This window comes from Cygnus atratus, chromosome 1, assembly GCF_013377495.2.
Source record: "Cygnus atratus isolate AKBS03 ecotype Queensland, Australia chromosome 1, CAtr_DNAZoo_HiC_assembly, whole genome shotgun sequence".
NCBI classification, from domain to species: domain Eukaryota; kingdom Metazoa; phylum Chordata; class Aves; order Anseriformes; family Anatidae; genus Cygnus; species Cygnus atratus.
In genome coordinates, this window is record NC_066362.1 from 48,145,144 (window position 1) to 48,217,000 (window position 71,857).

Below are 71,857 nucleotides of genomic sequence, written 5' to 3' on the forward strand. Positions count from 1 at the left end.
GTAATAAAAGGACAATTTTAACTATAGCCTCTCCTGGAAGATATCTCTTGTTCAGAGGGAGTGCAAAGAAGCAAAATCTAAAGCCAGGATTCTGGAGTAGCCAGTTTCAATGGCTTTTCCAGCACCCATATGGATGCTCAGGGACCTCTGTAGCAGTCTTAGTTGGAGTGGAATAACTTAGGGGTATGACCTAAATCTCTGTACATATGACAATAAAGAAATAATGTTTTTGTTCCCTGCCATTTCTGGAGCAAGCGGACTACAAAAACATCTTCCTAAAAGCCAGAAAGAGAGGCATCATGAAAACTGCAGCTTCCCCAGGATGTGGCAGGCCACTTGCTGAGCAATGAAAACTATTCAAACGTAATAGCTTGCCAGACCAACTTGCTGCAGCCACAGACTCAAGTGAGATTCCTGGTCTGCAACACTTGTAAGAGAACACCACATACAACATTCATCAGCATTTAAGTCAACTATGCTCCACTGTTGCTGCATCTAGCAGACATGGGGCAAGGTTTACAAAGCAGAAGTTCCGGCACTTTCAAGGAGCTGTGTGGCTTTTTACTCACACTGATCCTAAAAGCATCTTTTGGCCTATATTTGTCCTCCATTTATGCCAGTCCTTTAATGATCAGTATTCCAGAAGAAGGTTATAAGGTGGAGGGGGGGTGGGGGGTGGTGAAAGAGAGAAGACAGAAACAAGGAAAAATGTGTAATTCTGCAAGCAGTGTAAAAAGAGAAATCAGTTCTAATTACTTCAAATTTATGACGCACTGAAGATTCTTTGATGTATAATAAGTATTGTAGTCATTGAGAGTTTCTCCCACCGGGACTACCAAAAGCTTTTCTATCTTTTGCCTGTCCATTTTTGCAAAATTCACAAGGAATTGCTGCCTTTAATTTCTCCAGCTATATCCTGATATCTGTTTGATGCTGACAAGTACATGCTTGGGTTTCTGGGTTACTGGCATAGGAAAGAAGGGTGAAATGGGACCATTTGGTCCCTTAGCTGTCCATTGTATTATGTGAAATTTACACAACATGGAGAGAACAATTTTTAAAATAACCTAAACATATGCATTCCTTCTGCATATGTCAGCATACCTGCTAATTCAAAATGAAGACTCCTCGTTATTACTGGGTGTCATAGCAACATGATTACAAATATGTGCTGTTATTCATGAAGCTGCAAGATTATATGAATGTTAATGTCCTCTTTTAACTAACCTTCTGTCCTCAGTTTTCTCTCCTGCCTCCCTAAGCAAAGTTTGCTGTAATCCCTTCCCTCAAAAGCAATTAGATTCTTTAACCCATTCTCATACTGCTCAGTGGTGAGCAGTTATTTATATAGATCAGCACTACATTGTGGTCATCACTAGATTATGTTAATTCATTTGCACCAATGCCACTGCTTTCCCAAGGGGCAGACATTTTGAGAAGGCATTACTGCGTTTATGGCTTTTATAATTTACTGCGAAGTAATCCTTCATTTGTGAAGATATGAGTTCTACATATGGCTCTTAAATGTAGCCTCAAAATTCTTCAAAATAAACAAGGTTTCCTCAAGAGCAATTTTCGTACCACACAAGATCTAAACCACCCCTGTGAGCCCGGGTCTGAGGTTTACTTTTGCCCATGCAAAGAACATCTCGAATACTTTTTGTTTAGACTATTTGCTCCTGCAGAGGGGTAGGAAACTGTGCTACAGTCATTTGGAAGGGATTTCACATCTCAGTGTGAAAAAACTCAACCAACTAGTAACTCGCCAAGACTGCTGCCACCAGAATCAAACACTAAAGCACTAAAGCATCCTTAGAAGGAGAGCCCTAGCAGCCTAGATTATAATTGTTTACTGTAAGGCACCAGGTATGCTATAGATACTGTAATATATGAAGCTAGGAAAAAAAAAAAAAAGCAAACATCCAGCTGAAGAAACACATTATCTTAGGCTTTTTTCCACCTTATTTTTTTTTGTTTTCTTTGCTAGAGCTCATCATTTCACCTTTTCTAGATGAGATGGCAAGTACTACAAAGGCACTGAGTACACAAAAGTATACACTCAGTCTAGTTTAGTAGTAGCATCAAGTTGTAATAAAGTAAAAAGGAAAATCCACAATTAAAGAATTAAAAGTAGGTATAACTAGCAAGACCGGACTTTGCTGAAGGACCACATCTAAACACAGCCATTTCACAAGCTCAGTAATGAATGCAAATGAACTCACCCTTCTCCACTGCAGGATGAGGGTGTGTTATTGATGAATCCTTTAAGCTCCAATTCTGCAAATGTGCTTCCATGCACTTTTCTTGCTGTATGTCACGTTATTGTTGATTTTATTGACTTCATAGAAAGTTACATCTATTAATTTAGCAGAGCAACTAAGTGTTTAAAGGGACAAACGTACATAAGAGTGCACAGCAATTATGTTTTTTTTTTTTTCTTCATGAATTTATTCATGAATTTATTGGAATTACTGCTCTATTCAACAGCTAAGGAGATCAAATAGTGTAGAACAATGTAGTTGTTAGTTGCCTTCTGTAGCGCGAAGGATAAAGAAGGAAAACTAGGTAAGTTTTGGGGAAGTATTGTGGGGAGGGTGAAGTTTTCAGCTTAGAGGAGACTGACGGGAGGCCTCATGGCAGCCTGCATGAGGGAGCGGAGGGGCAGGCGCTGAGCTCTGTTCTCTGGGGACAGCGACAGGACCCGAGGGAACGGCATGGAGCTGGGACAAGGGAGGGTCAGGCTGGGTGTTAGGGAAAGGTTCTGCACCCAGGGGGTGGTCGGGCACTGGGACAGGCTCCCCAGGGCAGCGGTCACAGCACCGAGCTTGCATTTGGAGAAGTGTTTGGACAATGCTCTCAGACATGTGATTGATTTTGGGGTTGTCCTGTGTGGAACCAGGAGTTGGACTCGATGCTCCTTGTGGGTCCTTCCCGCTCAGGATGTTCTGTAATTAATCCTAAGGAGGGAGACACACCACATCTGACACATGCTTCATGTTATTGTAGCCACACAATATGCGTTGATATAAATGCTTAAATTTTAGGACATAGAACACGTTGGTAGTACCTGTGATAGGAATGTGTCAGCAGTTATGCAGTCCGGATTTGCCAGTGTCAGAGACCTTTCCTTTCTACCATGGCATAGGCCATCTAGAAGTCCTGTTTATGACCTGGGAGAAAACACTTGACAGGCAATTGTGCATGCAGCATCCTGTTCCTGGCCGTGCTGCTAGCCTGCTCGGTAACCTCTGGCAGTGGTTTCACCTTTCTGTGCTTTTATTTCCCACCGGTACAGCAGCGATAACGCTGGGTGTTACTGTTGGAATGCAGCTGTATAGCTGGATGTCATAGGATGCTCGAGAAATAATGGTGTTTGTGTCAGTGACCTCTAACTTCTACGGCATTTGTCTGTCAAGAAGGATGAAAATTCACTTGGAGGGGCTTCAGTAACGCAAAGGTAGCATGTTTGGAGGTGCTTTTGTGACAGTTTAGCGGCTGAAATCAGGAATAACACGCGTTATCCCGCCGACAGGCCGAGGAAACCCCAGTCCTGCCAGCGCCGGGCGGCCACCCGGGCTCTGCGGGGCGCGGCTGGGTGCGGCCCTGCGGGCAGAGCCCGCTCCCCGCGCGCGGCCGGCCGGGGCCTACATTGCCCGTCGTGCCGCGCCGAGGGCGGCGCCAGCGGAAGCGCGGCGCGGGCGGCTTCCGGCTGTGCGCGATCCCCGGGCGGAGGCGAGCCCGCGAGCCTGCTCCCGACGAGACAAGATGGCCGGGCTGCCCCGCAGGATCATCAAGGTACCGCGGCCGCACCGCCGCCCGCCTCTCCCCTCCCCTCCCCTCCCCTCCCCTCCCGGCCCCCTCCGCCCGCCCCGCTGCTGCTCCGCCGCGCTCCCGGGGAGCTGCGCCCGGGGGGCACCGGGATGCGCCCCCCCCCCCCCCCCTTCCCTCCCTTCCCTCCCTTCCCTTCCCTTCCCCCCTGCGGCGGGGCTCGGCGCGGGGACGCCCCGGGGCCCGGCCCCCATCCCCGCGGTGCTCGGCCCTGCCCGGGCGGGCGCAGGCCGTGGCGGGCGGCGGGAGCCTGCCCGGGCCTGCGAGCCGGAGGCCTGCTGCTGGCGGCTGGGCGCCGGGCTCCGCTGCGGCTCCGGGGCGCTTCCCGCCGCCCTCGGGGGCGATTCCGGCGTGGTTTGAGCGAGGAGGAGTCGCCCAGCGCGGGGACAGGGACTGCTGCGTGCCCCCAGCCGCCCTTCCCGTGGCCTGGTCCTGCAGCCCCTGTCGGTGGTTGCTGGGCTGAATCCCCCCAGCCCCGCTCTATCTGCAGCGATGGGGTTTGGAGTCCTCAAATCGTGGCTGCTAACTGCTTTTACAGAGGTTACCAACTTATTGCATTAAGGTTCGTTAGTAGTCAGGGGAAATCGTAGCGCCCCGTTTCTTTTCCAAATGAATGAATGTCACAAATAACTCGCGGTGCTGGGAAGCTCTCCTGGTTGGGCATGCAAAGTGGCCAGCCACCATCAAACACCATAATGTGGCAAATCAATGATGCAAAAATAAAACTGGATTGTTGTTAAAAAGATCAATTTATCCGATAGATGATAGAGGAGTTGAGGTAAAAATAAGACGGGCTTAGGATTCATTGTGTATCAAAGCGGTTAAACTATGACTGCGGCTCAGAAATGTAAGCATTTGTAAGACACATCTTACAAGAGCGATTTCGGTCATCCAGCTGCCTTGGTGCACAGCATACAATGCTGAACGTATTTCAGGTGTGAGAAAACACTTTCATAATACAGCAGAACCAGGATTCATCGCAGAGATGTGGTGAGAGCTCACTCATGGAGCTGATGCCCATGTTAGATTTCTCTGTAGCTTTTGACAGTTTTCCTGTGCGCAGCCAAGAAGCGCACCCACTTGTAAGCTGGTACATAAGTTTCCATCTTGGCACTTTTGTTTTTTCAGCTTCTTTTAGGGAAAAAAAAAAAAAGTAGAGCAATGCGCACAGCTCTTTTCCGAGATAGGTGATGGCACAGGAATGTTTTATCCCATCCATGGAGATGGATGGGTGGACACACGCTCCTACCAGCAGAGTCCTAGAAACTCCAGATTTCCTCCAGAGGGGTCTTCCTTAGACTCTACCAGGAGTAACGTCTGTTACAGGGTGGTGTGTATTGTGGGTTGTGCCCCGTGTATGCATTGTGGGTTGTCTGCACGCAGTCTACAGCTTTTGAGTCTTGATTTGGTTGTGTTGGATGACCAATTCTGTATCTCCCATGCTGTGCATGCATTAGGACGTCAGATGTAGGTATGGTCTAGGATTTCAATCGGGCTAGTCATCCCAGTCCTGAATGCAGAAAGTAGTATTTTGAACTATCAGAGCTGCAGAGGTGCAGGCCTAGCAGTAAGTCCGCTTGAGTCTTCAGGAGTCTCAAATGAGGGTGGATTTGATGTTTGCTGTCCTGCTGATCCTAATGTAGGAGTTACATATCCCAATGTCGGTTGCCTTACATGAAGGGCAGTAAATGAACTTTACTGCTAGGGCGAATTTGAAAGATGAGGGAAGGAACAGGAAGAGAGAAAGATGGGTCAGAGGATAGAAGAGGGCCACTGAAGGCTAAAAGAGCTGCAGTACAAGGTGCTCCACCAGAAGCCATTTCTCTCTCCAATTCGCTAAGGATCCTGTTAGCAGAAGCCCTTTTCGCCTTGATCCACGTGCAGCCTTCGCGCCCTCACCTGGGGGAGGCGCAGCAGTGGCCAGCTGGGCGTAGGAGCACATACCCACGCCAGACCAGGACGCAGAGCCCAGGCAGCTGCCCGAGGTGCGCCTGGTGGTGCTGGGCTGCTGGCACACGGCCTGGCTCTCGGGGTGACTGGCGGCCCCGCGCTCTCCTCGGCTTGGCAGAGAGCTCTATTTATATTGTCAGTACTACCCCGCGCTCGTTTGAAAGGTGACGGTGTAGATGTGGCGAGGTATTTCTCGCAGAAGATAAGGGATTACTCCTGGCTCGCTATATGCCAATTACTTAGAAACACAGGCTTTAAACAAGTGGGGTGGATGATCTGTAAGCTCAGGAGATGATTTGCTGTGGAGGTGTGGCTTACAGCGTTAACACATCGCAAATGTTGAGCAGAAAATGATCTTTGAGTCCTTGAATGTATAATTGGAATTGGAGAAACTTTTGTCTTGTGAATAGAGAGGAGGTATTTTTATTTTCTTCAGTAGCCTAACAAACACCAAGGGTCCTCTGGAGAGTCAGTTTGTGCAGAAAATCTGTTCCTCAAAGAAAATGTGGTGTGGTATGCTCACATAGATCTGTGTCTTTGTGGTGGACTGCATTCTGTTTTCCTACTGCGCAGTATTAAAAGTGACTCTTTGCAATGTACACCATAAATGAACCCAGAAATTTTTACTTTCAAGCGTTTATTACACCAATTATCTCCTGTGTTGCAAAGTCACGTAGCTCCAGTGGAGTAAGGAGTTGAATTGCATCTGATTTTTTTTTTTTTTTTTTGGCTGACATTCAAACCACCTCATTTCTGTGTCAAGTGCAGTCAGTGTATCTGAATGGGACGGGCAATGTTGCCTTGTGTCATCTTTTTGAAATGTTTTTTTCTGCTGTTTTCGCTGCTGCAGTGATCTCATCGTTCATGGTTTGGTGTCCAGGTCTGCGTTAACTGTGTAACCAGCTGCTAAAAACACTTTTTGTTAAATCGCTGCAGCTGCTCGTGTCGTGAAACAAAACAGCTGAAGCAGTACGTGGTGTTTCTTCAAACTTCTTTTTTGCTAAGGAGTTTATCAGTGTGAAGCTATTGGGCTCTGATTTCCTCCCCTGCACGGTAGTGTTATTTTCTGAGATATTCCTTCTTTGCTGTTTAGCATAAGAAGCCATTTCCTCATTACTGCCAGTGAGCTCCTTCTAGCAGTGGTTTTTTTTGAGAACCTGGGTAATGCTTGGATTGTGGAGTTACAAAACGTTACCTTGGAAAGTAAACTTTCTGGGAGGTTTTACGGAGATTCTTGTGGTGTATGTGGAGACAGGCACATGCAGAATTCTGCTCTAGAGGTAAGTATAATCTGCTTTAACTGTGTGTTTGGTTTTTTTAAATATAAATCACGTATTCAGTCTGCAACTTCTGAAACTATCTAGGGGTTCTTAAATTCACTCACAGCCTTCTTGCCTGGCTAGAAGTTTCTCACTCGATCTTGGAAGCTGTGGACTGCTGTGGCATAATTTTCCTGTGAAGAGAGGCTGTTTAAGGTTGCCACTACTTCTTGATTTCTCCGACACTTTGGGGCCTTTCTTTGTTTCTTGCATAAGCAATATGAATTCATGTCCAGTCTTTTCTATTTAGTATCTTTCAGTAGTATTTTGAGTTTGAGCGGTGATTTGGCGTAGAAAACAGATCCCTTCTGGTCAGTGCAGTTCCTTGGCATTCACCAGAGAAGCTGGATCTTTGGTCTTTGAAATGTGTTTTGCCCCGTGTATGCTGTTTGAATCTTGTGGAGAACCTCAAATTTGACGGAAGGATGGAAACTTCGAATTTTTCAGAATTTTTTTTTGAGTCTCCAGCAGCTGTAGGAAGGCGATACACTCTGTGCTTCGTGACCCCTCAGAGTCTTCGTGCCAGCCCTCGAGCACGGCCCGGGCTGGCCGTGGCAGCGCAGGGTGCCGAGGCAGGCGTGGCAGCCTGGAGGCTGGCGGCACGGATGGGTTCGTGGGGATGGGGGAGGCTGAGAGGGAGACCCAGCCCCAGAGGGTAAGAATATGGTCAAGTTTCACCAAGGAGCCGGCCTCAAATGGGAAGCGTGGAGCCTTAATAAAAGGTCTCAAAGAGAAGAACACCAATAGCTTTGCATAGTCCTTTCCTTAGAGAAGCTTGTGGTAGAAACCAGAGGGCAAACTCAGAGGAAAGAACGGCAAATAATCCAGCTAGAGGCAAAATTTTTGTTTGGAGTACCTTCTTGTATAATAATTGAGCGTCTTTGAGATGCAAATATGCAGTAAAATAAACTTTTAGTATTGATGGCAATGTTTTTTATCACTTTGTGCACAGTCGTTGCCTGACCCATTGAAAGCCAGCAGAAATATATCCTCAGTATTCGTTCTGTGTAATAGCACAAAGCAAAAACGTGGCTTTTGTTGTGCGTGACCGGTGGGTTAGTACTGATAGCGAGCAAGCAAGTGGCAAATTTTGCCGTAAATGGCATTTGGACAAAAGCTCGGTATGACTTCTGTGCCTTAATCCCACTTCGATAGTTGGCCCCATATGTTGATGCAAGGCCTTAGTGTGAACTGGAAATGTGACGGCAGGAACGGTTTGCGCTATCAGCTTCCCGAATTCAGTTGTGCCTTGCTTTACCGTAGCTGCAGGTGCACCGTAAAAAGCTTGATCTGTGCTAGTACCCAGCTAATCCTCGAGGAATTTGCATAGGATCTCAGCTTCGCAGTTCCAAAATCCCGTAATCTGCTGCGGAAAATCTGGGGACGGTGTCGGGGGAGAGCGGTGCTGACCTCCGCGGTGCCCTCCCCGTGCGAGTGTTGGGGGGCAGCAGCCCCAGCAGGCAGGTGGGGTGCCCGCACCCCGGGCAAGGAACAGAGGCATCCGTGTGCAGGCCAGCGACTGGAAACCACAAGCACAGCCTTCTCTTTACGATGTCTGACCTCCGCGTTAAAGTTTAATGGGCTTCATCGGTAATTCTTCTTTTCCTAAAAGACGGAGAGCATCTTCAGCTGTTTTACAGCGTTACGATTTTCATCTAAGCATTTTGAGATCTGGCAGGCAGCGTGGCATTCGCCTGGGTAACAAATTTGTTTTCGTAATTGTAGCTAATGAAACGATAGAGTCTGGAAGAATCTGTGCCAAAATGCGATGTGCTGTTAGAAAAAGTTACCGGGTTAAGTAAGTCTTCGTGGTTTTCCGATGCAGCTTTATCCATGTATGTAGAAGACAATTTTGACTGACAACTTTCTTCGTGTCTCCTGCTGCCTTCCCCTCGAGAATCAAAGCGAAAACGTGCGTGCAGTTCACCTTCTTCTGCGCACCCCATCAGTTCGTGGTGAAGTGTGATCTTCCTCTCTATCCCACGCTGAACGAACGTGAAAGAATTGCCATGCAGCAAGTAATTATAACTTGTCCGCGTGCCAGTGTGCTGCTTTCAGTTTAGCCCTGTGCAGCTAAAACCGTTAGCTTCTAGTTCGTGTCAGAAAATGAATCCAACCAGCTACTAGCTGTAGTTGGAACATAAAGGTAGTGGTAGCTGGCAAGGGTTTTCTGTGATCAGAATAAAGATAGGAAATAAACGTGTACGGTACGTGCTCCGAAGTGAAGTGCTGAAGCTGGTGTTACGCTTCTGTGGTTCGTGCAGGCTGCCAGCACAAGGTGGAAAAGCTGCCACTGTGTTAAGTTAGATGAAGCAGAAGTTCTCAAGGTGGTTAGCCTGTGGTTCTCGTTGGCCCGCCGTACTGTGTAAACAGCTTTAACCTGGGCTGTGCTGGCACAAAAAAGCGTGTGCTGCTGCAGCAGGCTTGGACCGAGGGACTGCTTTGGCTCCGAACTCTGCAGTAAAGGTTATTTCTTAAGCCAAATCAATTCTGTGATCTCATTTGTTTGACTTTGCTACTGCTCGGGCTGATGAAAGGGCTGCGTGTGACCGTACGAATGAGCCCTGCTGCCGAGGGGGTACGGCTTCCCGCTCTGATGGACTCTCGTGTGTTGTGAGGAAGGGTGGACGCCCAATTATAGATGTGAGCTGAGTTGATTAAGAAGGACCGGTGGGCTGAAATAGCAGGGAGAACAGTTTGACTTCATTGCAAAGTCAACGTCTGGAGCAACAGAGAAAGAGATAATGGGTTAGCACTGGTTTGTGGTCATTCAGAGCAGAGCTTTGGTGTAACATATATCAAAAATCTATGATTTGTGATATTTACTTTTCTTTTGCCTTAGAAATCTTCCTGGAGAACTTGACAGGAAATGTTGGCTCTTCCCTAGGGAGCAAATATTGACAAGTGACTGATGAGCAATTAGTTAAACTGAAGGGTATCTTTCGGTTTTGTCTTTTCCCACATAAATAGGTACGTGTGGTGCCCTCCAAGCGGTGTTATCTCTGCTACAGCAGAAAGTGGAGCTGCTGGCTTTCATTTTCTGTCTTCTTTTTGTCGTTGTTCAACTCTAACTTGCAGCGTCATCTGTGGAACTTGAACTCTCCACCACATCCTCTCTAGAAGTGCTTCTGGATGTGACAGTTCGAGTCTGCTCCGCGGGCTGCCGTATGGGTGTCTGCCCCGTGAGCCACACGGGGATAACTGCCCCGGTGCCTGGAGCGCCTCCTCCCGCGCCTTGGCCTTGGCCTTCTGGCGGCAGGAGCTTTTACCTGCAGCCGGTGCCAGCTGTTCGTCCCTCGTTCTGCTGGGAGTCGCTGTCCTCTGCTAGGTGGCAGCAGAGTTTGTGCTGCCAGCCAGCATTTTTTGGGTTAAAATCGTAGGTAAGAGAGCCCAGCTAACTTCTACAGAATTGAATAAGGTGTGCTGGCGGGATGTGCTTTCTCAGTAGGGCTGAGGGATGGCGATGTCCGGCGAGGGGGTAGCAGTAAGCGCTGGGAGATGTAGCTTCTGTTGCGGGTGATCTTTTAAAAAGAGGGCTATTGATCCATCATCTGTGCTCCCTGAGCGGCCCTGGATAAAGCTGTTCAGGGTTGGTTGGACTTGCAGGTAGGGGTGGGTAGTAGCTAAAATGTTTCACTGCCTGAAGAGGATTGAAGAGGGCTTGTGCCTTGCCTTGGCCTGAGAAAGTCTCGGGGCTGTAACCTCCATCTTGCTGGGTGGCAGCAAAGGTAAGCGACCTGGCGGCTGTGTAGGGAGTTGTGCTGATGAAAATAAGAGTAATTCCCCCGAGACCTTGTGTGAAGGTGCGGCGTTGCAGCATTCGAAAAGGCGAAATATTTAACAGCTGCGATAGCCACGGCGTTTTCTTCTTGGATAAGAGGCCTTACTGATGTTTTCTGTTCTGAACTTCCAGAGCAGTTTTATCACGGCTGTGTTGAACTCTGAGAGGCTCGGTGATGTTACATCTTTACAGTACTGGCACAGAGCTGCTGGGCATAAGGATTCTTTCCCTGTGCCGCCGGCGCTGTCAGAAGTCGCTAGATAACTTGATAGCGAGTAAGAAGATACACAGAAGATACTTTGGTGCTTAGGACCTCATAGGTGGGTGAACGCTTTAATTTAGCCGTTTGCCATCTGGTGCTGAAATTAGCACTTCTGGTAGTTAATCCTCTTCCTCTGGGACGAGGAGGAGCCTCTGCGTTTCCTTCCAGGCTGTCACCTGCCGGCTCGCACCTGCCTGTCCTGCCGCCACGGCCGGAGCCGTCTCCTCTCCCACCCTTCTGACACCGTGCGTTTGCCTCCTCCTCGTGGTCGGCACAGCTCTTTGTTTGCATGGGCATGTGGTGGGACAGCCCACAGACTTTTCTCTCTTGTAATTTTTATTTTATTTTATTTTTTTCCCCCTGGCCTTGTGCACGCGCTGCGTTTCATTCACCATGAGGTCAAAAGACCGCTATGCGGACAAATGTTGGTGCCCAACAGGCCGAAGTGGGAAGGCCCCGCAGCTTTCTTTGTTCCTTCCCCCTGGTGGCCACTCAGTTACAGCTGAAAGTGTTCAGGCTCTGTACGGTGTTCGGATTTCTCTAGGTTCCTCTTGTTGTAATGGACTTCATGAATTTCACTGGGTGATCTAACAGTTGGTACTAAAAGACTGAGTAGAGCAAAGGACTGCAATAAGTTGTGTCCAAAGTGTATTCCGCCAACTGTAACATCTCTCTAAAGACTTCCGTGTTTAACTGTGTTTATGGATTCTATGTTTAACTATGTTTCTGGATTAATATGCAGGGTTTTTTTAATCAGTGTTTACAGCAGTAATACAGAACGTGAAATAAGAAAACGGGGGTGATGAGAAGCTGAGCATCAGACATAAATTGCAAAGCAGAGCAACTTTGGCTGAAGACATTGAGTTTGGATTTCTTCATTGAGGTAGTTTGTGCTGACTTCGCAAGCAGACTTCTTTCTGAAATTCTGGAAGTCTTCAGACAGTTGTCTTTTTTTTTTTAATTTTTATTGTATTTTGTAGATGTTAGATGCTGATTTTTCCTTTATTACCTATTTTAGCCACTATTCCTTGGTAGGCAACATGAAATTGGTGGCGGTTAACTATAGCCAAAGTACAGGGAAAGGAATAGCAGTCGTTTTTCCAAGCAAAGAATACAGTACTCCGTTCTAAAAAGCAGTGAAGAAACTTTAAAAATTGTCTAATCCCATGCAACAGTTTCTTCCTTCTCTACTGGAATGGTCTTTACCAGGCAAGTGAAGCTTTAAAGATTTCAGTTCAACTGCGGTGGCTCTGTTATGTAAGAAATACGTATATTTTTTTTCAGATGATTGCATACATGAGCCTTCTGATTGTACTTGCCAGTGTGCCATTGGTTGGTGCTGCCGGGGGGCTGATAGCAAGTAAGGCTTCTGAAGTACGTTACAGAAGCTTTTTGTTTTCCAGAGTTGTAGCATGTAGTGAGATTCTTTGTTGTTGTTTTGGCTGAGGTCTTGGCAACTTGAGGCTTTTATAAAGACTGTTGCAAGACTAGAATGGATGAAAATAATGGTATATTTTTGATAGATTCCTTCTTTGTACTGTGCTTTAAAAATTGATTTTCGTGCGTGTCTGTGTGGCAGCATCTTCTCTTGTTCAGTTGGCCTCCTTAAAGAGGGGCTCTGTCGTGCTCTGGGCGTGGATGCAGGAGTATCGTGGTGCTTGTCTGCTTTTCAGTATTTTTTTCTTCTTCCACTGAAAGCAGGCTGATGAAGGCTAATGCCCAAAGAACGAAACACTGAAATCAGTATCTCGTTTGTGTGGTTGCTCTGTCTGGGCAACCTGAAAAGTCCCCACTCCCACCTCCTGCTCTTCTGCTCTCTGCTAGCCATCACGGATCTCTTCCTGGGCAGCCTCGTCCTCACAGGTTGCTGCATAAACAGGTTGAGGGTTTTTTCCCCCCTCGGGTACAATTAGCCTTCAGTTTAATGTCTTCATAGAAGAATAGCTGTAGAGAATGTCAGCTCCACCATCTGTCCCACCCGTATCATCTGTCACTCTACTTCAGGCCACCTGCGCTAATAAGCAAAGCTTTACTTTTGCTTGTCAAAACACCTTCAACACTTCTGTGTTTCTTTTAAGCACTTAATTAAAAATAAGAAAGAAAATCGGGGTGGGGGGGGGTGTAACCAGTTGTGAATGATAGTGTTTTTTTCTGGAAACCCTGACTGGCGTGTATCTTCATTTTCCACTTACTTATTCATTTTCTTTAATCAATGAAAACTGTGAGATTAACTTGAAATTGGAAAAAGTGGAGTAAAAGTAAGAGCAAGAAGAGATCTCGTTCTAACAATGCTGTGGAGTATGGCAAATAGAAGTAACTACTTATGGATGCAAGGGATACTTTGTTAAATGCTTTAGAGCTCAAAACCTGTCTTAATACTTTCTGTGAAACTTACTTCAGTATGCTACAGGAGAGCTGATAAGAAACACTGTAAAATGCTGTTCTGAAACACTTATTTAGATGGAAATTTGTATTTCTGTGAAGACAAAATGAATCGCTATATTGCGAACACGCTTGTTGTCTTAGCAGCAGAACTGTAAAGCCTGGTTTTCTGTGAATTTATCCTTTTATGCTGCTTTACATGATAAGATGTGGGTATCCTAGCTCCATTTTTATCCCTACTGGCACTTTGGTGGGCAAGAAACAGTGCGTGCTTTGAAATAAAGTGGCCAAACCACAAGCCGTATCGGGGTTTTTCCTGATGTTCTCCTCAGTAGCGCAGAGCGTGATTTCTGTCTTAGCCATTGACTTCTTACAGAGCTTAAAGAAACTGGCTGCAATTGGACAAAGGGTTCAAAAACTATTTTGGGGAGAAAGGGGGAAGTAGCAGATTGCACAAGAGTCGCTTGCTCAGCTAAGAAGGTATTAGAAAGCTGATCGCCCAAAGAGATACGGGAAAGTGAAATATTGAGTACGCTTGAGCTTCCTGGTTAAGTTCAGAAACGTAGCAAGTTTAAAAGTTTAACTGGAAGTGATTATTTTCTTTTGGTGTTTGAGAGACTGGTTTTCATTGGGGAACCATCCCCAGGGGAAAGTAACGTAAAATTACAAAATCAGATTACCATGTTAAAGGAAATTAAACGCTTCCTTTTTGTAGATCGAGCCCACTTTTGTTGACTCTTCTATGGGTGATTTATGGGTTTGTTTTTGGCTTTATGTGCACAGGCTTTAAAACATAACTTTTTGATTCGTTTTCCCCTTTCTACTACTCTTCTATGGTTCCGCCCAATATGTATTGAAGATATTATAACTTTCCTCATAACTGAAGTTCAAAAGTCTTGTTTTCTGTCACAATTTAGCAGGTGTCTATGTATTTAAGTAAAACCACCTCATGTTCTCTCAGTGAATGGCATCATCTCTGTTATTTTTCCATGGTCTAACAAGCTTGTCTGTGTGTAGAGTTTTAAAAAGGCCTCTCGTGATGCAGAGATACCTCTCAACTTCTGCGTAAAAGAGAAGTGGCGTGTGCTCACAGGAGCCACGGCTGTCGTTCTGTCTGCCGTGGAGAAGTGCTCGGCAGGTGGCTGCGTCAGAGCCCGGCCGCCAGGAAAGACGAGCGTCAGCCACTTCCCGCGCAGGCTCCTTGCAAGTATTCCTCCTCACCTCTGTTTGGAAGCAGTTCAAGTTGTGCTGGTAGTGCTGGAGCTCCGTGTGCAGCGCAGGAAGCAAGACGTGCTTGTTCAAAGCACTTTTCCACTCATGTTCATGTTCCACACGGGTCCTGCACGGGCTCTGAATAGCCTTAGCACCAGCGTAGCTCTGCGTAACGTACGTGGTTTTTTCCATGCTCACCTCTTCTGTGCTGTCTTATAGCAAGGTAACCGTGTCCGCGTCCTGTAGAGGCATGAAGGGCTGTCTGAACGGGAAGACATGCTAGCGGTGGTGTAGCTCCTTCGCTACGATGCCATGCCTTATCAAAGGAACCATTTTTCTCATGTACGGGCGCGCTCGTTGTTTACTGACGCATGGTTTTTAGTGGCGGTTTGTGCAGCTCGCAGCCAGACGTCGCTCCCTCAGTTCTGCTGGCAGGTGGAAGTGCTGATGCTGCTGCCAGAGAACTGCTGATTCTGGGTTATTTTAAGCCAGGATTGGCTCGGGGGGACGGTTGCCGTCAGCATGCTGCCGTAGCTGGGGAGGCAGTGGGGAGATCAGAGGGACTGAGTGGGGGCTAGGGACTGCTGAGGTCAGCCCAGCTATTGAAAAGCCTTCGTATGTTTAAGGCTTTAATCACCATTATATATGTATGTTTGACAGCCTTGGCTCCGTCTAAAATTTAGGCACACCCGTAGGAAAGATGTGATTTGCCTATTAGCAAGTCTGGTGGCAAAGTGCAGGTGGTAGCAGCTGTGAAGAAGCTGAAAAATTGGACCTTTTCATAAAGTTTTGTTAATTTCAAGCTGGCTCGTTGTAATAGTTTGTTTGGCATAAGACGCTATTTCCTCTTCCAAAAGTGTCAAACTGCAATAAGTATACGATCCTTCGTAGGTGGAAATCTGAATTAGCGCATCTACCTGCGGCAGCACTTTTACTGAAAACGTGCTCAAAGAAGTGGAGAATGTTTTATACCTTTACAGGGATAACCCATGGTTTCTTGCAGGCTCTCATACGCTGAACTAAAGCTTTAAGTACTAGTTAGAACTGCTCTTCTACAAAACTACTGGACAGGGAAATGACCAACAGATCTCAAATTCTGAATATGTTGTAGATTCACCTGTATCCTTTAAAATATATTTGCATGAGTGAATGTAGAAAGCTTTGAGCAGTGTGGATACCCTTCAAGGAATGTGTATAAGTGGCATTGGCAGCTAATCCCTGTGCTGATAAGTAGACAGTGTGTAGCCACAACAAGGAATCGGACCAGATAAATCTATTTTTTGTGTGTTTGTACATAGTAATAACCTCAATATTATGAGTTGTGGGAACATGTTGAATTTGAGACGAGTAGTTGGATTTTGGTGTTAATTATTGTGGCTTCGCTGCTTTGTACATCGATTATCTTTTGCTAAAATGAGGTGTTATTTAACGGCATCAAGACAGCTGCACAAGTACTATGTGAGTTTATTTTAACAAAATGCAAGTATTGTAACGGTCCAGTTACATTTGAAGAACTTAAGTAGAGGTATTTTGTGCTGGTTTTAGTGCTATTGTAGACACGGAGTAACTATGCTATAAAACCAGAGTAATAAATTAATATTACACCTACAAGTTACCATTTTTCCTCAGCAGAAACAGGAGAATTTTTTTTTTTGTGAAAGTCAACATGGAAAAAGGTGGTGATAAAATTAACTGCACACAGTGAAAACAAGCTGGAGGAAAAGCAGGAAATGGGGCTAAAATTACCTGAGGAAATGAGGTTTCTGCAGAACTTCTTGTCCCTGCCTAATGTCCTTTTGCCAGTTCCAGCTTTTTTTTTTTTTTTTTTTATAACAGTGGAAAGGTGCCTGCAAGACTTGTGAAGACTGGCAGCGGAGGAGAGGGAAAGACGTACAGAGCTTAGTCTGTTCAGTGCATTAGCAGGATGGTCAGAACATGGGCAGCTCTCGACTATGGCCACATCTTGGTGTCTGGGGTAGGATTAGTGCTGTAGGCAGAAGAGTTGAGCAACAAAGAAAACAAATCTGTGTAGGAAACCAGCCTTTCCTAAGTCTGCTGCTTACAGAACAGCTTGTCTGTCTCCGGCTGGTTGTTAGAGTAAATTTAAATGCGCTTATTTGTAGACTGAATGTGCTTGAACAAAAGCTATTTACAGGTATATGTATAAATATATTAAACATCCTTAAAAACATCTTTAATATTGCAGCAGAGCAGTAGTTTCAGTTCTCCAAAGTTGGCTCTGATTCCAGTACAAACATTCATCTCAATAACCCTGTCCACTCATATTTGAGTAAAGCTTGAATACTTTCCTAGCCAAGGTAGAATGGGAAATGCTTTTGGTATTGTCACTGTGGTATTCTTTAAATTGCTTTTATGTATACTGGAAAAAAAAATGAGCTCGGCAGCAGTTTAATCAGAAGTTAAGAGGTTTGCTTAGGACAACTTGTTATCCGTTACCTGGTGCTGCTGAGGCGTACACTGTTTCAGCAGCTGAGGGATCTGAAAGGAGATGTGTGCCCGTTCACCACATCCTGCTCTTTGACTTTAAGGTACTCATTTAATGTGGTAGTTTCAGTGGGTGTAGTCAAATAACTCATGATAAATACTTGTTTTAAAATAAATACAGCCTGACAATCTACATTAAGCAGGTTGTCTTTGTTACATTGCCTCTTTTTTTTTTTTTTCCTTCTTTTAGGAAACCCAGCGCTTGCTGGCAGAGCCAGTCCCTGGGATAAAAGCAGAACCAGATGAAAGCAACGCACGTTATTTTCACGTGGTCATTGCAGGTCCACAGGATTCCCCCTTTGAGGGTGGGACATTTAAACTTGAACTATTCCTTCCAGAAGAATATCCAATGGCAGCTCCTAAAGTACGTTTCATGACCAAAATTTATCACCCTAATGTAGACAAGCTGGGAAGAATATGTTTAGATATTTTGAAAGGTAAGTGCAACCTTATTTTTTTCCTTTTTGTGTTAATAAGTGCAGAACTTGTAGATCAACCCTAAAAAGAGATTTAATGTGTTTGCAAGAATACCTAACCTATCCTTTAATTTGGGGGAGGAAAACTTGTTTGTTTTTTTTGTTTTTTTTTTTTCTGTAGACTGTGAATGTGGTGTTTCATACTGCTATAAATGTCTCTTTAGATAAATGGTCCCCAGCTTTGCAGATTCGTACAGTTCTGCTATCAATCCAGGCTTTGTTAAGCGCTCCCAATCCAGATGATCCACTAGCAAACGATGTAGCTGAGCAATGGAAGACCAATGAAGCCCAAGCCATAGAAACAGGTGACGTATCTGACACTATTTTTCTAACTTTAGGAAATACATTGAGCTGATGACTAATTGGTTGGGGTTTTAAATCCTGACCTCCTGTTTTATGCCCGCAATGTGCAGAAGCAATCATTGCATGCGGTTGTAGTCCAAGTTTCCTCAGAATGCCTGCAGCACTCTATTCAAAAGTGTAAATGTAGCCTTCTAGAAGAACACAGATCTGTTTTATCTTGAGCTTTTATGTGCCTAAATTGTAAGGGTGTCTAATTTGCACTCATAGTAAAATAAAAGTGCACATCTGTGTTTTTAGTGTAAAGTTTAAGAAACAGATTATTTAGTATCAGAAAGTACATCTCTTCCGAACCTGCTTCTGTTGCAGGCTGTAACGGATTGAAAGAATTATTACGTTAACCCCTTTTCACTGTTGGCTTCACTGCAGTGAGACCACTTCAGCAGCTGTCAATTTTTGTGTATTATATATTGGATATTCCAGGAGGTCAAAATTGCACGTGGAGTCTCAGAACTGGTATTTTGTGTACTTGCAGGAGCAGTGTAAAAGTGGTGTTAAATAAAATAATGACTTTAATAAAACTTGAAAAATACTTTTTTTCCTTAAACGTATATTTTTTTCTTTACAGCCAGAGCATGGACTAGGCTATATGCCATGAATAATATTTAAATGCGCTTTGAACATCAAGTGTGCATCACTTCTCCTGTTCTGCCAAGACCTCTTCCTTTTTTTGTTTGCATTTAATGGACACAGTCTTAGAAACATTACAGAATAAAAGCCCAGACATCTTCAGTCCTTTGGTGATTAAATGCACATTAGCAAATCTGTGTCTTGTCCTAATTCACTATTGTAACGCATGAGCAGAGGCTAGAAGTATCATCTGGATTGTTGTGAAATTGTTTAAAAGCAGCAGCACATCTCTGCTTTTAATCCCATCATGGTTTAAGTATAAGCACTGTGAATGAAGGTAGGCAGGGTTAGCTGCGGGGCTTTTTGTTTTAATTTTGTGGGCTCCTCCTCCCTTTTTATGGTGATGCTAATTGCATTGGTAAAAGCAGCTAACCAGTTATACTTTAGAATATACCCTCTAGCCCAGTCTAACTTAGACGCTGTAGATGGACAAGCTTCGTTGTTTGAACAAAAAACGGGAACATTAAACAAACATCCATCACCTTCACTAATAATATTGTGATTCTGCTGTCAAGTGTAGAAAAAAATCCCTCCAAGAAAAAGCTTGTGACCATTTTGTATGGCTTGTCTGGAAAATCTCCTGTAAATCTTATGTTTTAGTAAAATATTTTTTGTTATTCTACTTTGCCTTTGTACAGTTTATTTTGCTGTGTTTTCATTTCTCTAATGTGACAATCGTATTTAAAAAAAAAAAATAATTGAATCCAGAATTGACAATTTGTCTTCATCAGTCTGACAGATTAAAGAGTAAAGAGGTGGAATTCACAATATTCTTTGCTTCTGTTTGCTGACTTCTTATTAATTTGTGTTATGTGGGTGACCTTACCTGCCCGATTTAATACAAAATTACATTTGGAGTGACTTTTTGGGGAAGAAAGTCTCTGTAACCACTGTAATCATAATTTCAGTAATGCACTGATACACGTTTTCATGGAAATTGAGCATAATCAAATAGGAGGCTGAGAGGAAATGACAGCACTAATTGTGAGTATCTGCATAACTTGTCTTTGCTGATTATCATCAAATGTTAGGCTGCACACTTTTCTAACGTCTTTAATTCCTGTCCTCTATAAACATGAAATACCAGTGCGTGTAGAAACCACTGTTACAGCCAGCTTGTATATCGACTGATGTTTGCTTAACCACTTCTAGCTAGCGCCTCTTGCCACTGGTTTTACTCTACAAGCCTTATTAAGCTACTTGCTTGAAGAGCCAGCCTGCTTAAATAGCAACAAAGCTTCTTTATTGGAGGGAAGGAAAGTTTTGATGGAAAAACTTCCTTCTCGTCCTTGTTCTCGAGTGTATGCATCTCGTCTGGGAGTCCAGCATCTTTTCTGGGAACCCATCTTATTACTTCCCTTAAAATTCCTGTATCCCTATTCTCTTCCTGCATTACCCTCCACTCCCCAAATAAAATCTTAAAAGCTTTTGGCAAAGCCAACCTGGAATGTGTAAATGACAGCTTGCTGTGGTTGTAGTGGGGAGTGTTACGCCATGCAATACAGGGTCGTGGTTATATAGTCTGTTGGTATTCTTCTCCCTCTTACTCTAGCATCATCTGAAATTTCTATAGAATGTGGTGTATTTATTGTGCTCTTATGTAAGATGAATATTAAAATGACATTTTTCCAACAGACAGTGCTTTCAGTGGTTAGTAACTGGTATTGTCCCTTGCAGTTCTTGAAACGCGGTTCAAGCTTGGTTCAGAATTCAGCTTCGGGATATTGAGCTGTAAAACCTGTTCTAAAAGTAGTTACTGTGTTGAATGTAAGCCAAAGTTGCATTTGGGGCTTGGTGAGGGGTTGTTCTTCAGAATGGGTGTGTGCCATTAACCCTGCCTTCTTCTTACAGATGAGCACGTGCTTGGGTTTAGATGGCATACATCCCCTGTGCGCTATTGATGCGGGCAACTTTGGGGCGGGCAGCTGAGAGTGCATGAACTGTGCAGCAGGCCCTGGGTTCACCTCGCCTGCCTCCTAAAGCTTTAAATGGATGCTCCCTGGTGCATAGGGCATGCCTCGGCTCTCCAGTCCGAGGATGTGGCTTTGGATGTGGCTTTCCCTTCCTTCCGCAGAGAAGCGGGATCTGAATTGGTGCTGAAGAGAATTTAGCTTAAAACTAGGTGGGATGAATCCAGACCCAAAGCCATTTTGCAGATGGCTAGGTGTTCGTATGTTCAGGGCTTAAAACTTGGCTAGAGTTGGTAGCTAATATGGGGATGTAATTAAAGCTATGAGTAAGTTCTTGATGGAATATTATTAATATATAAATAGAAAAAAATCCTCTGCCCCCATTCGGTAGTGACTGAATAAAGTGGATTATAGAACCGTTTGAGTACATGGTAGCCAGTACATGTCTGCGTTATTTCACTTTATTTTAATTAAGTATCTCAACAAATTGGGGACTTAAAGAAGTCAACACTGAGTTTGAATGTATGAGTCCATAGTAAGGATATGTCTGAAATTAGTGGTATAAAAGGACAGGTAAAATACTGTATTTCAAAACTACTTTGAACATTTTCAAGTGATAGTTGTAATGAAAGCAAACTTTAAATGGGGTTCCTAAATAAACAAAATCCTGCTTGTTGTAGGATGTATTCAGGCATATTTAATCCTTTTAAATTTGGCATTGTGTGTGTGTATATGTGTATATATATATATTCAAAAAAATAAACCGGATTTAAGAGTTCTGTATAAAGTAAAGCTGGGGATTTTACTCTATCTTGTGTTGGGGAATGTGTGAAACTTAGACTAAATAGACTAAATTCTCTGAAGCCAGACAGATACAGCTTTTTTTTTTTTTTTTAAACTCAGCTAAGCAGATGGATATTCACAGGCATTATCTGAAACTCAAGGTTACTTCTGTTCCTTCTACCTTTACAGCTGGTTAGCAAATGCAGTTATCTCTTGGAGTATTAGTTTTATCTCCACTTTGTAACGGGTGACCATTGGATAAACTTACACTAAGTTTACAATAAATGGGTTTCCTCTGGCATTACTGGTGCTGTGTGTCAAATGTCCTGAAATCCTCAACAAGAGTGTTGCTATTGCTTTGTTAGGTTCTGGATAGTAACTGCAGCTCTTAAGCCTGGATTATCAAATAGACGCTAAAACCACACATGCAAAATACATCTGCAGTAATTTCCTTTAGATCAAGGCGGCTTGGGAGGGTTTTGTTTTTGCATAAACGCTCAGTGGTTGTCTCTTAACACTTAACCGTATGCTTTCATGGGTATGCAGTGTATTATCACTGGGAACTGATGGAGCAGTTCCTTTGTGTGGTAGCTGACTTAGTCTAAAACAAGTGAAATGTTGCTTCTATAGCTTTCAAGAAAGTGTACTTCTGACACATGGAGATTGTTGTGAAACATCTTAATGGACTAGAAACATCAAAAATTGTGACATCTCAACTTGTGCACATTCCGTGGGGTATCTTTTTTTTTTTTTTGAGGGTTTCTTTTGAAGTAAAAATGTCTGGTAGGTTTTGTCAATAACATGTCTTGACTGTAATGTAATATGACACTGAAATAAAAGGAAGAGTGATTATTCATTGTATAGATGCTGAGCTTCATTTAACTGTAGTGGGCTGCCATTGCTCTGCAATACAATTTCTTAACAGATCTTAACACCTGTTAAAATAAGGAAGATAAATGTTAACTTTGCTTATAACTCACTCACAGTTGCTGTTTTTTTTTTTTTCTCCTATTTTTCTCCTCTCTTATGTATGGGGAGAAAAGTGGGGCAACACTTTGGTCCTAAAGCCATCAGAGAGGACTGCTCTGGTGTACAAGCTCAGAGGGATTGATTTATTTTTTCTCCTGTGTTTGTTGGCCTGTTTTAGCACAAGACTTGTGCACTTAAATTGTCAGTTTGGATGCTTTTGAGTGCAATCAAACTGATGGATGTAAGGTGGCTTAGCAATGCTTGATACATTATCAGCGTAGCTCACAGCTGCTAATTGTGTCTGCTATACTGGATTTCAATACCTTGTATCACAACACTTCAGGAAGAAGTGTGCAGGGAGATCTGAGAGCAAGTATGTAACTGTTACCTTGCACTGAGGTACAGCAGGAGTAGCAGTGAGCAGCTTAACTGCTTTATCCTTGTTATTTGTCTTGATAATCTTCCCTCAACACTTACAGGTGAAAGCCAGAAGTGGTGAGGTGTGAGCAAGTGGTTTTTCCTATCTGTTTGCAGGACAGAACACTAAGAATAAAAACTGCTGTGGTTTGAAGGGGTGGTGGTGGTGGTGGAAGCTGTTAGCTGAAGTGTCCAGGGGATGACCTGGGTGGGGACAGGGAACACACCTTGACTTGACTACTGGGGCTACTTCAGTTTGATGCTATGGTGTTGTCACCTGTGCTTGGCCTGTCACTGGGGCACTGAGTGCTGAAGGATTCTTCTCAAATGAGAGTTAGGAGTACCTATAACAGTACAGTAAGCCTCACGAGCCTTCCCAGAGACTGTTAAATTCACATGCCAAACATGCATCAGGAACACTTAAATATATGCATACATATACATGCAATATAGCCATGTGTTTATATTGCATGCACAAAGGAAACTCATTTGACTGAAGGACTTGTTGCAGAGCTGTGTCTGACACTCCCATGCAGGCAGAGCGCCTCTTCAGCACTGTGATGGGCTCTTTTTGCCTTAGGCCTAATCTGTACCTCCCTGTACGAAGTTCAGGTAGCCATGATTTTTGTAGGGTCAGGTTTGCAAGGTCAATTGTAAAGCCAGGTTTCACATGTGCTGCTCAGTTGTTGCTCGCTATGGCAGATACACTAACCTGTGGTGATTGCCTGCTGGCCTTTAGAAGGTCTGCTGTGCGTTTCTGTCAGCTACTTGTGCTACAGGGTAACACTAAGCATGGGATAGGTACTGATAGATTTATGGAGGGGTTGTCTGTGGCCTTGTGTTCCAGGCATTAAAAGCTGGCTAATCTCATAGGAATATGACACAGTGAAGTGAGTCTAATACCATGTTTTCCTTTGCTTGCTGTGGAAGTTTGCCTGGCTTGTTGAAAGGCGGGTTCTGCTCGTATTACATGCAGGAAGTAGGCAAGAAGGCAGGGTTTAGCATTGAGTTGAAGGGCAGCAGAAAGGCCCGTAGGACCTTGTTATGAAGCCTGGGTAGCTGCAGGGGATGCTAGGCCACAGGTAGGTGCCAGGAAAGGGTGTAAGATGATGGCATCTTTGGCCAGCTGCCTGCTCCTCTCTCTGTGCATGCTTCTTAATATTGTCCCTCAGAATTGGTGGTAACAGATCACCTAGAACCAAGGCTGGTGCTGTGAGCTGGGGAAGTCCACCATGGTCCATCAGGCAGAGAGCAGCTGATCATATACCGCATATGTAGCATCCCATGGTGTTTAAAGAGGTACAGTGTTAAAAAAACCCTACAATAATAATAAAACAAAACTCCAGGAAAGTCTTAAGTCTTGGAAAAAATCATTTTGTCTTTCCCCAGTGTATGTTGTGCTTTGACACACACACACTTCACCCCTACTTGTGTGCTTCAGCTTTACATGATGCATTAAGAGAAAACTTTGATAGGAGCCAGATTCAGAAAGGTTAAATTGAGATGAAATGATTACATCCTCCACAGGGCTAATTTAGATTTTATTTTGGTATTTCTCAAATATAAAAAGTCAAAATTCTTACATCAATCTTTAAAGAAAATCCATGCAAGCAGGTCAAAATGTTTACAGCTTATTTTGCCCCCCCACCCCCACCCCTTCCCTTCCATTTTCACTTCACAAACCATGTTGGTAATTAAACCAACTGTTCGCTTTTTTTTTTTTTACAGCACATTGTTAACAGAACATTGAAAGGTTAAGTCAGGGTGCAGTAAGCACCAAAATAAGATTTTTCACTTTAACAGCCTCTGTGCAGTACTTCAGTATTTCTTCTGGTGTTTAACATATCCATTCCCCTTAGTTCTGGCTGCACACATTTTGAAACTTTAAGGCTATTTGTTTGATACCACCATAAGCTAAGTCAATCTCAGAACTTAACAGGTAGGAAAAGCAGTGGTACAAACTTAGGTTTCTGAAATATGCAGATTCATGTCCCTAACCCTACTCTGCAGAACCAGATCTGGGTAGTTGTACAGAATTTATGGCATGAGAACAATCCCCCATCTGCTCTTACACAACAGGTTTAGTCCATCTACAGAGAGATGCATGGACAAGCAGAATGGTTTTACACTTAAAGTGGTAGGTACTAGAAAAAACTGTAGCTTTCCAATTGATTTTTGAACAAACCCTTCCTGCTGAAGTCTAGGTCAGATTTCATTTAGACTAAAGCCATACCACTGCTCATTTACTAAAGCAGTTTTCTTGTGACAAAACTAAAGTGTTTCCAATTTACCTTTACTGTCAGGTTTGTACAATTCACAGACCATTCCTCCAAAAGGGAGCAGAAGTCAAACTAAGCAATACAGAGCTTCATTCTGAAGGTTGCATAGAGACTGAAGATATTTATACAATGAATGCTGCTAAAAAAATCCATCTGGCACTATTGAACAGCTCAAATGTGTGACCAAAAAATAACCAAAATATTTATAGGCAATCAGCTGATTTTGTTAGCAACAGCAATACTGTACATTTTTACATTATTATCAAATACATAATTCAAGAGTTACAAAATAAGATCATGCATTATCACTAAATCTTATACAAGCTTGGATTGGTTTTATTCCAAGAATCTGAAACTGAGACAGAAGCATTTTTATGAGTAAGAATTCTCTGGATTCTTGTTTTAGCTTTCACATATTCTATAGAATCTTGTTACAAGAAAGCCTGTACAAGTTTGCTCAATTTAAAAAGTGTTAAAATGACTACTGAACAAATAAAGCATCAAAAGTAAGTGACCAAAAAAGAGAGCTAAATCTTTCACTCTTTTAAAGGCAGCTTTAGAGCCAGAGGTACCCTTACACACCATAGGTATAATTTTATGGAAGATTAGACATTCATCAAAATGCTCAACTCTACCTTCTTCTGTTTTGCCTAGCAAAACCTTGCTTTTGACACCGAGAGTTTAGCCTCTCACCTCATGACTAAAAGCAAGGACAAGCTACTTGCGATAAATACCTCCACATTTAGATGTGCCTGAACAGAGTTGTGTGTTCCTCTTTCCAGTTCTGGAAGTGACCAGGACAGAAGGATGAAAAAACACACACCCTACCACCATTGCAGAAGTCCTCAGCTTTGTGGCTCATGCCTCTTGTCAGTAGTATTTATGCCTCTTCAAAGAGAGCAGCATTAAGAGATCAGAACATCTGTCTCCCTAGTTTCACTGCATTTACATATGGCACATGATTATTTTTCTAAGGAGTAACTTCTGGCAACAACATTTTTTCCTAAAAAAGTGTAACAGCACAAAAAAGTTTAATTTATAGCAGCATTTTACACAATTTGTGTTAAAAAAGTAGAAGTTAACCATTTGTGTATTGAGTAACAAAAGGTTTAAATTACATTTATTTTCCATTTTACACTCACTATTTATTAGTTGGACTATTTACAAAGGTTCCAATACTATGAAGAGAATGAGCTATACCCAGAATAAACTTCACATGCGAGGTAAAGCTTTACCTCAACCTCTGTTTTGATTGGCTGGAGAGGAGGTATAGTTGGGTTTAGATCCTACAAAAAGGAATCAGAATTAGGGTGTTCATATGAATTAGATTGTGTTCCTGTAGAAGAAAACCATACACAAACATACATACACAGAGGGAGAGAGAGAGAGCAAGGGAGACAGAATAACCCTACAGTAAAAACATTAAGACCTACAGTGGATTTAGGTTTCATCTTTTTGGCTGAAAAAAAGAATAATGAAAAACAAGGTTGTCAGCTGTACCTCATTTCTTCCAGGTAGCTTTTATCAAGAGGTCAGCTTTTAATTCAAAAAGCTAAAGCAATTGATGTTAAAACAGTAAAATTGAAGTATTTAAGAGCTAACTTAAAAAAAAGGGGGGGTTCAGCATACCTTCTGAATAAGACAAAGGAATATTATTCTTCCATTAGTGTAAGTATCAGCCTGCATGCCTCCAAGGCACAGGAAGAACCCCAACTGGTTCCTGCTGGGCAAGACACCTCAACACATGCTTGCTAACAGACACCTCTGTAACACATACATGCCCACTGAGTAAGTCTGATTTTCCTTTAAGTATTTTTAAAGGACAACAAACTGCACGAACACTAGGTAAGATGCTTGTCACTGAAGGTTAGAAGTTTTTGGAACCCTGAGTGCAGTTGCACCATGAACAGGACGTGTATCCAAAGGCTAAAAGGAAAAACAGTAGGTGAGGGAGGGTGGGGAATCCACAACACTTTCTGCATCTATCTTCTGACAGTTCATCAGCTGACCAAATAACAAAAGTACAGAGAATGGTTTTGGTAGTCACAAGACACAAGTTTACCATCCTTGCTCTAGTTCTACGTTACGTGAAGATTGCATAGGATAAGGCAACCTTTTGGATGACTGAGGCAAGCAGTGCTTTATGAAGGTATCCTTTGCTCTTGACAGGCTCGACATGGTTTAGTGCTTTATTGTAGTCACATGCATCTCTGCCTTCACCACACATTTCCCCAACAGTGCCATCTTCAGTTCTTAGCACTTCATTTGTGGATACCAAATAAGAGTTTAGTATAAGACTATTTGCTCAACCTTTTCTATAGCAAGTACTCTCGTAGAACTGCTGACTAACTGACAAGTCTTAAATAAGCTGAACACCACTGAGATGCATATTTTATTTTAGCAGATATGGAAATTTATATACTCAAGTTTCTTATTTCTTTTTTAAAATGGCCTACGAAGGCATCTTAAAAAAATCCATATATGGCTTTGGTTTGCTGAAATACTATTTTACATTGTTAAAAAGGAAAAACATGTTCAAATAAACTCAACATTATGACACATTCACATATTTCACTTAGAATTGACACTTATACAGATGCCTACATGTGATCAAAGATGTCTCCCCTTGTGATGACATGAATAAAGAGGTAATCCAAATGTTTATCTCACAGTAGAGGGCAACCCAGAAGTCTGTGCAGAAGTGACATATAAGGAGTTACTATCTGGAAGAGGGGGAACCACAGAGTTTCCATTAGTGGGCGAACAGCTCAGTTTCAGTTTTTCCAAGTACTCTGCATGAACAGGCTTGTGACACTGAAGGACCTTGATTGCATCTTCTACTTTAAACCATTCTCTTTTCCTTCCTGAATGAGTACAATCCACAAAGAAAAACAGGGAGTTACAAATTTTTTAACAGCACCATTTGTTGCTATCTGATAACTTGCTTTTTCTCATTTACTTTTGAGGTTCAAGTTTTCAGGTAGAAGACAGTAAAAAGACAAAAATATTGATGAATGCAAGGAAGTCACTCAAGCTTACCAAAGCAGTTTATAATAAAGCATTTCAGATAAATCTCTTAAAGCAGATACCAGACAGAAGCTCATATAAAACTGTCTGTATGCTACAAAAGCTACATCTAGTCCTTAACAGAAAGAATAGTAGTTAGAGTACCACCCTCCTACATTGTCATGTCTAGCACTGAACCAATCTGAAGAATGAACATGCATGAAGTTACAGAGTAGGAGTAGCCTGGTCTAATTTGGAAATCAGTATTCCATACTCAAAACATACCCAGGTACAGAGTTACTAACATTAACTCTAAGTTTTCAAAAACAATTAATTTATACCAGAGATACATTTAGATAAGTTTTGTTTAGATACGTTCTAAGACACGTTGGTAAAATAGCCCTAATACTATCTTACTTATAAGAAGTCAGTCCTTTAAAATTAGAAGCCTCTGAAAATATTTAGACAAGGTCAAGATAGCATTGTGAAAACTGTAGGGTTAGTTCTGTTTTTCACTTGGCTTTACAGTGTTAGATACTACACATTTGAACTCTATTAAGACATCTATAAACCTGGTTTGAGACCAGGGCACGTGGCCCCACCAGGGCACACTCCTGCCAGCAGCGCTCCCCAGAGGTACTCCAAGGAGAGGCGAGTCAGGAGCAGCCCCAGGACTGGATGTTCCCATCTACCCTGAAGCTTGGCACTAAGCAGGAACAAACTAGTGCTGTCCTCAGTCCTTGCATATATTTTCAAATAATTTCGAGTATAGTGTATGAAAACAGAGAATGGGTTTACCTATATTAACTGAATCCTCCCAGTCTTCCAGTATTTCCGTCACAGTAAGAACGTAAACATATGTCCTATGCTTCCGATCCTGGTTCTGCTTAAATGTTAGAAGTAGAGGTTTTAATTCACAGCAAAAAATTTGTAAATATTAGACTTCCCACAGCTGTAAGATTAGAAACTACTTACCCTAGAGAATACTTGCTAGCAAACCCTGGCTCTTATTTTCACAGACTAACCATCTGTACTGATGCATGGGAAACTTGTGTTCTATGTTGTTGGTTGCCCTGTTTAATATTAGCAGTTGCCCATTAGTACTACCCACTACTTATCCTCTACATGTTTTGTAAGTTAATCACAGTATAGTACATGTCCTAGAACTGTTTTCACAACTCACGTTCCTATATGAAAGGGTTTTTTTTTTGTCAAGATGGAACCACTACATAATGTGGCCTGATAACCTATAGAGCGCTCAGAAGTTTCACTCAGTAAGTACAAGTAAAATAGCATCCGTTTCCAATAATGACAAACACAAAACTCCTACTACCTCTATAGGTTTGCCATGTTAGCAGCACTAAGCACTTATTTAGAAAGCACACTTTTTTGAACAAGCTAAGTCAAATATATGAACTGACAGAGGTAATCCACACAGTGAAAGGTCACTGTGCTGCAGCCAGTCCACAGTTCGTTTTGTTCTTTTTATACTGCTAGATACTGATTTCCCAGAAAATTTCTAAGTATCACTCTTATTCAAACCTTCACCCATCATGTAGCAATGGAAGAAAAACACCTGTCTAATGGGTCTTTCAGCAGAATTCAAAGTTGCACAGCAAAAGTACATGCAAGTAACACTTAAAGTGTCCACAACACTTGTGTTAAGTAACACAAGTCTGACTGTTGCATGGAAGTTACTTTCTGTAGTTCCACAACTCTCATGGGGAAAAAACAAAAACTCTACCCGCCCCAACCCCACCAAAAAAATCTTTATGAAGTAAAAGAAATAGCTCACCTCAAATATCCCAAGCAGTCTGCCTAGTTTTCCCTTTACTCCAGCCTACAATACAAAGACCGGAAAAAAGTATTAACGTGCTTTTTAATTTCAAAAACTGCAATATACTGTAGCAACATTTAAGCAAGTATTTTAACATGGGTTTTAACTACACAATGCTGCATTGCTTCTGGAGTTTCCAGCTTTGGAATATTATACTAGGACAAGTTTTTGTGTTCTGTGGATCAAAGAGTACATAGTTCTTTCAAGCACTGCCATCCAGACCAGAATACTGTTTTATTTACCATGGACTTTATGAATTGTATTTTATTAGAGACATCCAACACTGAAAAAAGTTATCCAGGGAAGAAGATAGCCTAAGAGATAAGTTAAAGTAGTAGGGTAGCATATCTAGAGACAGAATTATTAAAATTCCATTGCTATTTCTTACAGAAAGTCAAGTGCAAGTCCTCAAAATAGAGGAACAAATTAAACTGCAGGTAAAAAGGTCGATCTGACAGCATAATGAATTCATGTATGCTGGCTTTCATATGAAAGCATAGCTTTTGGCATGTAATTTAAAAACTAAATTTATATTCCCAATTCTCTACAGTTTTGAATTATTTTTCTAGTTAGTAACTTTATAAAGAACTTTACATTTAGAGATTTGCTCCAAGTTTTTTTTAAATAACCCCTATGTATGTCATCCTGTGCTTAGTAATCTCAACAGTTAAGGTGCTCATTATATCCTACTAATATTCCAGGGTTTGTTTTTTACAGAAGTAATATACAATGCCTCTTCCAATACAAGTCGTTTATGATCATCCTTTTATTCTAAACACACCTGAGTCTATCCAACTGAGATCTGAACATGTATGTAGTCTACTGGTAGACTAAGCCGTATTTACATTTTGTCTTGCTTTGTAAAACCAGCAGTTAAAACAGAGCTTCTTAGTGCTAAGATGACATTTTCTAGCTTTCAGTCTTTGTTTCCAGCTTTAATCAAAGAAAGTTACTGATGTCTTATGTCTTTATACAAAGGACCATATGGATCTTATTTACATTTTAATGTGCAACTCTGACAGACAACTGGGTAGGCTTCAGCAATAAGTCTAATCAAGATCTCACAAGTGAATGTTTTGTGTCTTTCTTTCTAACAAAAGCAGATGGCTGATGTTATTTATTAAGCAGTTTTGATGAAAGAAGTGTGACCTCAGCCCCTGCAACAAAAAAAGCATTTTGTTTATCTAGAGCAAAAACTAGACCTAAAGTTAATGCAAAGCTATATACATTACTCTGGTCATCTGCTGTGCTGAAAGAGATACCTGTTAGAGCTCATGAAGTTGAAATGTTAACTGTGCCTGTTGGATAAGTGATTAGGCAGCATGTTAATTATGGAAACGACAGGCCCCAAGAGACACCAAAGACTGCTTGTGCTTCACACAAGGCAATGAAAGACTTCAGTAGCCTAGAGAAACACGCTAAATAAATGTTCAAGCTTTACTGATCAATCCTAATTTCTTCAGCATTATAGTACCTTTTGAATGAGAAGCAGAACTTAAAAAGGCCAGAAGCTAATGTCTGTCCTCAGTTTTTGCCTTTCTTCTCAAGCAGCAAAATCTAGGAATCACTATATCCTTCAAGATTTCTACTTGAAAAAAATGAAAAGAGAAAGCCACCCAAAAACATCCCCCCAAACTTTCAGGAGTTTAGAACTAGCCAAGGCCTTATTTATATCAAAGATTCGGGAAAGCATTTATATCCACTACTATCATAGACAGGACTCTGGCAACAAGAATGCTGAAGGACAAAAAAAATATCACAATGAAGAAACGCAAGAGAATTTCTCTGAACTAGTGAGTGGGAGTCTGAAAATTAACCGATATCTAACACATGGCACAAACACCATTACCAATACTAAATAGCTTTCTTGCAGAGCTTTCTTTTTCCCTCCATTTCTCAGTACCCCATATTCACAATGTGAATCTATCATCAATTTCACTATGAGCACATGGAATTTACTTTTTTTTTTAACAGCTTCTGTTCTCCCTCCATGCAAATCAGTGGTTTAAACAAATACTCAACTGAGTAATTCTGAATGAAACAATTAGCTGCACTCCATTACATTAAGTGTAATAATCCCCCAAAGCTCAGAATGAAGCTTTTGCCCAACCAGATGGTGTCACATAGATGTGATCTCTCACTGATTTCTAGTTAATCTCTAGGCAAAGATACATGCTTCCAAAATGTAGCACCATTCCTTCAGATAGGAGCATTTTTCAATACTTTCATACCCCAAAATATAAAAAGGCAGCAACTTTTAACAGAGACAAGTCTCATGGCTTTTTTTTCCTGAAAATAAGCTATTCTGACCTTGACTGAATCATCTTCATAGTTTAAAAAGTGTCATTAAATTGACAGACCATTACAAATAAAGAGTACCTTTGCTAACAAAAGTATTTTCTCCAGGTTCTTACCTTTACATAGCAACTTCAAAATGCATCAAAATTGAGTCCTAGAGGACTAAGAAATGCTTCAGCTTTTTCCTGGAATGTCAGTCGAAGTTCTTACACTACCAGTTTTAAGCTTATTACTCAACACGAGAGCAAATTTGAGAGTTTGAACCATTTTGTCCTTTTTCCCCGTGGCCATTATGCGCCCATGGTTGTTAAAACCACAGCTTTTTAAGTAAAAAAAATCCAATAGGCTACTTTAAGATTAAGACACTAAACCTCAAGAGAAAATTTGAACAAACATGATTTCCTTTATCAGACAAGTTACTGCACGTCTATAAGCAGCAGGTAGATTTCTTAAATTTCAGATTTTTTAAATCTGAACTTATATATATATTTAATATTAAGTCTAAATCCAACCACAGGAGTAAAAACTGGTCACTTCCTCCCATGTTTTTTTGGCCTGGAGGTCACTCACTGCTGGCTGATCCTGATACACTGCCATGCATGAAGTGCAGTCATGCTTGCCTTGGGTTTCCTGTAGATGGAGCAAGAGTCACACTGGAATTTTGTTTTTAGGCTAACAGTCTACCAGGACAGAAAGTTGCTTAAAATCTGCAATACAGAGTTATTTTAACTGTGGGATCTGTTGGATACTACTTTATTGGCTACTCTCCTGAAAAGACAGTGCAAGGCTATTCTTGCTCTTTTGCATACTTTTATAGAACTCAGTGTTTCATTGTGCCTGTCAAAAAGGAAGTATGTTTTTTCTTAAAGTATCTACATAGTTCTAGTCTGTAACACCCAATCATTTTTCAACTATTAGCTGCTCACTGGAGCAGATTCCTGTATTTCCTTTGAGAGGTCTTAGATAACATTACTGGCACTTACACTGTTGCAGCAGATTAACCATCAGAATCAGCCTCTTCTCAGCAGCTGTATTCCCACAGGTCAGGGAGGAATTGAGTATTTTTTGGCTGGCAATTCAGTATACTACTAGGTGCAAATAGAGCAAGGGTCTTTTTAGTGAGATGGAAGAAAAGGGAATGGGATGGTGTTTATTCCTTTTGAGAGGAAGATTGTAGTCATTTAATCACCATTATTTCTGTTGTATTTCCCTTTGAACACCCTGTGTGCAAGCAATTCCCATTTCCACCTTTCACACTACCTCATTAAAGACTAAGCTCCAAATTCATTTACAAAGCAGCTCCACAGTTAGACAAGGTTTAATATGTTTCTGGGATTGCTTTATGCTGTAATTTCACTTTGGTATCCTAGTTTCAGGTTTGTGAAAACTCGTACCTAAGGAATCTTACCTACTGCAACCCATAAAAGACAGATATTCAATTTATTATAAGTAACAATGATACTGAATCAGAAACATTACTTACTAGATGTAAAAACCCCAACACAAGTAGAGCTTTAAGGATAAAAAAGATCTGCAGTCACACACACAATCTGACTAGAAGAACTGCAGCGCATGTAGATTTGACTACATTTGATCTTTGCCTGGATTTTAAAATAAGTTTTTTAAATACTCCACTTTTGTTGGGAAACCAAGGGACTTTTAGAGCCAGTGGGCTCTCATCATACTGTGAGCTACTAACACTCCGACCACTAGGAACTGCCTCTGCAACACCCACGATCTGTTTCTGTTTTAATAAATTAATGGTAACTGACGGTTAGTTTATGCATGACCCAAGACTGAAGAAACACAGTTCAAACCAGTGCCACAGTGTGCCTGCTTTGAAGTTTATTCATTCACAAAACCCTTAACAGTTCACTTCACCGTACTGTAACCAGCTTGCCAGGTGATACTGACCTTAGTATAAAAATAGAAAGGACATCCATCTCTAGAAAGGTTAGTATGAATTTCCATGGTTCAAGTCAAAATCCTGAATACCATGCTGGCTTTTCATCAAAAGTGGCATTTTTCTTTGCTGTCTCATGGCAGCACAGAAGATTCAGCCCATAGTTGAATAATACTTTAATTTAGGACATGAACTTTTAATGTTCATCAGATACACAAGCCATCAAATGCTGAAAATCCTGAAACTGTAGAACAAGCATCTTCAAATAATTGTTGCTTATTAAAGCCCCTAGCTTATGAAAAACCCTTTATGCACTTTCAAGCACAGATAAGAGCTGAGCATGGCTGGCAGGTCACACCTTACTCCAGAATACCATAAAAACAGGCGTAGCCACCATAATAAGAATGAGTAAAAGCTTAATTAGCCTGTGACTAAAACACCCCTGCTAGCACCACTCAAGAACTTGAGATCTGTTGGGTTCTCTAACTTCAGAGAGTTTCTCTCATAGCGTAGAAACACTGATGATATTGACATTTTTTCAGACACGTAACATGCAGCTGTTCTATCATGAAGGCTCCTACTGAAAATTTTGACTGTAGCAGTATTGCAGTTAAGGTAACACGTCAAATTTCAACAGGTACAAGACAATTTTTGAAGACTCACACTTGAATCTGTAGGCTGATGTTTTCAGCATTCTGAAAAACAGTATCCTGTTTTTTCCAATGCATCATCTGCATAATTTTTTCTTCAGGAGTAACCAACTTTTCAGTATATCTTTATGATGCAGCCATGAAGTTCGCAATGTCTGGGCAGCACATGCACTCTGATTGGACTTTAAATGTACCACCTAACCATATTCTGCACCTGTTCTGCTTAACCTTCCCCACTCGCACCCCTTTCACCACACCATCGCAGAAATTTGTGAGCAAGGCCATGACTTTAAGTACACAAAATATTCTCAGAGCAGAATCGGGGTAGCAGAAAACTAATTATCAACCTCCGTACCACGGCTCTCACTGCTATACTACTTGGCTATGAAGTTAACCTGACAACTCTGTGTCTAGCACTGCACAGTCTGCAAACTGAAGCTTGACCACAGTTAGTTTCTGAATAGTTGGTCAAGCCCCCACAGCAACTTTGACATATTAAGTGCAGCCAGGTCCCTTCGAGATGGGGGATGTGTCATGACTTTCCCTAGAGGTATCTGTACTGTCTCTATCTATAAAATCCTGGGTCTTTGCTCCCTTCAAATGGCACTTGACTGCCTTGTGGCTGTTCTCTTCACTTTTATACAGGAGCACTTGTCTGAATGTGTGTTGGGCAGCTCAAAACTGGCCCCCACAGCAAAAACTGAACACAGCCCCAGTCTGGAATAACCTGGTATAAATGAGGCTTATTTATTCCTGAATCTTGCTGCAGGATGGTTGCTAAGAGCACTGAATACCACATTGGTCTGTTCCCCACATAAGGTGGGGAAAAAAGCTCAATGAATTAGAGACCACAGAACTCATTTAGACACCAAAAAGCAAGCAGAATTTGGGCAAGCTGCATTTACATTAAACTCCCAAGCCTCCACAACACAGCAAAATTAGACCTAAGGGTATGCAAGCTAAAACACCGAGTAGCACAGCTAATCAAAAATAGAGAAAAGCTCTAATAAAAACATTATGCATACTGATAATTAACAACAGCATTAATGTGTTTTGTCATACTGGGATGACAACGCTGTTTAATACTACCAAACGTTCTGTACTTCACTTACTTCCCAGCATGCATACACATGCATCCACTTTCTGCAAAACCTTGTACTTTCTATTTAAGAAGCATTATGTAAATTATTACAATTGATCTGTGGTCAACTGCACATTACAGAATTTCCAATTAAATTAGTTTACTCAGTGTGATTTTCTTGAAGTTTTATTGGGCTTACAGTGTCAGTTATTATGTATTTAATCTACCATTTTTAACGGTTTGCCTAGGAAAAATAAATAGCAAGTTAAAAAAATTTGCATCTGAAATTTAAATACCATACTAGAGTAAGGAAGCTTCATTAATTCATCTAGACTTAACACTGCTTTGTGTCAGGGTATGAGCAGGGTTAGAAATGCAGACCATACCTATGGTACATTCTTTATAGATAAAGAACCTTACATGTACTTACAAGTCCTTTTTATTGTTGAATTCTCAACTGCTCAGATATATTAGTTCCCAATATTTATTTTGGTTTGGAATCTCCTCAAAGGTCTACTTATTTCTCCTTCTTGCATAGCTGTACTTTCATGGTTTGTTCACCTTCAGTCTGTTCTAGAAGAGCTGCAAACCGTACATTTTCTGCATTAGCAGAAATGCTACACTACTATATCTCATTTGGCAAGAAGTCACAGTTCTGCTTCCAGTTAAGTGTTTATAATAAAGTTCAGCTATGAAATGAGAGTGTGCTGGGAAACAGTTTAGTTCACCTCACTACACTATACCTTGACCCTAACATACAGAACTGAATTTCACAATCATTGAAGTTTTGGTCAAATCATTGATAAAGGAGGTAGAGCTCCCTCTTTCTTCTCGATTCCCATATGATGATAGCAGTAGCACAAATGGAACAGGCTGCCCAGAGAGGTTGTGGAATCTCCCTCCTGGGACGTATTCAACAGCCATCTGGACATGATCCCGAGCAACCGGCTCCACGAGGCCCTGCTTGAGCAGGGGCTTAGAGAGGATCTCCAGAGGTCCCTTCCAACCTCAGCCATTCTGTGATAAAGCAGATGATTTGTTTTGTTTGTTACCTCTTCATACACCTCTCTGACAGCTGCTCCCCCGGGTTCTTCTTCTGGTTCCATTCCTCCACCTGGCACAATCCACTGATCTGGGTATCGGCTACTGCTTACCAACAGCACCTATGAATAATTGCAAATGACTGTTAAATATAGCTTACCACTCCGGAATCTTGGTACTACTTTACCTACTTTTCCTGCAATGCACTTATTCACCTAGACAAATGGATTATAGACTTCAGAAATGAAACACAATAGGAAGCCAGGAGTTGTAAGAAGCACTTACAAAACAAACAGAAAAGTAAAATTATTAACATTAGCCTTTTTAATACAAAGTCAAGACACTGTTGTTGTAATATCTTGCTCATACATTTCATTTTGTCTAAGCATCTGAAGAAAAAGTACACAATACAATGCACAAGAATGAAGACAGTAAAAAAATCTGATAATACCAAGTCTTAATATCATCTAGACAGCAAAGTGCAAAAAATTAAGACATCACCACACATGTTAAACTAATTCTTAAGAAATGGCACCTTTTGGTTGAAGAACTGGCCATCTGAAAATATTTGTAATTTTTAGTCTTAGACAAGCTTTTCTTCACTAACTGAAACATGACATTAGCACGGTGAGCTTACAATATTGCGTAACTAAATTACAAAGAGTATTTCATTGGCTTTTGTTTAATCTGGTTTCTTCTAACACTTCTTTAAGAGGGAAAAAATGAAACATTGAATTTTAAACAATTTCTAAGTTTAATACCAAATTTTCAAAGACATTTTAATTTCACTTAAAACATGTCACCTGGTAATATCATTGATATATACCAACCCACTAACCACTTTCTATAGGACTTGTGCTTCACAATGTATGAAGCTAAGAACATCTCCAGCCACTTGTACAACATACTGAAAACTAGGATGCCTCAATCTAGAGTAATTTGCAGTAAAAGACTATGAAAGTAAGACCCTGATTCACAACTACATGGCAATGAACAGTTTTCCTTGTCTTAGAAGAAGGACATGTCTGAAATACACTCCATGATCTACGTGCCTAGATGAACACTTTGTAGTCTAGGCAACATTTAGACAAACCCTACCCTGAAGTCACAGTACAACAGTACAGGATCAGTACTCAAGTCTTGAAAACCAATTAAAAGACTAGCAATAAGAATGTCAACTTAGAGGTTTAATATTGTCTACAGGTAGATGATTAAAGTGACAGACAAACCCTCACCAGCTACCTCTAATGGTCTCTAAACTCATCTCCCATTTAACTAGAAAAACAATTCTGTGATGAGGGCAACAGGGGTATGTGCAACACATACTATGCCCCTTCAGTGCTCACAGAAATACGGTGTAGGTTCATCTACAGCAACTGGGCAGTGTAATTACAATGACCGTGCATCTTTGTGAACGCAAAACCATACGTTCATACCAATGCACACTTAGAAAAGCCTTACCAGACAGGTATTTTCTTGTTGCAGCATTTAATTGCAACCAAGAACCACCCTACTCCAAAGGATTCTCCACTGTACCAGTTGCCCATGATTTTTCCTACACTAAATAAGAAACACAGCAGAGACCATCATTTAGTACAAAACCATCCTTCGTATGTGATCTAGATGTTCAGATTTTCAGTCAAATCGAATATTTCATTTGCCTACCTTATCTACTAACAGCCAGCAAAAGGAACATTGTTAGATACAAGTGTGTCTGAACCTGATCCTTACAACCACCAGTTTTGTCTCCTAGCATGCTTTGATATCAATAGGAGATTCCCACAGAGGGTGCACAGCTCAGCTAACTGCAGCTTGAAGCAAGCTTTCAAACACACAGGTGGAGCACTTAATCACAAGGAAGAACCACATCGAAAACACTTACAAAGCAGTTGTAAAAATCAAGTTTGTAAACATGCTTGTGGGATCCCAAACATCAGCATTACACACTATCTTCTGCTGATCGAACTAGCACTCGCTGCAGTCATGTGAAAGCTAGCAACAGGGATGAACAAAAGGATGATTGTATCACATTAAATCATTCCCAGCTTAATAAAACAGTTTAATCAGCACTCATTGTTTAGTTAAGGCTAAATATAAAATTCTTAATTACTATTAAGGGATAAATCAGGTTGCTGGTTCTGGCAGTGTAGCATAAAGCCAAGAGCTTTTTAGGCCTTTATATATAGTTGTAGACTACTACTAACCCGATCAATAGTCTACTGTGCTGGGTTTGTGTATCTATTAGCTTTAAATTACCCTTTCAAAAAGCAGAGGCAAATACATCTAGCAAGCAATCAGCATTAAAATACATCACTCTACTTGATCCGCTTTACAGCCATACATACAATCAACTGAGAAGTGCTTGGGAGTTCATTTTGGCAACTACCCAAAGATAGCTATCAAAAAGTCTCCACTAACCCTGCAGCTGAAGTATTTTCTCAAGCATCATTTTTCTGTGCTTCAGTCTCCTGTGATCCCAATGCTTTTGTAGTCTGAATCTAAGGGAGCACACCAAGGTACACCCCCAGGACCTTCAAAGGCACGACTTTCCCCTCCCAGTAACACCCTCCAGAAGCCACCAGGGCATGAGACACCCATCTTGGGAGGCGCTGGCAACAACATACTCAATGGTAGTCAACTTCTACACAATACGAGACCTGATAGCTGCCAATTGTAAGATTGGGTCATGAGGCTAAAAAGCACTCCAGATTCTTGCACTTGCGTTTTTGGGGGGTGGGGTGGGAGGGGAAGGATTCAATTCCATATAGCAAGTTTGATTTTCAGGTGTTTCCATCTGTAACTGGCCCAAAGACAGATCCCACAGTACCCAAATGACTAGACAGATTGCTTAATGAATGCACCAGAAAGCTGTGGCTGCTTGAGAATGCACTCGCTTGGCAGAAAAGGTGCAAGATCAGCAGCATAAGGCTATCAATTCATCTCCCCTCAATATCAGAGGTGAGAAACAGGACAGCTGAGATCCAGGTCACCTGGACATCTGATGACATTCACCTTCATGGAGACAGCAGTACTCTACTGAAAATCAAGACTGGAGTACCTAATGCACCTCTTTTTTTTCCTGGCCTATGCACAACAAGTTTTACTCTTGTACTTTTTGAGCACTTCCTACATAGGGAAAACTGCGTCCCATATCTCTGAACGCAGATACAGGATTGAGATTTCTTATACTGGATTATTTGCCAATGATCACTTTTTTTCCATCTCTGAAAAAACTTACAAATGACTGTTTCTCTTCTTTAAAAGATTCCCAAAATACTGAGTAATGGCATTAAATCTGCTTGCCTAGTTATGCTCTTAAGGTTAACTTACCCTGAAGACTAAGTTAACAGTATTATTTTCTATCATTTTCTATCTGCCAAGCAAGGCAGTAAAGCTGTAAAATTCAGCTAAGAGAAGAAAATGAAGGATTCCTCCATTAAGCCTTACTAACCAAGTTTTTACCTTGTTTTCAAGTCCAGGAATAGCAATGACCTTTGAGCGTAGTGAGGAAGAGAAACTGCTAGCCAGCGTACTTGTAATAAGCAGCTATCAGTATGCTTAACCAAGATATGGTTAACCAAAAAAACAAAGGTAATTGCAGAGCATGTGGCATCATGGGACTCGCTCACTATAAATGTTAAACCTGCAGACAAACAACTAAAAATTTCTAGAGACAGACGCCAAAGTTTTGGCCTGTTTAACATTCAAGTCCAAAGAAACCTGTGAAACAGTTAGCAGCCGTATATTCCAGAAGACTAAAACAGCAACAGCTCAGCATAATACAAGTTACAATCAAAAGCCATTCCTCAATTTTTCTCCCCTGTCAAGCATTTCAAGAGGTAGAAACTGACTTAAGGCTATAAAAATGTCATGGTTTTCTGTCTTCCTTAACTGTGGGACCTTATATCTTACAGAAATAGCTGTATTAAGAACAGCTCACTTTAAAAAGAAAGAATCAAGGTTAAGGTTGAAGCTTGCTAGACAGAACAAGCAAACCCACACGGCTGGATTCTTTGACTTCAAAGCATGACTGCCTACAACTTGAAGTAATCAAGAGAGAAGCGGAAGCCACTGTTAGCCGACCAGAAGATGCGAGTTTTTCCATAGTAGATGTATTATTCACAAGGAAAGCCACACTTATAGTTGAAAAGGTTCCACAGGAATTACTTGTCATCAGATGTCTTTGTAAACTGTCCTCCCAGCCTAGCTGTCTATTCCCCTCTCTTCCCTGCCACACACCCCATTTTCTCCCATCACTCCCATTAAGCCATCAAGTCTACCCTGCTATTTCAGCTATCTGACAGGGTTAGCTAACTTTGTCCTTTTTTCATTCTGCATGTAATAAAACTGGCAGTTAAAAGGAACAACTTCCAAGAGAGGAAAAAAAAAATCACCCCAAATTTGCTCAGCCCCAAATGCCTGCTGAGCACACGCAGCTCCAGTCCAGAGCACAGCTTGGGCACGTGGGCTAAATAAACCCTGCGCAGAGAAGGCAGGGACAAGGCAGGTGCAAGGAAGATAAGGAATTTAGGTCCCAAGCTCTGTGAGGTGGAGTACATGCAAACCACTTCAGAAGCTTTAAACTGGTTGGAGTATAAGAAAAAACTAAGGGCAAGAGGTACAAAACCCTATCAAAATGCTGTTACAGAAGACTAATACAATATGTTCTCACGTCTTTTGGAAAGATTTTTAAAGGAAAAAAATCCATCCTACTGTGAGAAGAGATCAGGACTTACTTTGTTGGAAGTTAACACAGCCTAACCGAGCACACTCAACATGGAAAACTTCAGGCTGTGTGGTTGGACTGCCAGAGTTACAAACAACTTAAAGCCACAGACAGCTGAAGCCAAATACAGCCAAAAAGGTCAGTCAGGCCCTGTAATCTGTTTAAACATGGCCATCAGCAGATGCTCAGGTAGGAACACAAACAGGGCATTTTACTGCTCCTCCAAACTTGTGACCTCTAATTGTTTTTAGCTCAGGAGGTTCCTTAGAAGTTTCCTTAGAAGTACTGGGAAACTGATTTGAATGCTACAACACAGGAATATTACTGCAGAGCAAGGAAAAGCATCTCTTACAAAAGAAATTCTATCAAGCGATAAAATAGACACTTGTATCATACTTGTGGGATTCACTGTATGAATTTGGGTAAAACACGCACTTCAAATTAGAGAGCACATTTCAGCCTGCTGTTGTAGTTAGATTTCCTTTATCTGACGCTTTTTGCTATTTTAAGGTTCTTCGCCTCATTTCAGTAGTTCTGAAATAGTTTCTCAGTTCCCCTATAGGTTACCATGGTATCCTTGTCCTAGAATATCTCATTTTGGACTCCAGAAAGTTGAAAAATGCAGTGGAGCTTTACAACTTGCTGCAGCAGTACCACACAGGTAGCATTTATTCTGTAGACTGACTCCTTATACTTCTCATTCTTTACTGCAATCACTTTTGAAATGATTTTTTTTTCCTCAACTGGAGATATAATGTTCACAAATTATTATACAGCAGTAAAAAGAAACACCTTAGGGTCAGACTTGACAGCATTTAAAAAACCAATTCAATTCAAGGCTGCAACATCTTTACTTTCCCCCTTACACTGAGGCAATGAGTTCAGGAAGCTGATGTGTCCAGAAACCAGCCTGTAGCTTAAAGCTTAGTTTTCAGCCTGAGCACGCTCAATGCTGGGGAGTACACAGCTATACAAGGGTCAACACTGGACAAACTGGGGCAGGAATGCATGACTGTAGCCACTCAATTTCTGATCAACCTAAATTCAAGAGCTTCTCATACAGTACTTTACAGAAAAAGCACTGAAAAGCAGCGTCCCCAGCTATGACAGGCTTAAGAAGATTTAATCCCAGTGAACAAACTGGCAGAGAAATAAAGAAATGGCATAACTAATACATTAATCTCAGAACTGAGTAACTTGAGCAAAGTATCTTGAAAGCAACCCATAAAGCTGTGTTTTGTCTATACAGCATTCAAGTCTGAAATACTCTCCTAGCTTTATGTAAAGATCACCTTTCAAGGCAGTTGCACAATTGCACGATGCTTAGATATCAGTCAGCACAACTTTACTGGCATTCAAAAGATGAATGATGGAAAACTAACATATGCATATATTTTTACAACACTTCAAAACCACATCTGTAAGTGATTTTCCCTTTCAGATATGGCAATAAGGAAAAGAACATCAGACTTCCTTGAGAAAGGTTCTGCCTTTACTTGCAATTAAAGTTCTGTTATCCTGCAAGCTCTATTTTACATGAAATTTACATACATGGGTAACATCTTGTTACAGCAGATCAGAATTTGTGTACTTTTCTCCAACTACTCGAAGTACTTTGCTCTGTTCTTAGGCTAAAGTGCTCATATCAGGAACAGGCAGCCCTATGCTACTGCAGCACTTCAGTTACAACATGTTTCCTCACATCAACAAGCACTCAAGTCACCTGTAACTACAGAGCTCCTCCTAAGCTTCACTAAGTTTCTGAGAAGCAGATTTGACAGGACCTAGGTGCAATGAAGGGTATGCATCTCGCAACCAGCCACGTGTAGAAGTAAGATTTCTGGCCTCCCCAAAGCCCTGAAAATGAACAAGGACCCCCCCTCCCCAAACACCTATAGAAGCAAGCTTTACTTCTCAGGCTGGGTCACTTCCCCAGTCCACTTTAGAGCATGCCCTTCCCCACTTCTGCTGGCAAATGTGGAGCAAGGAAAAAGGCATGTCAGACAGGTAGCAGCAGAATAGCCGAAACTCATCTAGCTGCCCATTTCTTTGCAACTCAAAACCCTGACCTAATCTTGAGCAACAGAACTCAGCTTTACTGGTTACTCAGCAACATAATCCCTCTGACTAAGGGATCAGCTTCCAGCTGCTCCTCAGCAGCAAGGGCTCCAAGTCTCAGGGAACCCCTGGGCTCTACCTACAGAGGTGACAAGGTTACTTCTTGACAAGTACCAGTTACCTTTTAGCCTTCCTTGTCTAAAGATACTTTGACACCCTCTTCTCCCTCCCACCCCAAGCAAAACAACAACAAAACCCAAACCATACATCTTTGAAGATAACTTTATTTCAAAATATTTACATTTGCAGGACTGGTTCCACTGAAGTGCTTTAGCACTAGATCACATTGCAGTGTTCCGCAAAATCAGTATCTGGCCAAAGCCAGCACATCTTTCTTCAAGCTGGAATAAATGGAGAAAGCCACCTAATTAAAATAAGCTTTGTAAGTGTTCTACAAACAACACTTAAAAGAAAAAACAGAAAACACCACACATCAACCCATGGCCAATGAACTCTTACCTACAAATAAAATACTTAAAACATGCCTTCAAATTCCAGCTAGAGACATCTATGTGCGCGCAGATATATACAAACATACATATGTATGCATGAAGTTTCCGAAGAAGTCCGCCAATCTACTGTTTTGTAGAGATCAGTAACTTGAGAGCTTGTGCACCATTGAGTTATTTGTGGTGATTCAAAGGAAAATTTAGGCACCAGTTTAAATACTCAAAGTAAACTTAGCATGGTAAGCGTAAGCTACAGAGGATATTTTCTCAAGTGTCTAAACACTTAGAAGTATTACTAGTTCGGAAAGACAGCCTCTTCTAAACATGGCAAAACACAAGACAGGTTTTGATTCCCAACATGTTAGCCTGATGTGAAGCAGGTTCAGCCCTCATTTCAGTTTGAGCAACTATCTGCCTGTTAAACGCATTCACACTGACGGAGGTAAATAATGCCATGGGTGCTGAAAAAACAGGAATCCAGGTTTCCCACTAAAAACCAGCTGGTAATTGACTGACTTCAGCATCTAAAGAGGCGTGAGTTAAGACCGAAGCTTCATCCCTGGCTGACAGCTGAACTCCCGCAGCTTTGCACAGCTTTCAGACTTCCACTGCTGGCAAGCAGTTTGTCAAAAGAGATCCCAACGTTAAGGCAAGCTGGATACGCAATGACCACAAAAAGCTGCTTTTCCTGTGGAAATACGAATAACAAGGCATTCGTGTTCAGTAAGTTAGCTACCTGATCTCGGTCCTACCACAAGGACCTAACATTCAATTATTTTTCTTTACATTGACATGAGCTTAAACCTCTGCAGAATCCCATAGGAGCCTGCAGGGACACAACACAAGCAGATGCTGTCTCTGTAGACACATTATAACCAAGGAGACTTGGGACTCCTCAAAGAGGGCCACGTTGGAAGCTATTTATAGGTCGTGGAGCTGATATGCTCCTTCCTAGACCACACAGATGTCCTAATACCAAGGAAATGCTGAGGCAGAACTAAGCAGGCCGTCATGCTATGTCAATTATTCCTCCTGTACATTAGCTGGGCAAGGGCATGACAGAGAACAAGTGATAACTGCGGCACACCTGCATTACGTATGAAAGTGTGTATTCCCCAATATTTTAAGACATGCCTATATTCTATTAAACAATCATAGAGCAGGCTAGATAACCTGCTTCAGTCCATACATCAGTTTGGAGGGCATGCCAGTACTATGGCATGATAGTCATACTTCAAGTCACACCTGAAAGCACACATCAGCTGTGTTTACACCTGAGAGCTTGTACTGCAGGATACAGAAACCAAATCATAAGTTATCAGCCAAATATGAAGATCTTTCACCACTTCTAAAGTTTAACTAATTCCTACAACACAGTTTTGCCAGCACAACCAGGTGACACTCTTGGGCTCTGAACTTATACTTTTGGCTACATTACACCAGTTTATACCAGTTTTGCTTTCTAGATGATATAGACCAATGTAAATAAAAATAATGCTTTTGGCTCCTGGATCCTTTCTACCCTTTAATAAAACTGTCATTAATATTAAGCAATGGTTTTAAGAAATTGAAGAGCACTGAAGTGGTAAAGTAGTGACTGCTAGGAACAACATAGACTAAACCAGGGTTTTTAAATCTTAACATCCCATAGCCCCAAAAATAAAAATCTTTGAATTGGACCAAAAAGGATAAACAATACTAGCCCCCTAGCATTTTTAACTCAGAGAGGCAATAACTAATACACAAGTGTACGCCCTGGTGCAGTGGGGAGGGAAAAAAATCTACATTTCCCATTTGTGACAGTTATATTTACTACTGTTTCAGTAGTAAGTCTCTTCTAGAAGGAAGACCAACAAAACCAGAAAAAAATTGAAAAAACAGGTGTTTTTCCTTCAATTTTTGCTAACAATTCATATAAAACTACTTTTTAGATCTGTCACTACTAACTGCTGGCTGAACACTGAAGTAGAGCTTTCAATGCTATATTGAATTACGTAAAGCAGTGCTTGCAGCTGCCAAAATAATTAGAACACATTCAAGTTTTACACTCAAGGTATTTCAGTATAACTGCCCATTTATCTGTGTAATATGTAGCTGATGGAATCAAAATTAAATTATCTTTTCAAGTTGTTTTAGTTATCCGACTAGAAAAAATATTTATTACTTTGTCCTTGCCTTGTTCTGCACTTTGCAAGGTAAGCATTTCCTTGCCTAGCCTGCCCAGACCCTACGCCAGCAGCATCTATGTGAAGCCAGTGCTCGCAGAGTCCTGAATGAATAAGCAATTCCAACTCATGGAAGCAGGCAGTCCTCACGGTGCTGAGGCAGAGGCTCTCTTGTGGCTTATCCTGGAGGTGCCGTCCACATCTCCTAGCTGCTCAGAAGAGAGACTCACATTTCTTCTCACACACAAATCCGCCAGCCCATCCCAACCTGCTGAATGCCCTCAGCCTTCTGCACACACCTAACAGCTTCTGGCTGCTCAATGCAGACAGCCTGCAGCCCCCGCACATTTCATGCCTGCGTAGCCTTGATTCATTTTTCATTGGATTTCTTCTGCTTCCTTTACAGCAATTTGTTTTGTTCAAATGGCAGACGGTGCCTGCAATTACTGCTTCATTTCCATTAAGAATGACAGTAGGAGCCAGCACTTAATCTCATGTCCAGCTATCTTGCTCTCTCAGCCCAATGACAGTATCGGAAGAGACCGAAACAGGCAACACTTTAATGACAGTAATCTAAGAGATGTTCTTTTAAAATTTTAAAACACTCCAAAAATCTCTAAAGCAACTGGCCATATTACTTGGCTATTTAGGCTTCCACCAAGATTTTTTCTTCTTTAAATCATACAATATCACAGCAAGAAAGCTAAAAAAAAAAAAATCTCAAAATGGGCTTTACCAGTAAACTGACATACACTGGGTCCTTCGAAAGATGATGCAAAGACGAAGGATTTTTGCAGTGGTGCAGCCATTTAGACAAACTTCACTCATCTCACAAGTACTTGCTTCATACTGCAACACCAGCTCTCAGGACAGAGCAGAAGCTCTTGACAGGTTACAAGACGGTGGGCAAGCCCAGTTTCCACCCTCTAACACTGAGGAGAACTGGCTCTTCTCAAGTCTGTCACAGCAAGGACTGTTGGTAACTCTAATGGACAGTGTTGTAGCTGGAGCGCAGGAGTTCAGCAACCACTTCCAACCGCTTGCAAGGGCCACCAGATTGAATTTGGCCTCAGAGGTACTCTAGAGCCCACCTATGTTTTGAATTAAGACAAAGTAGTAAACAAAGGAAAAGGAAATACTGTATGTGTTTACCATCCTTTGTTACCTGTCTTTTTAAAATTAAGATGTGCTATTACTGAAATATTTAAGCCTCCAAATTGATAGGCAGCATCCATAAATCAGCACAAGATCCCCTGTTGGTATTCTAAAGTTGCAGTAGGAAGAGGGCAATTGGTTAGGAACGTGTAATGAATCCAGCGTGCAGGACACCAAGAACTTCTGCTTCAAGTTGAGAGGTCAGAAGCTGGAAGCAACTCAATGATTTGATATCACTGCTAATCACAAGATGACTACACAACAGCTTGGCAATCATGATAAAGACAGGTCCTACCATAACATTTCTTCCTGGTATGGAGAGAGAAGCAGTAGTAACTTTTTACATAACACCGTGAGACTCCATTTAAAACCACCATAACTGTTGCCCACATTCCAGAAATATGGGTATCAAACTAAAGGACGTGAAAGATGATCAGAAAAATGAAAAAACAGTTTTAGGAGAGGAGTCTGTAAGAGTCTGTAAGACTTCGGAGTCCAAAGCAGCGCTAAGAATGGAACGACTGCTGTCTACAGATGTGTCAGAAGTCTAAGTACCAGAAAAGAGGAAAAAACTAGCTAAAGCACAGCCACAACTGGATATGAACTAGCCATTTATAAAGTCAGAGCAGAAGTTGGAAGACAAGCTAATTCTGAGGTTTGTATCGGAAGATTGCTGCAGATATTCATTTAGACAGGAAGAAGCTAGCCAGCTTAAAGGTTGAATGTGAACTGTTTCAAAAGTCTTGCAGACAATATATCCATTCAAACAGCCTGAGTTTTTGCTTTCTAGCTTAAGACTCTTAAAATGGAGTAAGTACACTGCTTGATATTTTTTCCATTTACCTGCTCTGTCTCATCTCTAGTGAGAAGCAACTCTCAGATTATGGGGCAGTAACCTTGTGGATGTAACTATTAGAACTGATTTTTTTCAATGGCTTCTGCAGGAGTCTGCTGTTCCCCTCCTTCCCCTCCAGTTACCCAAGTACTACTGCCTTTCTGCTCCTTCAAAGCAGGGGCTACCCTGCACTCCAAGATAGATCCCTGAAGATGCAGATCAGCTGATGCTGCAATCTCTAAGAGATGTGGAGAGAAAAAACACCAAAGACATTTACGCAGAGTCTGAAGTACACCTACACAGAACTGTATTAAGAAAACAGTATTCAAGAACATCACAAGCAAGCCTCATCGAACCAGTTTGGGGAATGTGGCTGGTGATACAAGTCAATCACAAACGGTAGCCAGAGAGGAACAGGTTCTGTAGCAAGACAGGCAGCGCTGGCACTTGGGGAACGTCTAAACAAATTTAAGATATTACCACTCTTTTCTGGAAATAAGTCATCAAAAGGCAATGTTGTTTCCACACTTTTGATTTATGGCCTGAATCCAATTCTGCGTTATCCCATTCATTTCACCCTCAAGTGTGCCTGCTTGCACAACGCCCAAGCCCAGCCCCGTGCCAGCCGTACACCTGCAACACCCCAAAGCGCTCCGGCATGGCATGTGCCAGCATCCACCCTCCCTACACGGTGCAGCAGAACTGCTGCCACCCTTACCCTCAGAGGGTGTTCTTAGTACAGGCAATACTTGAAATAGCCAGGGGTCACATTTGATTCAAAGAGACGATTCGCAGAAGATGTAAGAAGCGGCAGCAGGAAATGAAGAAAGGATGGAAATTACAGACAAAGGTGACCCCTGCCATGCATTTCCAACTGCAACTGCTGCGAGGAAGCCGTAAGAGCTGCCTGGTGCTACACAAAAGGGGTGTCTGAACTCCAGAAGAAGCCTGAGCTGGGGTGGCATCCAGAGATTGATCACATACAAAGGGAGAGGCGTGCTGAATGGTCAGAAGTGCTGCCGAAACCGAGGAAAAACCAGACCGACTGCAAGAGCTAGCAGGACTTCTGCCAGGCATCTTCCTCCTTATAAAGGAAGGGAGATGCTGTTATTTAGCAGAAGCCGAGCAGGGCAATCCCGGGGCTGTGTTTATACTCCACTCAGTAACACAGCGCAGAACACCCTTCCATTTCTCCCCAAACCCACCGGCAGGTCGGTGTCTCACGACGAGGCCTCTCCCTGCTGCATTACGCCCCATCGGATGCTTACGAACACGCGAGAAATTCGCCACGCTCTGAGCCCGGAGAGCGCAGTGGCTTCTCCCAGCCAACAGATAAAGGGGAAAAGACTCAACCCACAACCTCTGCAGATTCCAATACCTATCCAAAACCCCCCAGAAAGGGGCAAAAAGCAGCGAGGCGCACGCCGGCAGCCCGGAGCCGGTCCCTCAGCGCGTTGTGCAACGCGGCCGCCAGGCGAGCGCCCAGATAACGGCCGGTGCCCGTGACCTTGGCGAGGCACCGGGGGCAGCTCCGCCGGTCCCCGGGGGGCTCAAACCCACCCCGGTCACCACAGGGGGTCCGGGCCGGTTCCCCCCCCCACCCCCCCGCCATTACACGCCTCCGGCGGGGCCGCGCACAAAGGAGGCGCCGCCGCCGCCCCGCGCACGTGTGCCCGCGCCCCAAAATGGTGGGCGGCGGCCCCCGGTCCCCGTCCCTCGTCCCCCGGTCCCCGCGGGCCGGACAAAGGCCCCCCACGTGCGGGCTCACCTCGTCCTCCCGCTCGCTGCGGAAGCAGAGGCACGCCGCCCGCTTCTTGTAGCCCTCCCGGTCGTACGTCCGCGTCTGGTTCGGCTTAAATTTCATCATAGAGCCGCTCAGGCGCCGGCAGCCCCCGGCCGCCGCCACGGCTCACTCCGACCGAGCGCCGCCGCCGCGCCCCCCCGGTTCCCCCGCTGGGCACTGGGGCGGGAGGGAGGGAGGGAGGGAGCGAAGGAGGGAGAGGAGAGAAGGGAAGGGCCGGGCCCGGCCGCCGAGCGCCTGTCACAGCCGCGCCGCGCCGCTGCGACCGCCCCCGGAGCCGCGCAGCGCCATGGAGCCCCCCGAGCAGCCGCCGGCGCCCCGCCCGGCCGCGATCGCCGCGGCGGCCGGCCCAGCGCCCACTATTTAACCCGAACGCGCATTCCTGCGCCCGCCGCGCCGCCGCGCTCCGCGCAGGCGCCGGGCGGGGCGGGAGGACCGAGGGCGGGCGGCGGCGGCGGCGGGTGGGGCCCCGGCGCTGGGGGGGTGCCGGTGAAGGGCCGGCGGCGGGCGGGGTTTGTGCTGGTGTGAGGGCTGGGTGAGGCGGGCACCGGGCCGGCCGGGGCTGCTGGCAGGCTGGGGAGGCTGCGCTGCCGCGGCGCTTAGTTCCTGCTGGTCGTGGAGCCCGGCAACGCCCAGCCCAGAGCACAACGGGGAGCGCTCCTCGCCTCAGCGCCTCAGTGCAGGCTGGGGTGGCAGGTGGCCACCAGAGCCCCTACTGCCCGAGCATGAGAGGTAGCCTGCGCTTGGGCACTTCTACTGGCAGAAATCCCCCATCCACAACGTTGCATAAGCATTCTCCTTAATCCGAATCCTGTCTGACGTTAACAGTATACAGCAAAAGACCTTATGCTTTTAAGAGAGGACCGAAAAAGACTTTATGCTTTCAGAGTGGACCACTTGCTTTAAAAAGTCTATCCTCCCTGCACCAGAACACATACTCTTTTTCATCCTTATATATATATACACATATATGTATATATATCAATCCTGTTGATACGTAACAGGTCAGATCTGTATATGTGTTTTGTGGCATGCCATAAAAGGGCCGTGGTTCATCATCGCTGCCTATTCCGCTTGTTAGAAAAATTTGGAGCTTTTGTTCTTCAGAGTGCAAGCCACGTGCAATGATTCTGTGCAGTACCACACTTGAAAACCATGGAAGATAAAAGTGGGAAAACACAAATTTATTGAATTTTTATATTAAAGTTGTAAGCTGTAAGCTCAAATACACAAAGATTAAGAAACTCCAATTTTAGTTTGCTTTTACCCGTTATTTTACTTCTGTAAATGCGTTTTATTCTAGAAGGCACCTGGCAAATGGTCTGGCAGATTAGCTCTTTTCCTTCTCATTCAGTCAGATCCGGGTCTCATTTATTGCTATGTGTCGTCAGTCAGACCTTAGGTTTAAGCAGTTATTTAATGGTTCTCTAACCAGAATATATACATATATATGTATATATATTTGCAACGGAAGGACAAATACCCTATCAGTATCTGAAATAGCAAGTTCAAAAGTTAAAGGGTTGAGGTCTGAAACATTTGAGAATGCTGAAGAAAAGATTAAAAAGACATGTTTTTGATACTTGTATTCATGAACTTGTCCATGATGCAGAAAACAGTCTGGTATGGTGTAATTAAACTCAAGGGCTACAAATTAATATCACACAGTCTCTGTACCAATATTTCTTAGATTTCACCTTGCCGCCTACATCTGTACAACCAACATAAACATGTATTCAAGTAACGCATGTAGTTTAAAAAAAAGGAATCTTGCCTTTGGTCTGCATTTTATAAAAGACCCTTGTCATAGAACTCGTTTACTCTGGGGTGTTCTTTGAGCTGCTGTTTCAGGGTTTACCTTTTACAACAAACATGTTTTAAGTCTTTGCTATGGTTCTTGAATTACCTTTTTTCGTTTGGGAGGTTTCACCTCCCAATGCAATTGGAGGAAGTTCAAAACTAGGATTTATACATAACGAGAGCAGTGTCCAAAGATCACATGAGCTTAGGCCAAATTTTCCACTTATGTACAACTCACCCCTCCCACCCCCAAAAAACAAACAAAACATTTGACTGCCAAATCAGAACACAACATACAAATCCTCTCTCTGTTGTGAAACTCTGTGGTTCTTCGTCACGTATCACAGAGGTAAGAGCTGGAAGAGAGAGCTCTGCAAGATGGTCCAGTCAATAAGAAATGTAGGCTGTCCATAGTTACCTTTTCTCATCCAGGTGTCATCAAACAGTAACAGCTCCAATGGTCTGTAAGGTTGCTGGGGCTCTCGTTGTTTTTCTAGAAGCCTTAACTTTTACCTACATGTAATGAGGCTAGGGAAAAAAAAAACAAAAGCAAAACAACCCTTTGTGAATACAGACAAAGAAAATAATGACAGATGAATCTAAGGAGCAAAGCGGTAGGTTGTTTTGGTTTTTAGACCTTGAGGGATTGTTTTGAGAGGTTTTTTTTTCTAGGAAAAAAAACCAACAAAAAACAACAACTTGTTTGAGAAAGGTTGAGATTCATTGGGCTAGGAATTAAATGCCTGAAACTGTATCCTTTTCTTTGGTCTTGTGATTCTTCAATGGACCCTGGTTTTGGAATCTTCAAAGGCTTGAATCTTCAAGTTTTTGTATATTTTTTTTTAAATTATTCGATCCTCTTGTAAGTCTTAAATTATGTGGTCTATCTAGACACAGCAGTCAGCAACAGCAGTTTGTGGAAACAGTTAAATCATCAGTAAATAATTAACATTTACAATGCTATCACATTCATATTAGCAGTAGTTCTGTAACGATGCATTGCCTCATGTTTAGTTTATGCAGTCTATGAATACTAGGTATCAAGTTATGATTGTATAGGATATTACCTAAAGGAACTGCTACAGTGGTGTACCAAAGGTCAGTTTTGTTCAGAGGTGGCTCTTTTATGTGAAGAGTGTCCCTGGAATTTCCACAATAGCAATGGTAATTGTGAAATAACTGATGATACCTTGAGTACAAGTGTGAACCAAAGCTGAGAAAACCATGCAAGATTAAGAGACGCTGTTATAGGAAGTTCAAAAGCCTCTATGTTCAGACAAAAATAACTCCCCGCCTCACTGTAGTTACACTTTAAGTGAAGTCTGCTTAAATGCAAGAACGATTTTCTTTTCCTTGAGAAGAAAGAAACAGGTTTAAAAATTTACAGAGTAATTAGATTTTCCAGTTCCCTTGACCTACATTTATTGCCCAGATTAGAAACGGCAGCGTTCAATAACTGTGTTCTGGCAACTTTTATGTAACTTTTTGTTTCCACTCTTGGTTTATTATGGTTAATAAAAATGAAATATTTGATGGAACTTTCAGTTCTCTACTTAACATTTAGTCAGGAGAGAAACATATACTTATTTTTTTTTCTCATGTCTGCAAATAGCACATCAAATCAATTACGAAGGAAACTCGTGCCTTTAGTTATCGTTTTGGATGATCATTTGTTCTGTCAGGGTTATAACATTTCTTTGGTATACAGCAGTTAAGCCAGCACAAAAATCCAAAAGTTCAGGAGCGAACAGTGTATTTAGAGTGCATCCCTCCAGTGCTGCATTGTGTGGCTTTTTGGAACAGTAAATCCTCATTCAGCTGCATTGTAGCTCAGTGAAAGGCTGCCTGCAGCTCTAGGCCCAGTCATCGTGTCAGCAGAGCTTACAATAACTGTAGCGTTGAGGCTTGTGAGGTTAACCCAGCAGCCATACAGATCAGCATCTTTCCAAAAACCAGAAAAAAATCTTACGTGTGTTTGAATATATATATGAAGGTTTAGTATAGGAGAAGATAAGTGTTCATCGTTTTAGTTCTCATTTGAGGTGATACAACAGAAGGGAATGCTCTGAGATTTCGTACTGCTCTGTGGTTAGCTATGAGGAAGCAAATGAGAGCAGTGCCAGGCTAACTTCCCTGCAAAAAGAAAATGTCATCTTTCTAATGATTTAGCAGTTACAAAAACGCTAGCGTGAATCTTAAAATACTTTTAAGTGGCAAAAAGCTTGCCAAATTGAATACACACTCTCTTCTGGTACACACTGAGCAGAAAGAACTAACTTTCAAAAACGGAACACGTTTCTCAATCATGCTTCTGCAGAAAGCAGTTTTTTCAGTATGTCCCAGTGTCTTTTCCTTCAGAGGCAGGTCTTCACCTGCATTTGCTGTAAAATGAACTTTAAAGAGAAAAGGCAGACATGCTCACCACAGGGTTGCTTTCCCAATCCACAGGGCTCCCCTCTTTTCAGGTGAATCTACAGCACTGCTACAGCTGCCAACAAGTATCTTCCTTAGCTTGTTCTCGTCAAACAAATTGCATGAGCTATATGTAGTTATACTGTCTGCCAATCCAGCTTGATAATCATGCCTTTTATGAAAAAGTAGAGCTAGCGTTGCTTTGATGCCTGGGAGGAGCGACCCATGAGCACGTTTGCTTTCATATGTTAAGAGTATCGTATGCTTTTGTGTGTATTTCATGGGCTCAGGAAATGGATTGTGATTGGTTTGGATTTGCTTAAAATTGAACTTCTTTTAGCAAAACATAAAATGAAGTATTTTACACAACTATATAGCATATTTTGTTGAACTTCTACGATAAAACCAGATTGATGATACTCCCCTAAAAGTACCTGAAGAGGACTTTTTTTTTTTTTTTTAACAGGTGCAAAATTCTTTTGTCTTTCATAGAGACAATCTGAAACCCTAAGAATTTTGCCAGGCTTCATGAAACAAGTAAGTATGAATTAGGATCATTGCGTGTTTCAGATTCTCTGTGAGTTTATTTAATCTTAAACCTGGGTTTAAGCCCCTTAGCCTGTAGGGCATTGTTAGTAGGATGTCCTAATGTTTAATAAATGTCCTAGTGTTCATAAATATTCTTCCTGTGAACAGTGCATTTTATGATTAGATCTTTAGTATTTTCTCCTCCTTTGTTATTAATTCATTGCTGTAACTCTCTTATTATTCAAATTTTGAGTTAATTCTGGTAGGAGACTATTCCTGCTGTAAGTAATCATTTGGGGAGACTGTATAAACTACTAGACTTGTTCAATGGTAAAGTTGTGCCTTATAGTGATTGCAGTGAAATTTTGCTTTACCAGCAAACATTTAGAATTATTAGTGAGGTTCCATGGAGCTTGTAGTATTATAAGTAGACTCTACATTGACCCCCTTTCAGTTTCCTGAATACAATAGGGTAAAATACGCCTAGTTTTTTGGGGAGTTGATTTTCTTGCGAAAATAGGACTTCACTGACTCAAAGTTGAGAAAATACCTGAACTGTTTTGGAAATCTACCTTTGGTTAGCTGTGTTACCACTCCCACAGCTGCAGCAAGGCTGTACTAAACATCAGCTGTTCCAAAGCCCTAGTTTAAAGTACAGAGGAGATCAGACTGTGAATTAGGTTCCCAAAAGATTGGCACATGTTCAGTTTGGTTACTTCTACATTGGAGTGTAGTCTCCAGCAATGGGGTGAGTCAAAGAGTTGGTAGTGGGATTACCTCAAAACCATGTGTTTCTTTCTGTATGCTAGAAGCCCAGTTTATAATAAGTCGGTGGTTGCGTTGTATTATTAACAGGTGCATCAAAATGGAAAGATATGCTGCCATTTAGGCAATCTTCCTAATCTAACAGGAATCTGCTTGGCTAGACTTGCCACTCAGGTCCCACAGAATAGGTCATTTATTTATTATGTTTATTTAGGTATGTTTGTGTAGCTAGGTTACTGACTATTTGAGCCTGTCTATTTTTGATATGACAATATATAAATCTTGAATAGTATCTAGTATGATAATGACCATTCTTTTTCTGACTATGTAGTAAAAAAATAAATAGGAACTTGTGGCAAAAAAAAATATTGGAGGCTTGGACAAACTATGCTTTATGAGGAACAGTCCTAAATAGGAGCGGAGACTGTTTTGTGTAGCTACGAGTTCAAGAAATCATAGAATGGTTTGGATTGGAAGGGACCTTAAGGATCACCTGGTTCCAACCCCCCTGCCATGGGCAGGGACACCTCCCACCAGACCAGGCTGCCCAAAGCCCCATTCAGCCTGGCCTTGAACACCTCCAGGGATGGGGCATCCACAGCTTCTCTGGGCAGCCTGTGCCAGGGCCTCACCACCCAAATGTAAGTCACTGAGGTGAATTCAGTAAGTCACTGAAGTCACTGACACCAAGTATTGATGTAGTGTTGTGTATTGTTTAACCTAATGATTTTGGTATGGTATTTCCCTCTTCCCTCTTCTTTTTGTCCACATCTTGCTGACAGTAGCTGAGTACTAGAATCACAGAAATGTGGTGGTCTTGGGGGTAGAATGCTATCACTCTGTAACAGGAAAAGGTAGTTCTATGTGAGAAGTTAACGGTGATTAGATTTTACTCTTGTATGTCTAGTTGGATTTGAAAGGTAAATCTTGGTAGTAGAGTGTAATGATTTATTAGACATTTGAACGATGTTTTGAGCACTGTTACGTTGCAGGATCCAACCAGGTTATTGGAAAAAGTGATTAATGCAAAGGTGTGGTGGCAGAGAAAGCAATAAAAGAACCTGAGTGTTTCTCTCTGCTGTTTTCATCTGAAGTCTTCATTCCAAAATGTTGACTTTTGATCCTGATGTGTTTAGTCAGGGTTAACCTTTCTCTTATGAAGCACCCTTTAAAAAAGCTCAGATCTACAGGTCAATGTGGGTGGAGAAGACTCATAATAAGCACCCCACCAATTTTTTATCATAGTCATTATCATCTTTATCAACCCTTGCAAAAGTGTAAGATTGATCATGGGTTACTTGAGGACACCTAGACATTCAAGCTGATCATATGGTACTTAAACTGTGCACAGGGGCTCTGCTGGGGTCAAAGCACAGATGTGTGCATATTTCCCTTTTGCATGTAGAGAAATGTGCAAGGACACAAGTTTATGGGCTATCAGAAGACAAACATGCAAACTTGTGTGTTGATAGCAACAGGGAGTCACTATGGTGGCTCTGGATTTTAGATTAGTGATTTCCATGTGGTTGGGGTTCTTATGCTCAGCTTCTGAGCAGGTAGAGTGTGTTTTCCCTGTATGGTTACAAAACGGTATTAGAGCTAGCTAGGAGAGCTAGGAGTCCTTCAACTTTTTTTTTTTTTTTTTAAGAAAGGGAAATTTTATTGAAAGATTGCATTTATTCTCACAAGCTGTTTCTGGAGAACTTTCCAGGTCCTCAGAGATAGAATTGATACTTGGGAATGATCATCAGACTAGACAGAACTATAGAGCATTGAAACCAGTGAAGCTCTAAATTAGCAAGAGCTAGGTGGGGAGCTTCTAGTTGTTTCTCTGATCCATGGGACAGTGCTCTGAATGAGGTATTTTTAATTATGGAACAATCCATATTTATTATTTAAATGATTTAATTTGTATATTTTTATAAATATCTGTGAGAAGTTGTCTATTTTTTCGTAAGATTTTTTAAACCCTCATACTAATTATATGAGGGGAGTCCAGTATGCAGGTACATATGCAGTCTTTAGAATGCATTCACTAGTGCAGACATTTTCTTGATAGAAATTTAAAATGTCTCTACTAAATTTTAGGAAGATAAATGAAAAAAGATGCAGTGATATGGACTCAAAACAAGTTTTCCTCCCAGAGTTCCTCCCAAAGGTTGTAAGTTGGGTGTTAGTTATTCTACATTATTACAACTACTGCTTGTTTCCAATAGAGGCTGAGTAAAAGGTTTTATTGGACTATGTCCTAAGAGACAACAAATGTGGGTAACTTTAATTCAAAGCCTAGGGGTGTTTGATTCTGGAATACAACTCCTTATTGAGGTGTGCATTAACAGCTTCACTTCTTTCAGTTTAATGAGGTTCTGGTTTTACTATTCTTATGATGACAACTGTTAAAATAATGATGGGAGTGGCATTTAGTGTAAGTATGCTGTAAATTAATACCTTTTGCGTTGTTACTGCTTGTAAAGCTGAATCACAATAACAGTTGGCTTGTCCATTGTTTTACTAAAGTTTGCCATTTCCTGAATTTGGGAACGCAGCCAGCTCTTTCAGACTCCTCCACAGAAAAAAATGTTCTTTATTGCAGTGATTAAGCCTTTCTTAGGAAGAGGAAAATCTTCTTATTGATTTAGGATTTTTCTGATCTCTCCGTTGCTAGTATTGATAGACTATCTCTTCAGTCTGTAGCTTATGACATTGTGATTGTATTGTAATTGTATTTTCACTTGTCTGAAGACTGCTTTTTAAATAAACTTTTGCTATAGTACTTCATTTATTGCCTTATTAAATTAAATTGGTTCAACAAATTCCAAACCATCATGCTTGTGCAAGCTTTAACTTTACTTCACTGACCTAATTAGATACAACTGTTCATACAAACTTAGTTGACTTATGTTATTATATTGTAGCTCCCTAGTTGTCTTAAGATTTCCTAAAACACTGTTTTCAGCTTTATCTCAAGGATCCCTTACTTGTGTGCATAGGAGTGCATGCAGATTTTCATAGACAGTGCTGAGTCTGTCTCATTCTCAATTGACCATGTGGGACTATTAAGAACTTGCAAAATTTCAGCAGTTATGCACCTTATCAGTACTAAAATTTGGTTTTAAAAGCTTCCTTTTCCATTGTGTTTGGAACCTGCGTTTACTGAGATAAACAAGTAATATTTCTGATGAAATGAGTAGTATTTCTGATGAAATTAAAGTTGATCCTTCTGAGTGAGTGCTTAGTATTTTCACTGTGGGCAAAGGGTAGGTGAAAAAAAGTGTAAGTTTTCAAAAAAATCAAAATATCTTGGTCTTTAAAATTCATTTATGTAAATTCTATACAAAAATACAACTCTGGAACAAGAGCTTACAGTGCACCTTATTTCTTATTTTGTAATCAGTTTTAATATTTCTCACAGGACATCAAAGACCAAAATGTGAAAAGGATGTGCCTTCTTTTGATTTGTGTATTATTTCTTGAGCCCTAGTGTTACTATTTTTAAGTTTCAATAAAACATCTTTATATGTATATAAGAGAAATTTCTGACAATGGCAGTATATCAGTGGAAACGTAAAACTTGTTGCAAACAGCCTCTTTTGTTCTAATGGCAACAAAGGACCTGGTCTCCGTGGTTCATTGTTTATTGCACCTCCCTTCTGCTTGAATAGTGAGGACTCATCTTAGGAAGAGATGAAGGATCCCATGGTCCTTAAATGTATATGTTTAGATTTTGCTCGTATTAGCAGGAAACTTGTAAGAAAGACCCACCAAGGCAGCACTTCACTATAGATATTATCATTTTAATAGAAATGAAGATATTTCAGTCTAAATTAAGTTTGGAATAGGGTTTAGAATTTGACTGAGGATGAATCAAGTTTAGATGGTTAGAAGGTGTAGGCTTTGCAATTCATATCCTGATTATGGAAATGCTAAAAGACCAGTTGCATTTGCAGCTGCAAATTTGTCACTATTGAAGTGGTGACATGCCTTTTGAAATCATCTCTTACAGTAAAGATGCTTGTTTTAGAATGTGGCTTTAACCAGATTTTGCAACTAGATACTCAGTTTCCAATTGCATACTAGTTTTCCCCTGATATTAAGACCAAAACTGTTGACTTAAGTGCAGATAATTTCAAGAGGTGCATCATAAGTGGCATCAGAGTCCAGTAAAATAAATGAAACTGAACCCATAAAGTAAAACTCAGTAATAATTAAAAAAAAAAGCTGAGTAAAGCTTTTTAGCTTTTATCCCCTCTTTCATTTTCTGGTTTTCTCTGATTATCTCAACGACATTTAAGGGAAGAAAAAAAAAAGAAAGAAGATGATCGAAAAAAAGAAAAATGTTACCTCTTTGCATCAGTTTTGTGTCCTATTCATACCTGCCAGATGGACTTTTAGCAAAGGTTTGGTCAAGTTCCTTGGGACTTCATATATATGAAAGTGACCTGAGTAAATCCAATTGTAGAATTGGGGTTATGCTTTGTAAGTGTACTGTGAGTATGGTATGTAAGCATTGCCCCAGCATTAGGGATCATAAGGCTGTTTCATTCCCAAGCATTGTAGAATCACAAACCAATTGTATTATGTGAACTCCAATTGCACGTTTTCCTGTTCAACAAAAGTGAAGCAGTCCCATTTAACTATGAAGTAATGTCTGCCATTCTGTTTGTCCTCAATTGAACTCAATGTACAGGCCTCTTATATAATAAAAAGGAATGAATGCAAAGAATGAACATGTTGTTCCAGTACTTTGCTGTACATATTTCAATTTTATGCTGACACTGCTTGTCCTAAACAGTTTTAAAATATAATGTGCATGCATAATACCAAGATGTTAGTTTATTTTAAGATAGGATAAGTTATTTTACCAACTTCTGCTACAATGATTTTGATTCACACAAAGAAACGGCTTCTGTCTCATTTCTAAGGGACCACATACTTCCACAGATGAAACCACAGAACTGCTCTCTTGGCAGATATTTTAAGAGATCTTACCTGCATATAGCTTTTGAATGTTTGCCACCTTATGAGCTATAACTTGATATACAGTATATTACCTCATGGTACTTCTGAGTGAATAGACTCACTATTTTAAAATACTAAATGCAGTTTCAAATGTAAAGTGATCTAAAGAAACTATTCTTCTTTTGAGTAATGTTTTATGAAGTAAACATTTAGGAGAAAAGTAGACAAATATATTACTCTGCACCTGAAGTCCAGCGTAAGACAACAATAGAAGTCAGATTTTGACGTGCATGAAGACAACTCACTAGGTGGGCAGGAAAATTTGGATCACGGTCAGCAGTCTTTTCCTACTGTACTATCAGTGTATACTGCAAACTAAATTTGTAGTGTGTTGGGGGGGGGAGGGAAGGAAGACTGGAAGACTGACATATATTTAACTGCTTTTTTATACAAGCTAGAAAATGAACTTCTAAACTTATTTCACTTAAAGATACAAGCTGGATGGGAATCCAGCTATTTAGATAATGTTATTTCATTTTCAGGTCACTATGGAGCACCTGTTTCTGTGAATATAAATTGAAATTTATCTGTCCCAGATCCCATAAATTGTCAAACCAAATATTTTCTAGTCAATAACAGTGGCTGAAAAAGAGCTGGATTAAGGCAATGTGATTTAACACATAACACTAGGAATATTTTGAAGGTGGCCACAGAGTATGTAATTCCTAAACAAGGTGTCTTATGGGGAGGAAGTTCTATGGTGCACAGTATATCCTAAGCCACAGTTGGGATCTCAAGCTGTCATCTCAGCTAGACTGGCTCACAAAGTTGGAAGTATGCAGAAAAATGTTAAACAATGCCTTCCACACTTTTTAGCCCTAATGTCTAATCTGTGGTTTGCAAAGGAGTTTATGCACTGGCAGGAATATGTTAAAGTAGTTTTGTGGCAATGCAATGTATTTTTGGAGGTTGTCTTGCCCTTTTATATATCTGCAACCTCCTCCCTTCATTGAGAGGAGACATTATGAAGTTTGAAGTCACAAATCTCTTATGCAGAATATGAGCCCCACAAAGTAAGGGTAGTTGTTTATCTTGGAGGAGGTACTTTTGAATCCAAAACTCATCTTTAGGACAGAAGCAAGACATTAGCTCTTTATGTTAATAGGAACATGAGTTTTTCCACCTGGAACATGATTCGACAGAGCAGTCAACCATTTCTTTAGCCTTGAAGATGTTGAAATGGACCCTGGGTTAAAAAGAACCAGTTCCCAGCCTGTCTCTAAAAATAGTTGCTTAGGGCTAAAATCTGAGTTTCCTTTCATGAAGGGTCCTAGGGGACTCTTGCTGTGGCCAGGTCTGTCACATGAAGATACAAAGAGACTCATCCTCCCTTCTCAGCTGAGTTCGGTGCTGCCTAGTCTTAAGATTTTAAGTACTCAGTAGTGTACCCCAGACTCTCATATTTTGAGAGGGATTGCACTCCCCTTAAATGATATGGGAATCCAGTTTTTCTGTCTCAATGGTGAATGGTTTAAGGCACTTATAAATCATTGCAGATTGTGGTTGTTGTCAATTGCCATGTAAATTAAGGCCATGCAGGTACCTTCTACTGTTTCATCTTCGCTTTCATTTGTAGTTGCTACTAAATATTACATATTTGGTGAAATGTCCTAAAAAAAATTACTTTTTAATTTTAACAACTTTTGTTTTTTCTTTCTCTAGGTCTGCCAGTAGCTGACAAGGTAGAAAGATATGCTTTTCTCTTTCATTCTTGTGAAGTTAGAGGCAGTTCCAATTTAAACTGTGACTGAGGCTCTGCAATGATGCAAGTCTATCTTACTACTTCAAATTCAGTGATGCAACCTGAGTTTACATTAATTAACTTTCAAGGATTCAACCAATTTAAAGTTTTTGGACAATGACAATTATTTGAAAACATTCCTACAGGTTTATTTTCTTCATTTACATTTGTTTGCTATCTCCATCTCATTCAAAGCAGACAAGACTGGTTTGCTTCTCTCTTCTCTGGAAATTTGCACTAGGAACCATTGTTAGAATCAGAATCCTGATCTAAGAGTATGATGAAAAATGTTGCACTCCCAGGTTGGATATTGGAGAGGAGAATGTTCATGTATACATAAGAATTGTACTCAAACAGCTGATTACACAAGACCAGACAAGTAAATAATGCTAACATGTAAAACGAACTTGTAAATACATTACTTTTTGGCAGGTTTTTTGGCACTTTGTGAGGCTTAACTGTACTTCAGTGAGAAGAATGTCTTCTAGTATGAACTGAAATTATACCTCTATGCCACAATGTCTTTTTTTTTTGGGGGGGGGGGGGGGGGGGGAGGAGGAGGCATAATTCCTTATGGACACCTGAAGGATTTGCAAAATAATAAAATTTAGGTGAAGGAAAAATTCCTTCTCTTAATTTTATTTTATTTTATTTCTTTTATTTTATTTTATTTTATTTTATTTTATTATTTTTTTTGCATAGTCTTAAAATGAAGGTCACATTTTCTGGCCTTTGGCAGATTGTAAGCATGCTGGAACACTTCACATTACGCAGATCATATTTTTCTGAAATGATAATATCATACCTATAGTCTGCTGCAGGCTCAAAAGTAGCCTATGCCTCAGGTACTGTTTTATGCCTTTGCTTTTCTTACTACATCCTTGTAAGTCTTCAAAAGGGAAATGAAATTATCCTATACAGAAGAAACACCATACAGAAGAAACTTCAGTTGTTAGGGCCTGAATTTTCACTGAAACCAAAGGCAGGTATCTTACTGACTTGAAGAAAGAGGCTTTAATGTATCCTGGTTTGTTTACTAATGAAGGAGCATGAAAGAGACGCATGTCCTTGTATCTGAAGAGGAGGTGAAGGAACAACTAGTGCAAGAAACACAAAAATCAGTTGCACCAGACTAATATGTGGTTGTATCTGAGCTTGGAGACTGCAACCATCTTCAAACTTCCAGATCTAGAGGAACACTTTGGCTGCAGCCTAAAAGCCATGTGTACATAAGCTCCCCCAAGCCAGCCAATCTTCTTCCCATGACCTTCCAGAAAACAGCAATGTAGGCATGTAACCAAATTAAAGCCCAAACCTTCAGCCCGGTCCTTGACCCGGATAGTGAGTGAGGATCTGGATCCTGGCACGTGATACGTGATAGTTTATATGCAGCCGAAGTAAATACAGTAGTCAGAGGTCATGGGGCTAGATTTTGAAAAGTCCTGCATAAAGAAGAGATCTCAGAAAAGCAAATTTAAATAACATTAATGTCAAGAAAAATAATTCTGATTGCTATATTCTTTATCTGTCATGACTAGACAGATGAAAATCTATGATAGCAATTTTGCCTTTAAGGTCATTTTCATTTTTTCTGTTACTATCTGGTCCCCAGATCTGGTCCCCAGATCTGGTCCCCGTGTACATTTAGTTAGGTCAAGAGCTGGTTGAATGGCTGTACTGAAAGTGTCCAGAGTTCAGTCTAGTTGCTGGCTGGTTACCAGTGGCATTCCCCACAGCTCACTCTTGGGGCCAGTTCTGTTTAACATGTTTATCAGTGATGTGCATGAGGGGATCAAGTGCACCCTCAGTAAGCTTGCAGATGATACCAAGTTGGGTGGCACTGTTGATCTGGTTGAGGGCAGGAAGGCTTTGCAGAGGGATCTGGATCGGTTGGATCGATGGGCCGAGGGCAATCCCATGACATTCAACAAGGCCAAGTATCAGGTGCTGTGCCTGGGTCATAACAACCCCTTGCAGTGATACAGGCTTGGGAAAGAGTGGCTGGGAAGCTGCCTGACAGGAAAGGACCTGTGGGTGCTGATCAACAGCCAGCTGAACATGAGCCAGCAGCAGGCCCAGGTGGCCCAGAAGGCCAACAGCATCCTGGCCTGCATCAGAAGTAGCGTGGCCAGTAGGACGAGGAATGTGGTTGTCCTCTTGTACATGGTGCTGGTGAGACTGCACCTTGAATATTGTGTTTGGTTTTGGGCCCTTCACTACAAGAAGGGTATTGAGTTTCTTGAGCGTATGCAGAGAAGAGCAACAAAGCTGGTGAAGGGATTAGAAACCTAGAGTTATGAGGAGTGATGGAGGGAACTGGGGCTGTTTAGTCTGGAGGAGACTGAGGGGAAACATCATCACTGTCTACGGTGATGAAAGGAGGTTGCAGCGAGGTGGTTGTTGGTCATTTTTCTCAGGTGATGAGTATAGGATGTGAGGAAATGATCTCAGGTTGTGCACAAGGAGGTTTAGATTGGATATTGGGAAGAATTTATTTTTTGAGAGGGTGGTTAGGCATTGGAACAGGCTGCCTAGGGAGGTGGGTGGAGTCCTCATCCCTGGAGGTATTTAAGGGGTGCATGGTTGTGGCATGTAGGGACATGGTTTAGTTATGGGACTTAGCAGGTCAGGTTGATGGTTGGACTTGATGATCTTGAAGGTCTCTTCCAACCTAGATGATTCTATGATCTGTACTTTGGAAGGGCTTTACTTAGTAAAGTTAATGTGGATATCTTAAAAAGTTTAAGTAAAATTAAGCGTTCTGTTCTCAATACATCTATTTTCAGTAATGTGTCTCGCTACATTGATGTAGATGAAGAAACCTAAAATAACTGAAATCAAGTCTGCAAATTCAATGTAAAAATAAATATTCTCTGTAATTAAAAAGAAAATTCCCATATGGGCAGACTGCTGTAGAATTTGTTACTTCAGGGCTTCTTATAACCTCCTTTGAATAATTTCTTTTTTTACAAGTACTCATGGAAACAACAGAAGAGGAGGATCACTGGCATATCTAGTAGGATTATTTCTGTGACTTCAATGGTAATCTTACATAGAAGAGAGCTACAAATTGACTTAAGTAGTTGTGCAGACTCATGTTAACCAATTATGCTGATTCTACCGGTGAAGAAAAATTTCAAGCATTTTTCAAACAGTAACCCTGGCCAGATTGGCTTGAATAAATCCTAAATGATTATTTTTCAGTGGTTAAGTAAAACTATCAATTTTTACTTTGTTTTGAAAAAAACAAATTTTTCAAACTTTCTTTTAACAAGTTCCCCCCTAGGTGTTCCAGTGGCAGAAACATCTAAAATTCCCTGCTGCCGTGCAAAAGAGGACTTGAAATAGTTGCAAATTATTTTTTTTTCAACAAAATAATTTGAGAACAGTAGGTAGGAAGTGAGTTCTAGGCTGATCTGGAAGTAAGGTCAAGTAGAATTATAGAAAGAATTTCTGAAAACTAAAATAAGGGTGAGCATCAAGAAAAAGAATGGAACAGAAAGGGAAGGAAGGTATGGTGAAAGGGAAAGGTAGATATGAAGGGAAAAAAAGAGAAAAAATGTGTTTTTTATGCTGCAGCCACAGCTAGTAAAAAATATATTTCCTTTGTCCATCTGGATTAAGATATAGCTTTTTTCGTCAGTGAAGGCAGTTTGCTGCTTTCAGTTCACTGCTGCTGCCAGCTACCATTTTGGGAACTTTGTTGCTTATGGTATTTGTGATATTTCCCCCTTAAGAAGGAGCCAACATTTTGTTCTAGTGATGACTGAACAGAAGAATGCCTCTGAAAATTTGCTTGATTTTTTTTTATACACTTTGGGGTTTTTGTTACACAGAAGCCATCAGTAGAGTTGCAGCAACAAAACAAATCTATTCAAAAGGGAACAAATTCATTCTGCGCATTGTACATAAACAGGCTTAAAGTCACATTGTCTTCAGGAAGAACATGAAGCATCAAGTTTTTTAGGATGGTAGAAAAACAACATTAATTTCCCTTATTCATTAGTGACAAGGGAATATTTGCTTACGTGCAAGACAGACATGTCAGTTGTTATATCTGATATCTGTACTTTGTGCAATATTTCTGTAGAAAACAAAGCAAGTATTGTCTGTATTGTTTTATCAGACCATTGTTACTTGTTCTGATTTGTTTACAGTATACCAAATTGCTCTTGGTCAATGGCAAAGCCTGAAGACATAGGCATTCCCGCATTTGGGAATTTTCATACTAAAAGCATCACTTTAAAAGCACAACACTGCAGATCACAGTAACCTACCCCATATCAAACCATGCAATTCAAGTGCAAGTTCTGGAATATCTCTTGTCATATTTTTTTCCATAATTAGCTTGCAGGGTGGAAAGCTCTTCTGGGGTGGGGAAGGTTTGGTTTCACTGCTGTCTTCTAGTTACCAGATACAGGCTGTTTTAGATACGGAGTCAAAATGCCAAAATATAGTATAAAACCTTACAGTCCTGCCTTGGAGTAGAGGAATGGACTGGGTGACATTTTAAGTCCTACTTTCTTGAGTCCTTGTTGTAGAAAGAAAGAACTTTTCTGATTCTTTGCCTTTGGGAACAGAGTAGTCCAACCAGTAGCTGTGTCTCATTTATACAAAAGGACATAAATTGTCAGTCATCTGTCACTGCCAGAGAGCTGTGATGACAGTGTGGAATGCAAAAATAAGTGGTGTCTATGGTTGTTTGTCCATAAACCATGTAAGACTTCAAGGGCTAAAAGTCTTATAAATACTGTTTATCATTTAGCACAGTTTTCTCTGTTGCCATAACAGTAAGAATTTCTGCTCCAGGTCAGAGTTTCTTAGACTAAAACCTGTTATTGGAATGTCTTTCTGCTAATATGCTGTAGAACAAGGGTCAGCATGTGCTAGCATTCTCCATTTTCTTTGACCTTCATGATTTCTAGCACTTTTTTTTTTTTTTTAAGTGAATATCAGATCTTCATAATGCCAGCAAGGATGCCCTGTTGCCTGGAAAAAAAAAAAAAAAGACCAGAAGGCAATAAATGTAATTGATATATTTTTTAGCTATTTTTACTCTTAAAGAAACTTACACAGAATGCAGGGTTTCAGAACGAGATGTGATTTTTGTATATTTTGGTAATAGCTGACACATATTTATCTTTTTCCCCAATCATATCCTTTCACAAATGGAGTTGAACACTAACAGAACATAATTCTAAAGGGAGGCACCTTAAATACGGTTCTGCAGCTTCCATTGTGGTATTATAAATTGATGTAAACAAACTACTTGACAGCCGTGGTAGCTATACCCAAGTTTATCCTAATGCATTTTGCATATAAAACAGCTGTTAAACATAACCCAAATGTGGAGCCTTAAGGCTAGTTTTCAAAGATGTCCAAAGGAAAGAGAAGGAGAACTAGGAATTTCCTTAATGTTGGGCTATGCTGTCAGAGTTTCTGAAAGAGTTATGATAATGTGGTGGTAACCAACCACTGCTGTCACATATTGTTAAAACCCAAACATAATGATATATCTTTTTGTGCTGGTTCTGTTGTTATCTCCTTGCAAAAAGAACATGAATCATGCGTAAGAAGCACACGTATTATTTTTTCCCCCTTTCTCTTGACAAGGTATTGAGACAGAAACAGTATAGTAGAAAAGATTCTCCCTGCTCTTGGAAGGCAAAGGCAGTAAAATCCAGTGACAGATGCCTGACAAACTCCTGCAAATCAGGAGCCTGATTCCCACTGAAATCAATAGGAATTGGGTGCCTAAGGGCACTCACAGCTTGCACTCTGGCTTGCACTTCTGGCTAGGCTGCATGACAATGTTATTGGGAAGAACCACGGACGGATGGGATCAACCAGCACGTTTTGGGTTCCACTTCCATTCTCATGTTGGTGCTACCCATTGTTTGAAGGGCACTAGTCAGCCCTTGGACCACCATCAGCGATGAGTTTGCCGACAGCTTGTTCTTTGTGACAGTCAAGTTGAGCTTTCCATTGACAGTAGCCCAGAGCAAAGACTCCTTACTTTCTGTGTCATCTTTCCATATTTTAATTCCTACATCAGCCACAGATATTTTGGTGTATGATGTATGTTGTTTCTCACTTTTTAACTTAAAAAGATGCTCTCTGTAACCAATAGCATGCATTAGTTTTTAAGAAAGGCAAAGATTACACACTTTGGAGAGATGTTTGCTTCTTGGTTTTATTTCTGTTTTTAGTTTGATTTTTGTGTGCAGTTATATGCCATTAAATCTAACTGTTCCCCTCTCTCCCATAAAAAAGAAAAGAAAAGAAAGAAAAGAAAAGAAAAGAAAAGAAAAGAAAAGAAAAGAAAAGAAAAGAAAAGAAAAGAAAAGAAAAAAGAAAAAAAGAAAAAAAAAAGGCTTAAATCCTGAATTTGTGTGGTAGCATATTTTGTAGCTATGTCATGAGATGTTTTTGTGTTCTTTCCCTAGTTCTTTTTAACAAACCGTAGCAAACATACATGGCAATTTTTATCCACTGATTTTCCATACACATTACAGCACAATAATCTTACTTGTAGAGGGGACTATAGCAAGGTTTTTTCAGCCTTGTACTGGAGATGGAGTCCTGGCTGATGTTGGTCTAATTATTTATGCCTAGTTAGCAAGGTGGAAAAACACATTAGCCATATCAGTGATGTAGCTGGGGGTTTTGTGATGTAAAAATTCCAACTGGTTTTACTGCAGGGCTACTGAGAACCAGAGCTGTTGCAAAGGAGGGGTGACAGGCACTAGATCTTCCTCTCTGAGATGTATCCCATCTTCTGCATGCACGTACTTCACGTGTACTGAAATTACATGCAAAACATGCTCAGGCAGTATTTATATCTACTGTCACTACACTGTGCAAACATAGCCATCAGTATCTTCTGGGCTGCAATTTGCCTTGAAGAATTTCTTATGGTGCTGGCACACAAGAGGTTCTGCAGATGGAAGTTGTAGCACAAGCTCCCAGCTTTTGTCTTCTACCTCAAGGTGGAAACTGAAGATAGAATTTGCATATTGGCAGAAAACAAAACAAAACAAAACAAAACAAAACAAAACACAAACACCACCCTTGAGAACAGCCTGGGCTAGATTTAAAAGAAATTTACTATACCAGTGTGGATGTATGAAAGGTAATACAAAGGCAGTAGCTCTTCTGATAGTGCTGTTCTTTGTGGGGATGTATGCTCAGGGATAGGTGATAGGAAGGTGGCACTGCTATTCTTAAACTTCTTCCCTCTGCATCTGCAGGATGGTCTTTTGATTATTCCTTATAAAAGCATCAGGGCTGAAATTCAATAGAGGATGAAGATCTCAGAAATTCTAAGACATTTCAGGTGTTTTTTTGTTATCCTCTGTTCTCTGCTGGATGCTTGGATCACCGAGCTTCTGGATGCTTGGATCACCGATTACACACAGCTATGATATAATATACTGCTTTCAGAAAAAGGTCAAGACTGTTGTGTACATCAAAAGGGAAAATTCATGTTGGCAGTCTAATAGAAGTTTCTCATGGCTTATCTGCTTCCCCTCAAGTTTCAGTATAATTTCAGTTCATGTAATTTCATGAGAGCATTAGGTTAGGTAATCAAAATGTGTCACAGTGAATATCTAGCATCTGTTGTTCGAAATTTTTGTTCACACTGACGTAGATTCAATTCCTGCACTGCTTCTCTGTTTTGTCTTCTCATTTACCTCTTTGCAATGTCCTTCCAACTGTGATTCATAGTTTCTAATAAAAACTAGCCTGCTTCCTAAAATTTATTGTTTCAAATAACCAATAAAGCAAATTGCCCATTTTGGTATCTATGTGAGTGCAGAGCATTGATGACGGCTACCTGTGACTGTATCTACAGTGCATTCAAAGCTGTGATGGCAATGTGTATAGATAGTGCTTTGCAAATATCGATCCAACTAGACTAGGTAATAGCAGCAAAGTTACAACAGCACTGAATTTGGCTTCAGCTGTACAAACCTGTGCAGGATCCTGGTACTATCTGATAACTGAGGCCTCTGCCGTTCTACTTACAGCTAATGGGGTTTTGCATTAGGTTAGCTTTAGTCCTACCTCTGATTGCAACTTGTATGTAGCCGGAAGCTCATTCTGAAGAAAGGCAAGGTAGTAATACTAACGAAAAATATCTACTTGCAGAAACAAATAGTCAAGACAGAAGAGATGACTTCACAGTCATCTTGGTCTACTTGCTTGATCTTATGACTTTCTTGACAGGTTATCAATAAGGATGCAGCATCTCATCTTGGTCTACTTGCCTGATCTTAGCACTGTCTTGACAGGTTATCACTAAAGATGCAGCATCAGCAGCCAGACCATCTCTGACTGGCTTTTGTTCTCAGCTTGACCAAGAAGCTATGTAAACATGCAGTTCATATAGATCATCTGACTGTTTTCATTGCCTTTTTTTTTTTTTTTTTTTTTACCTCCAGACTAATCTAATTTCAACATGTTTCATGTCAGCTACTGCTACCCAGGAATCAACAGTAATGCAGCACGTGTAACCCACTTGTTGTTAGTGCCACATATATGAATCGTGTTCCAGGAGATCATGAGATTTAGAAAAAATCCTCATGCACCTGATTTCTTCTGGTTGTTTTCCAAGGTTTTGACTCACTGGAGGTTCACATTTTAAAACTTTTCTTTAGAAACATGGACTTCATTATAAATCCCTTTTAAAATGCTGATGATCTCATGCTTCCAAGAATCCCCTTGGCTGAGTATTCTCTTAATTCCTCCCTTTCTCAGCTTCTACACAGCTATGCAAAAGGTGGATGGTGCCACTTCCTACTTCGAATGTGCTTCTAAGTGTGTGTATTATACTCAGTGCTTTAGTCTGATCTTCTCGATGTGGCACTTATACTGCGAGCCTGTCTATTGGGTATCAGGAGACGAAGCACAGGCATGATAGCTTGTGAATCTTAAGTAGCTGTAGGCATCAGATAGGCCCTAGAAATGCTCAGCTAACCCAGGATCTTGGCAGCAGATTAGAAGACCTTCTGGCTCTCAGCTATCTTCACTGGTGAATGTTTAAGCACCAATGACTTTTCAGGTGCCCGAGCTTTGAAAGCAGATTTATATTTATAAATACAAATATTACTCAGACCAGAGCCAGTTGGTATGAGGTAACAAGTTTCTGTGCCTCAATAGCTCTGTATACTCTGTATTCTTAATATGTGGCAGCCACAAGTAATTTGAGTGAGTGTACTCCATAGTGAAGGGGGTTGAGCTGCTGTGAGTCACATTGCATTTTTTTTGTTGACTTGCACAGCCAATTTCTGTAGGTCAGCCGAGGTGTGATACTTTATTGGCTTCCAGCAACTTATTTCAACCTTTGAGCCTTCAGACATCTAAATATCTTTGTGGATGCAGAACTAATGATACAGAAACAATTTATCTGAAGGTTCTTTCATCTACTAGTTGATCAGGGAAGACACTTAAGCCTTAGTTTG

The 71,857-nt window shown here is 41.2% G+C and overlaps 2 protein-coding genes across 3 annotated transcripts; one reads left to right on the forward strand and one right to left on the reverse strand.

Annotated features, from left to right (window-relative positions):
- The first annotated feature begins 3,647 nt into the window (after positions 1-3,647).
- Positions 3,648-19,327, forward strand: UBE2N (ubiquitin conjugating enzyme E2 N). Its single transcript, XM_035551646.2, has 4 exons — positions 3,648-3,795; positions 17,430-17,676; positions 17,880-18,020; positions 18,644-19,327. The coding sequence occupies exons 1-4, from the start codon at positions 3,766-3,768 to the stop codon at positions 18,682-18,684; spliced, it is 459 nt and encodes a 152-aa protein (XP_035407539.1). The 5' UTR covers positions 3,648-3,765; the 3' UTR covers positions 18,685-19,327.
- Positions 19,328-26,077: 6,750 nt separating this feature from the next.
- NUDT4 (nudix hydrolase 4) lies at positions 26,078-50,393 on the reverse strand. 2 transcript variants are annotated; one of them, XM_035551644.2, is made up of 5 exons: positions 50,096-50,393; positions 36,891-37,001; positions 29,865-29,909; positions 28,868-28,952; positions 26,078-27,927 (listed from the first exon to the last, which is right to left on the reverse strand). In XM_035551644.2, the coding sequence occupies exons 1-5, from the start codon at positions 50,192-50,194 to the stop codon at positions 27,725-27,727; spliced, it is 543 nt and encodes a 180-aa protein (XP_035407537.1). In that variant the 5' UTR covers positions 50,195-50,393; the 3' UTR covers positions 26,078-27,724. The 2 variants fall into 2 exon arrangements, with proteins under 2 accessions (XP_035407537.1, XP_035407536.1); XM_035551643.2 differs by having other exon boundaries at positions 28,868-28,955; positions 50,096-50,303.
- Between the last annotated feature and the right edge of the window lie 21,464 nt (positions 50,394-71,857).

Bases quoted from the DNA above. Each gene is read 5' to 3' on its own strand.
- NUDT4 (XM_035551643.2), bottom strand. From the start codon at position 50,194: ATGATGAAATTTAAGCCGAACCAGACGCGGACGTACGACCGGGAGGGC. The intron at 28,956-29,864 runs GTGAGCTATTTC...CTAACATTTAAG, and splicing joins GACTGCTTGGGATATTTGAG to CAGAACCAGGATCGGAAGCA. The intron at 27,928-28,867 runs GTAAACCCATTC...GTACTCATTCAG, and splicing joins GGAGGATTCAGTTAATATAG to GAAGGAAAAGAGAATGGTTT.
- UBE2N (XM_035551646.2), top strand. From the start codon at position 3,766: ATGGCCGGGCTGCCCCGCAGGATCATCAAG. The intron at 17,677-17,879 runs GTAAGTGCAACC...ATGTCTCTTTAG, and splicing joins ATGTTTAGATATTTTGAAAG to ATAAATGGTCCCCAGCTTTG. The intron at 18,021-18,643 runs GTGACGTATCTG...TTTTCTTTACAG, and splicing joins AGCCCAAGCCATAGAAACAG to CCAGAGCATGGACTAGGCTA.